This window comes from Ornithorhynchus anatinus, chromosome 19, assembly GCF_004115215.2.
Source record: "Ornithorhynchus anatinus isolate Pmale09 chromosome 19, mOrnAna1.pri.v4, whole genome shotgun sequence".
NCBI classification, from domain to species: domain Eukaryota; kingdom Metazoa; phylum Chordata; class Mammalia; order Monotremata; family Ornithorhynchidae; genus Ornithorhynchus; species Ornithorhynchus anatinus.
The window spans coordinates 21094586-21155533 of record NC_041746.1 but is presented as its reverse complement, the minus strand read 5'-3'; the positions used below and the strand labels follow the sequence as shown (position 1 = coordinate 21155533).

General features: G+C 58.6%; 3 protein-coding genes across 3 annotated transcripts; 2 read left to right on the top strand and 1 right to left on the bottom strand.

The window, feature by feature from the left end:
* Nucleotides 1-6632: 6632 nt before the first annotated feature.
* On the top strand, nucleotides 6633-30717 carry CD164 (CD164 molecule). Its single transcript, XM_029047227.1, has 5 exons — nucleotides 6633-6868; nucleotides 15444-15524; nucleotides 18678-18752; nucleotides 26674-26745; nucleotides 28344-30717. Exons 1-5 carry the CDS (start codon nucleotides 6670-6672, stop codon nucleotides 28508-28510), a joined length of 594 nt encoding a protein of 197 aa, XP_028903060.1. The 5' UTR covers nucleotides 6633-6669; the 3' UTR covers nucleotides 28511-30717.
* A 13044-nt stretch (nucleotides 30718-43761) lies between these two features.
* Nucleotides 43762-45284, bottom strand: LOC103165674 (proteoglycan 4). The gene has a single exon (XM_007657578.3). The coding sequence runs from the start codon at nucleotides 44965-44967 to the stop codon at nucleotides 43981-43983; it is 987 nt and encodes a 328-aa protein (XP_007655768.2). The 5' UTR covers nucleotides 44968-45284; the 3' UTR covers nucleotides 43762-43980.
* A 13620-nt stretch (nucleotides 45285-58904) lies between these two features.
* LOC114805747 (cornifin-A-like) lies at nucleotides 58905-59907 on the top strand. The gene has a single exon (XM_029047679.1). The coding sequence runs from the start codon at nucleotides 58905-58907 to the stop codon at nucleotides 59625-59627; it is 723 nt and encodes a 240-aa protein (XP_028903512.1). The 3' UTR covers nucleotides 59628-59907.
* The last annotated feature ends 1041 nt before the right edge of the window (nucleotides 59908-60948 follow it).

Below are 60948 nucleotides of genomic sequence, written 5' to 3'. Positions count from 1 at the left end.
TCCTCCGAGAGGCCTTCCCAGACGGAGCTCCCCTTCTCCCTCTACTCCCTCTACCGCCCCCCCTTCACCTCTCCGCAGCTGAACCCTCTTCTCCCCGTTTCCCTCCGCTCCTCCCCCTCTCCCTTCCCCTCCCCTCGGCACCGTACTCGTCCGCTCGACTGTATATATTTCCGTCACCCTATTTATTCTGTTCATGAGATGTCCGTCGCCTCGATTCTATTTAGTCGCCACCGTTTTTACGAGACGTTCTTCCCCTCGACTCTATTTTTCGCCGCGTCCTCGTCCGTCCGTCTCCCCCGATCAGACCGTGAGCCCGTCAGACGGCGGGACCGTCTCTATCTGTGGCCGACCTGTTCGTTCCAAGCGCTTAGTACAAGTGCTCTGCACATAGTAAGCGCTCGAAAATGCTATTGAATGAATGAACGTGAGGCTCACAGTTAATCCCATTTTCCAGATGAGGTCACTGAGGCCCAGAGAAGTGAAGTGACTCTCCCACGGTCGCACAGCTGCCAAAGGGCAGAGTCGGGATTTTTGGCCGCCGACCGCCGACTCATCCACGCCGAGACCACCCCCCTCTCCCGGGAAACTGAGCCTTGTCATCGCCCGGACCCTTGGAGCCATTACCACGTGGGCCCGGGATCTCTGCTCCCCTGGGGGTAAGTCTCAGACCAGCCGGGCCCCCCTCTTCCCAGCCGAATCGACCACCACATGGACTCTGGAGCTCTCTCCCAGGCGGTGGTTCCTTGGGCTGCCTGCCCCCCGTTTTCCAGCCTAGCTCTTTAGCAGCCTTTTGGCCACCGACCGCCCGACTTAGCGGCTTTTGGCCGCCGACCGCCGACTCATCCACGCCGAGACCACCCCCCTCTCCCGGGAAGCTGAGCCTTGTCATCGCCCGGACCCTTGGAGCCATTACCTCGTGGGCCCGGGATCTCTGCTCCCCTGAGGGCGCAGCCTCGGCCCACCCGGCCCCAGCCCCGATTCCCGACAAGCCCCCCTTCGCCTACCGCTCGCTGACTCATCTGCGCTTCCTCCGCCTCCACCGGGGAGCTGAGCCTCGGACCGTCCGGACCCGCGCCCCGCCTCAGCCTTTCACAACCTGGATCTCCGCACCCCCGCTCGGGAACTCCGACACACGGATCTTCGCCCCCACAGACCCCAGCCACCAGCTTCCAGTCCACCCGCCCCCCGCCGCTCGGGCCCGGGAACATTGCGCTCCCCTTCTCGATCCTGGGACATTGTGCTCCCTTCTCGGCCCCAAGGACATTGTGTCCTCGGGGGACATTGTGTCCCCCTGTTCGGGCCCGGGGACATTGTGCTCCCCAACCGCTCCCCCACTCCGCCCGAGGCGGCCATTTTAGGAAGCCCCCACTCTGCCTGAGGCGGCCATTTTGGGAAGGCCTCACTCCCTCTTCCCTCTTGAGGTGATTCATCCCTCCCGCCCCCGCCCCGGGCGACTACGTCCTTGTTCTCACCATGTTACCTTACCTTAGCCGCCGCCTACGGCCGCCACCCACCCCGGACAACCTCAGGGCCCCCCCGCCGCCTCAGGGTTATTTGGTCATGAGCTCTGGGACTCTCTCGGCCGCTGGCCGCTTGACTTTGAGTCTGATCGGGTAGGGTCGGCTCGCCCCCCGACCCTGGTCATCGCCTGCTTATTAACACTATCGTAGTGTGCCTTACTGTAGCATGTTGCTATATTTGCGATCTCGCTTTTTATTGTTTATTGTCGTCAGATTTTGAATTTGATCAGGCCGCCCCTTAATCGAGTCTACCCCCGACCCTGGTCATCACCCCTTTTATTAACACGACTATATTGTATCATACTGTATCATGTTGCTATATTAGCACCACTGTATTGTATCATATTGTATCATGTTGCTATATTACCAATTTCGTTTATTACTGTTTATTGTTGTCAGTGCTGCCACCCACCTCTCTGGCCTCGCCATGTCCCTCCTCCCCCCCTCCCCCCCTCCCGCCCCTTCCTATCCTCCCCTTCCCCTTCCCCTTCCCCTCTCTCGCTCAGCTCTTTCCCGCTCTCTCCTCTGTCTCCTCACCCCTCCTCTCTCCCGCCCTAGAACCCCACTTTACCAGCGCTACCCCTCTTCCCCCTCCCCCTACTCTTCCCCCCACCTAACCCCCTCTTCACCCCCTCCCCCCTTCTCTCTTCCCCCACCCATGCCCCATCCCAGTCCTCTTGTCCCACCGCCACCCCTCATCCCCTCTCCTCGTCCAGGGCCCCGCCACCTCCTTCCCATCCAAACCCCTCCCTCCCCGCCCTTCCCCCCCTCCTCCCCTTGCACCCACAGCTACTTTCAAGTGTGGCCCTCTGGAACCCCGCTCTGTTACAGGCAAGCTACCTTTCATCCATGACCCTTTTCCTCTCCGCTCTCTCCTCCTCCTCGCCCCTTTCGGAAACGTGGCTCTCTCCCGAAGACACGGTCCTCCGCCGCCCGCTCTCTCCGGCGGAGCCTCTCCTTCTCCCACTCCCCCAGACTCACCGGTAAGGGAGGAGGCGTCGGCTTCCTCCTCTCGCCCCGATGCCGCTTCCGCACTATCCCTCCTCCCCCCTCCCTCTCCTTCCCCTCCTTCGAAGCCCATATCATTCGCCTCTACCACCCACTCCAGTTACTTGTCGCCGTCATCTACCGCCTTCCCGGTCCCACCTCCGACTTCTTCAACCACCTTGACCCCTTTCTCACCTTCCTCCTCTCCTTCTCTCTGCCCACTCTGATCCTTGGAGACTTCAACATCCATACGGATGTACCCGACGACTCCTCTGCCGCCCGCCTGCTATCCCTCCTCGACTCTGCCGACCTCCTCCTCCACCATACCGCGCCCACTCACCGACTCGGTCACACCCTCGATCTCGTCATCTCCTACCGCTGCACTATCTCCTCCCTCACCGACTCTGAAATCCCTCTCTCTGACCATAACCTTCTCACCTGCCTCATCTCTCACACTCCCTCCCCCTGCAAATCTTCGCTACTGCCCACAGAGACCTCCGCTCTCTCGATCCCATCCGTCTTTCCAATAGCATCTCTCCTCACCTTGCCGCCCTGTCCTCTCTTCCCACTCTCGACGATCAGGTCTCCGCTCTCAACTCCACCCTCTCTACTCATCTCGACTCTCTCGCCCCCCTTTCCCTCCGCCGCTCTCGCTCCACTAACCCACAGCCCCGGATCGCCTCCTCCGTCCGCCTCCTACGCTCCTATGCTCGAGCTGCCGAGCGCTGCTGGCGAAAGTCCAAGCACCGAGCCGACCTCACACACTTCAAATTTATCCTTTCCTGCCTTAACTCTGCCCTCTCCTCTGCCAGGCAAAGCTTCTTCTCCTCCCTCATCGACACCCATGCCCGTCACCCCCGCCGATTGTTCCGGACCTTAACTCTCTCCTTAGGCCCCCTGTTCCTCCCCCTCCCCCATCTCTCACCCCTAATGATCTGGCCACCTATTTCCTCACGAAAATCAACACGATCAGGTCTGAGCTCCCCAAAGTTACCCCTCCGCCTCTCCCCTCCCCCCCAACAACCCCCTCCCCTACTTTCCCATCCTTCCCTGCAGTATCCTCAGAGGAGATCTCCTCCCTCCTCGCAAGTGCCACCCCCTCCACCTGCGCCTCGGACCCCATTCCCTCTCACCTTCTTAAAACCATCGCCCCTGCCCTCCTCCCTTCCTTAACTTCTATTTTTAACCACTCGATCTCCAAGGGCTCCTTCCCCTCTGCCTTCAAACATGCCCACCTCTCCCCCATCCTAAAAAAACCCGCTCTTGACCCCACTTCCCCCTCCAGTTATCGCCCTATTTCCCTACTACCCTTCCTTTCCAAAATCCTAGAATGAGTCGTCTACAATCGATGCTTAGAATTCCTTAACTCCCATTCTCTCCTAGACCCCCTCCGATCTGGCTTCCGTCCCCTCCACTCTACTGAGACTGCTCTCTCTAAGGTCACCCGTGACCTCCTTCTTGCCAAATCCAATGGCTCCTACTCCATTCTGATCCTCCTTGACCTCTCTGCTGCCTTTGACACTGTCGACCGTCCCCTCCTCCTCCATACCTTATCTCACCTTGGCTTCACGGACTCTGTCCTCTCCCGGTTCTCCTCTTACCTCTCTGGCCGATCATTCTCGGTCTCCTACGCTGGAGCCTCCTCCCCCTCCCATCCTTTAACTGTTGGAGTTCCTCGAGGGGTCAGTTCTTGGCCCTCTTCCGTTCTCCATTTACACTCACTCCCTCGGTGAACTCATCCGCTCTCACGGCTTCGACTACCATCTCTACGCAGATGACACGCAGATCTACATCTCCGCCCCTGTCCTCTCCCCCTCCCTTCAGGCTCGCATCTCCTCCCGCCTCCGGGACGTCTCCACCTGGATGTCGGCCCGCCACTAAAACTCAACATGAGCGAGACTGAGCTCCTCATCTTCCCTCCCAAGCCCGGTCCGCTCCCAGACTTCTCCATCACCGTGGATGGCACGACTATCCTTCCCGTCTCTTGGGCCCGCAATCTCGGTGTCATCCTTGACCCGTCTCTCTCGTTCACCCCACGCATCCTATCCGTTACCGAGACCTGCCGGTTTCACCTCTACGATATCGCCAAGATCCGCCCTTCCTCTCCACCCAGACGGCTACCTTACTATTGCGGCTCTCGTTATATCCCGGCTAGACTACTGTGTCAGCCTTCTCTCTGACCTCCCTTCCTCCTCTCTCACCCCGCTCCAGTCTATTCTTCACTCCGCCGCCCGGCTCATCTTCCTGCAGAAACGATCTGGGCATGTCACTCCCCTTCTTAAACAACTCCAGTGGTTGCCTATCAACCTCCGCTCCAAACAAAAACTCCTCACTCTAGGCTTCGAGGCTCTCCATCACCTCGCCCCTTCCTACCTCTCCTCCCTTCTCTCTTTCTACCGCCCACCCCGCACGCTCCGCTCCTCCGCCGCCCACCTCCTCACCGTCCCTCGGTCTCGCCCATCCCGCCGTCGACCCCCGGGCCACGTCCTCCCGCGGTCCCGGAACGCCCTCCCTCCTCACCTCCGCCAAACTGATTCTCTTTCCCCTCTTCAAAACCCTTCTTAAAACTCACCTCCTCCAAGAGGCCTTCCCAGACTGAGCTCCTCTTCCCCTCTACTCCCTCTGCCATCCCCCCTTTACCTCTCCGCAGCTAAAGCCTCATTTTCCCCTTTTCCCTCTGCTCCTCCACCTCTCCCTTCCCATCCCCACGGCACCGTACCCGTCCGCTCAACTGTATATATTTTCGTTACCCTATTTATTTTGTTAATGAATTGTACATCGCCTCGATTCTATTTAGTTGCCATCGGTTTTTACGAGATGTTCTTCCCCTTGACGCTGTCTAGTGCCATTGTTCTCGTCTGTCCGTCTCCCCCGATCAGACCGTAAGCCCGTCAAACGGCAGGGACCGTCTCTATCTGTTGCCGACTTGTTCATCCCAAGCGCTTAGTACGGTGCTCTGCACATAGTAAGCGCTCAATAAATACTATTGAATGAATGAATGAACCCATGATCTCGTACTCCCAAGCCCGGCCGCTTTCCACTGAGCCCCGCTGCTTCTCTGTTAGACTAGTGCTTGGCGCATAGTAAGCGCTTGAAACGGTGCTCGGGCACGTAATAAGCAGTTAGAACGGTGCTCGGGCACGTAGTAAGCGCTCAGAACGGTGCTCGGCCCAGAGACAGGGTTAGACTAATGCTTGGCACACAGTGAGCGCTTAGAGCACCGCTTGGACATAGTAAGCATTAGAACGGTGTTCGGCACGTAGTCGGCGCTTTGAACAGTGCCTGGCACGTAGGAAGCGCTTAGCACAGTGCCGGGCACATAGTAAGGGTTAGAACAGTGTTTGACACGGAGTAAGGATTGAAACGCTACGTAATAAGCGCTGAGAACGTTGCTCGGCACGTAGTAAGCGCTTAGAACAGTGGCTAGCACGTAGTGAGCGCTTAGCACGGTGTTCGGCACGTAGTGAGCGCCTGGGACGGTGCTCGGCACGTAGTGAGCGCCTGGGACGGTGCTCGGGCACGTAATGAGCGCCTGGGACGGTGCTCGGGCACGTAATAAGCGCTTAGAACGGTGTTCGGCACAAAGACAGGGTTAGACTACTGCTTGGCCCACAGTAAGCGCTTAGAGCACCGCTTGGACATAGTAAGCATTAGAACGGCGCCCGGCCCGTAGTGAGCGCTTAACGAACGCCACGGCCAGCATGTTTACGACGATTCCCCCTGCCACCTCCGCGTCCGCAGGGGCGCCGGCGTGGCCGGACCTTCCGTTCCGGGGCTGGGGGCCGTGACTCGGTGGCCCCGCCGCGTTCCGGGGGGTCACGTGGGGCGCGGGGGGGGGTCACGCGGTCCCGGGGCCGCGGCGCGTGTCGGGGGGGGGGAGGCCGGACGATTCCATCCCCTCGGCCGGGGGGGGGGCGGAGGGTGAGGGGGCCGATGGGAGCCCAGCGCCGTGGGCAGCGCGGGAGCGGGCGGCGGGGTCTCGACGCCCCCCGTCGCTCCCCGCTCGTCCCGTCCCCCCTCCCCGGGCCGGGGGCCGCTTGGTCCGGTCCGGGCCCCGCCCCCAACGGCGCGCGGCGGCGCACGTGACCTCCCCCTTCCCCTTCCCCTTCCCTCCCTCCCTCCCTCCCTCCCTCCCGCTGCTCCCGCTCCGGCCGGCGGCGCCATGAAGGGGCCGCTGCTGCCTCTGTTGGCGGCGGTGCTGCTGCTGCCGCTGCTGCTGCTGCCGCCGTGCGGACCCGGACCCGCCCGAGCGCAACCCGCGCCCTCTTCTTCTTCTTCTTCTTCTTCCTCCTCCTCCGCCCGCCCCGTCACCGCCACCGCCTCCGCCGCCCCCCCCACCCGCACCCCCACGCCGCGCCCAGGTGATGGACCCCCCCCCCGCCCCCTTCATTCATTCATTCATTCATTCGTTCCGCGGTATTTATGGAGCGCTCACTAGGTGCGCGGCACTGTAGTAAACGCTTGGAATGGACGATTGGGCACCGATTCCGAGGTCCTTTCCCCTCTTCCCCCCTCTGGCTTCTGCTCCCTTCCGCTCTCCCCCCATCCCCTCCAGCTTTCTCCTCCTCCTCCTCCTCCTCCTCTCTTACCCGTCCCTTCCCCTCTTTCTCCTTCTCCCTCCCTTTTCCCCCTTTCTCTTCCCCCTTCCCCTCTCCCCCTTTTCTCTTTCCCCCTTCTCCCTTTTCTCTTTCCTTTTCCCCTTTCCCCCTTCTCCCTTCCCCCTTTCCCCCCTTCTCCCCTTTCCCCCCTTCTCCCCTTTTCCCCTTCTCCCTTCCCCCCTTCTCCCTTCCCCCTTCTCCCTTACCCCCTTCTCCCTTCCCCCCTTCTCCTTACCCCCTTCTCCCTTACCCCCTTTCCCTTTCCCCTTCCCCTTCTCCCCCCCTTCTCCCCCCCTTCTCCCCCCCTTCTCCCCCCTTCTCCCCCCTTTCCCCCCCTTCCCCCCCTTTCCCCCCCCCTTCCCCCCCCTTTCCCCCCTTTCCCCCTCCCCCTTCTCCCTTCCCCCTTTTCCCCTCCTTTTCCCCTCCTTTTCCCCTCCTTTTCCCCTCCTTTTCCCCTCCTTTTCCCCTCCTTTTCCCCTCCTTTTCCCCTCCTTTCCCCCTCCTTTCCCCTCGTTTCCCCTCGTTTCCCCTCCTTTTCCCCTCCTTTCCCCCTCCTTTTCCCCTCCTTTCCCCTCGTTTCCCCCCCTTTCCCCCCTTCCCCCCCTTTCCCCCCCTTCCCCCCTTCTCCCCTCCCCACTTCTCACTTCTCCTTCCCCTTTCCCCCTTCTCCTTTCTCCTTTCCCCCCTTCCCCCTTTCCCCCCTTCTCCCTTCCCCCCTTTTCCCCCTTCTCCCTTCCCCTCTTTTCCCCCTTCTCCCTTCCCCTCTTTTCCCCCTTCTCCCTTCCCCCCTTCCCCTTTTCTCTTTTCCCCCTTCCCCCCTTTCCCCCTTCTCCCTTCCCCCCTTTTCCCCCTTCTCCCCTTTCCCCCCTTCTCCCTCCCCCCTTCCCCCTTCCCCCTTCCCCCTTTCCCCCCTTCTCCCTTCCCCTTTTCCCCCTTTTCTCTTCCCTCCCTTTCTCTTTCCCCTTCCCCTCTCTCTCCTCCTTTCCCCCTTCTCTTCCCCCTTCACCCTCTTCCCCCCTTTTCTCTTCCCCTTTCTCCTTCCCTTTCCCCCTTTTCTCTCCCCCTTTCTCCTCCCCCCCCCTTCCCTTTCCCCCTTTTCTCCCCCCCCCCCCTTGCCCCGGGGCCGGGGCGGGGTGGGGCGGGGCTGGCGTCTCCCCCACGTGGCGGGGGGAGCGCGGGCCGCCGGGGCCCCGGGAGGAGGAGGGAGGGGGCGGCGGGCCGGAGCCCCCCGATCGGGTCCCTCCCGGGGCCGGCGGCGGACACGCCGGGAGGAGACGGTCGGCGCCCGGGCTCTCGGGGAAAATCGGGAGCGCTCCACGGACTCCACCGGCCGGACCCGCTACCCGACCGGAGCGAAGGAGGACGCGCGGGAAACGCCCGGGTCGCCGGTCGAGCGGCTCCCCGGCGCCCCGATCGACGGGCGTCGGGGCGGCTCCGGGGCCACGCCGCCCGACGCGCTTCCCCGGCCCGCGGCGGGCCGGCTCGCGCTCCTCGTCCCCGGCGTCGGGGGCCCGCGGAGCGGGGCGCGGAGGAAGCCGACGGGTCGGGGTCGTGACGGCGGAGAGGTCGAGAAAGGCGGGAGCGAAACGCGGTGGAGATCCAGAGGGAGAGAAGAAGGGAGGCGGGCGATCCCGAGCGACCCGCGGGACGGCTCGGCCCCCCGGCCCTCGCCGACCCGAGGGTGGGAAGCCCGGACGGTGGGGAGGGGAGCCTGTCGGGGCCCACGGGTGGGTCGGCGGGATCTGGGGCGGCGCGACGGCGGGCCGCGGCGCGGGGGATCTCCCTCGACGCGTGGCTCGTCGGTCGCCGGCCCGGGGGGCGGCGAGGGTCGAGAGGTCGCGCCGCTCCTCGGCGGAGGACGGCGTCGGGGGCCGCGCGCGGCCGGTCCCCCGGGGACTCGGGCCGGGGGTCCTGGTCTCCGAGCGCCCGGCCGCCCCCGCGTCGGGCGACGGTGCCCGCGGTCCCGGGAGACTCCCCAGTCCCGCCGTCCGGGCGGCCCGAGGTGACGTCCCGCGCTTACTGCCGGCGGACCCCGGGCCTCCCGAACCCCGCCCTGGCCGCGGAGGCCGCGGGAAAGTCCGTTCCCCCCTCCCTTCGCCCGGCTCCCTTCCCCTCTCCCCGTCGGCCCTAGGGACGGGGAGCGGAGCCGCGCCTCCCGTCGCGCGGGTCGCCGTGGGGCCGGCATAGGGGTCGCCGGACCCGTCCCCCCGCCCCGGGCCGGGTGTCCGGCGGGGCCTCTCTCTCCGGCGCCCGCTCTGAGCCCCGATGTCCTCCTCCCCGCCCCGCCGGGCGAGGACGGGGGCTGTCGCTTGGAAACGGGGTTCGGAGGAAAGCGGCCCGGCGGCGGGAAGACGGAGGGGTCCACGGGGCCGTCTTGACCTCCCTCCGGGGCCCGGCCGGCGCCCCCCGCCCGACGGAGATGCCCGTCGGTCGGCGGGGCCCGTGGGCGGGCGGGGACGGTCTCCCCCCGCCGCCGCGTCGTGCTCTCCGAGGTCTCGGTACCGTGCCCCGCGCTCGCTCGGCACGATCGGACGGACGGCGTGTCGCGCGGCGGGACCGGTCGGGGTGCGCCCCGGCCGCGGTGCGGGCGAAGGATCGGTTTCCCCGACCCGACCCTCCTGCCCTTCGTCCTGCCTCTCCGGCCGATCTCCCCGACCCTCTGTCGCCGGCTCGCCCTCGGCCTTCCCCTTCTCGAGGCTCTCCTTTGGACCCCCCTCTCGTCTCGGTCGACGCGCTCACGGGCTCCCGCGGCCCCGACGGCCCGTTCGCGGTGGACGGCTCCCGACCCTCCCCCTCCAGCCCCAACCTCTCTCTACCCGGATGCCCGAAGCCCTCGTTTCCCCCCCTCAGATCCTCTCCTCCGCTTAATGATAACGACGACGACTGTAGCGTCTGTTAAGCGCTTACTGTGTGCCGAGGACCGTTCTCGGCGCCGGGATGGCTACGGGGTAGACGGGTTATCCCGTGTGGGGCTCGTCGCGGTCTTAATCCCCATTTTGCAGACCGAAGCCCAGAGACGCTCAGGTGGCCCGCCCGCGGTCACACGGCGGACGAGTGGATCAGAACCCGCGTCCTCTGACTCCCGAGCCTGCGGGCTCTCTTTTTTTTAGTCCCCGTTGACCCCCGCCACCATCCTCTCCATCATTCGGGCCCCCGATCCTGGCTTCGTCCCCGACTCCCTTCCTTCCTTCCTTCCTTCCTTCCTTCCTTCCTTCCTTCCTTCCTTCCTTCCTTCCTTCCTTCCTTCCTTCCTTCCTTCCTTCCTTCCTTCCTTCCTTCCTTCCTTCCTTCCTTCCTTCCTTCCTTCCTTCCTTCCTTCCTTCCTTCCTTCCTTCCTTCCTTCCTTCCTTTCCTTCCTTCCTTCCTTCCTTCCTTCCTTCCTTCCTTCCTTCCTTCCTTCCTTCCGTCCGCCCCCAGACTCGGCGTGTCCCTAAACGTCGTCGGTGCTTTCTCTGAAAGATTGCCGGGTTCCGCCCCTTCCCTCCGTCCGGACCCTCGCCGCGCCGGACCGGGCACTCGACGCCTCCCGTACCGGCCTCCCGTCGGACCCCTCGGCGTGCGTCTCTTCTCTCCTCGGCCCTCTCGTCGTCCTCCGGTCGTCTCCGAGGCCCGGAGTAGACTCCCTCTCCGGACGGCGCCCCCCCCCCCCCCGCCCCCCGCGTCGCGCTCTTGTCTTTCCCGCCGCCGGCCTTCGGCCTCTGCCTCGGATTCCCTCTCCCTTCGCGTCTGGCCAGCCCGCCGCCTTCCCCGTCTTCAGATCCTTTCCGAAATCGGTCCCGTCTTCCCCTCCTCCGTCCTCGCGCCCGCCACCTCCGACCTCCGGCGTCTCCCGGGCCCGTGGACTCCGTCTCCTCCGTTCAGATTAACACGGAACCGTGCGTGAGCGCTCACCGCGCGTCGAGAACTAGAGTGGGTGCCGGGTGTTCGGGCCGGACGCGGCCCCCGTCCTCTCCGGGGTGCGTGGTCTGAACGAGGGGGGTAGGATTTAGTCCCCGCTTTGCCGGAGAGGAAACCGAGGCGCAGAGCCGCATGGCAAGGAAGCCAGGATTACAGCCCGGGTTCTCCGAGCCCCGGGCCCGTGCTCTTCCCCTTAGGCCGTGCTCGTTCTCTCTATACTCCCTCCCTTCCTCCCCCCCGTGATTTATTTCCGTGTCGGCCCCTCTCGCTAGATGGTGAACTCCTCGCGGGCAGGGAACGTGTCCGCTGACCGACTCCAGCCTCCCGCCTACCCGGTGAAGTGCCCCGTACGGGGCGAGCGCTCGGTAAATCCTCCCGACTGGATTTCTTTGCGTCGGGAAGCCGGGGCTTGGGAGAGAGGGGCTTGGAGCGTTAGAGGAGTAGGACGAGGGAGCGTGATCCGACGAATAAGACGAACTGCGGTGCGGGGAACACAACTCTACGTGTGAGTTTTTCGCTGGGGGGGGGGGTGGCGATCGGTTTTTCCCGAAAAGGTCAGCGGTGAAGCCGCTTCGCGCTCCAGATGCCGAAACGGCCGACGTTTTCGGTGGAGGGAGTCGGAAGCCGAGATTGCCGTGGACTCATCTCGTAACGTACCTCTGCCCTGACGTATTTAGGCCCCTCTCCTCTTATTTTATCTCGGAACCACCGCCTCGACTTGGGGATTATCTTCGGCTCCTCGCCCTCACCGCCTTCCGGTCTCCCCGCTTGAAAACACTCCGGTTTTTCGGCACGCTCCGCTCGGTCCCCTCCGTCTGTTTAGCGGTCTAGACTCTCGCTTCCACCTCGTCGCCGCTCTTTCTTCCCTCCTCCGGCCCGGCTCGCGTCGGGGTGTTGCCCGGTGCCCCTCTTCCCGCCTCGGACCCGTGGCCTTTGCGGCAAGTCCCGCGTCCTTCTCCCTTCTGTTAACCGCCCGCTGTTTCCTCGCTCAGGCTCCTCCCTCCTCCCGAGTCACCCTCCCGGGCGTATCCGGGTTTCGCCGCGCCCACCTCCGGCCTCCCGCCCGTTCGGTGCCGGGCCTTAAACCTCCCTCCCCTCGCGGTTCTGGCCCTCGTCCCTCCCCGTCTTTAGACGTCTTCTGGAATCCCCCCTCCGCCGACGAGGAATACCGTCCTGCCGGCCTTCGGCCGCCTCCTCCGTCCGGGCCCGTCGGCGCCCATCTCGGCGCTCGCGTGTCCGTTCGGCTGCACGTTTTGTTTCGTTCCCGTTCCGCCCGGGTCCGTCTGTCTCCCCGCCGGGAGCGTCGGCTCACCGGGGTCCGGGGCCGTGCCGCGTGGTCCCGGGGGGGCTTCCCGAGCGCTTAGGGCGGAGCGCTCGGTCGTTTCCGTTGCCAGCGCCGGGACGACCTTTACCTCTAGCGGATGGCTTCCTGGCGGCCCCCGGGCGAGTTGGGAGAGAAGCGAGGAGGGGGGAATGCAGCCGGGCTACCGGCCCTCGCCCCTCCCCGTCCGTGCCGTCGTCATCTCCGTGGCGGGGGGACCGGGACTCGACCGCTAGCGGCGGAGTGTGGGAAACCTGCCTTAAACTCTGCTCCCGCTCGCTTGTATTGTGAAGTACACACCGCCCAGGACGTGCTCCGCTACCGGGTGATTCTGGGGGCACCTTTACGGGAAGATAGCGATGGGTGCCAAGGCCGGGAACGCGTCCCGCCCGTCTCGGGGGACACCGATACGGGAGTTGGCGTCCGAAAGAGTCGGTCGGGTGTGGAAATCCTCTAAACTCTAACCCGTGAGCCCCCGGTTTATTCCTGCAATTCCTGCAACGCGATTGTCCCGCGTCTTCCGCGCGGCCTCCGTGTTCTAGAGCACCTCTGTTTTATCCGCCGCTCTTATCACGGTACTTCCTGAGCACTCACAAAGCCCCCCCGGGCCTCACCCTGTCCCCGACCTGCAGATGGGGAGACTCTCCTCTCTCTGTCCCTTTTCGGTCCCCGAGCCCCGTGTCGACCGGAAGCTCCCTCATCCGATTATCCGGTGCCCGCCCGTGCCCTCGGCACGGTGTTCGGTGCTTTTTAATCGCTCGGGTATCGTGGTTCGGGCAGCGGACCGACTCCCGTTCGTCCGTTCCTCGCTTCCCTTTTCCTCCCCGGACTTCCCAACCTCAGAAGTAAGGTCTCGTCGTAAGCCGTCGACCCGGAGCGACATCGCGGGCGCGTCTCTCCCAGCCCGCCCCATCTCCGGTTGTTCCGGAAGCCTCCCCGGAGAGTCTCCTTGGGAAAAATACGGCTGACCGCCGCCTCCTTCCGTGCGGTGAACGCGAGTCTCCGCCCTCCACTATCTCCTGCGGGCGATTTTGGACCGTAACGGGTGGCTTTCCCCTCCCCGGCCACCGTCCGGGCTAGGAATGGGAACGCGTAGGCCTCCGCCTGACTCTCCTTCCCGTGGTCGAGACCGGAGAGGACTGGAAACTCCCCGGGTGCGAGGACCTCGAGGCAGTTAAAGGAGCTGGAATAGTTAACGAATCCTCTCCCCGCCGATACCGACAGTGAGGTCTTACTCGATCACCCTGGTGCTTTTTGCGGGGACGTCACCGGGGCGTCTTCCTTCTGCTTTAATAATAAGTCGTTGCGGTATTTCGGCACCTACCGTGTGCGAAACCCTCTCCCGAGCCCGACGGACGATCGTCCGGTCGCGCGCGGGGCTCTCGGTCGGAAGGAGGATGGAGACGGAGGGTCGAAATTCCATTTTTGCGGGCGGGGGGGGGGAACCGAGGCGCAGAGAAATGAAAGCGACTGGATGCGTGGGGACGGCTGGGATCGGACCCCGGGCCCGCGCTCTTCCCGCCGGGCACCTTCCTCGACGTTCTGGCCGCTTTTAATCAATATACGTGCCGGTGCCTTTATTCCTGCTGATCCCGTCTCCCCCGCTCCAGACCGTCAGCTCACCGCGGGCAGGGACGGTGACGGTAGCGCGCTCTCCCGAGCGCGTGGTGCAGCGCAGCGAGCGCCCAGTAGATACGATCGAATGAAGAAGACGACGACAGCGCGCGTATTTAGTCCCTTAAAACCAGCGGCGAGGAGTCGAAGGTTTTCGAGGGATGGGATGTTGAGGTTTTTGGGTTTTTTTGGTTTTTTTTTTTTAGAAAAATGGTGTGGGCCGCAGAGTAAAACGAGGGGTGAAGAGGGGAGAGGCCGGATGCCGGAACCTATAATAGGAACTTTGGTGGCGGGGCCCGGGAGCCGGGTGGAGCGGCCGCCGCCACGGCTCCCGCAGGCAATAAGGAAGCAAGGAATCGCCCTGGAGGTTCAAGGCGCACCTGGGATTCGCGTCACCTTCGACGCTCCCCGAGGGGCGGGTCACGGGAGCCGCGCTCGGCCCTCCACCCCGCGGCCAGTGAGGATGTGGCTCCGGGTGAGGTGATCACCATCTTGAGCTCACCGCTGTTGACGGGTTTAGACGTTTACCCTAAGAGGAATAATCGCACTTGGCAGCTGTGTGACTGTGGACGAGTCACTTCACTTCTCTGGGCCTCAGTTCCCTCATCTGTCAAATGGGGATTAACTGGGAGCCTCTCGGGGGACGACCCGATGACCCTGTATCTCCCCCAGCGCTTAGAACGGTGCTCGGCACGTAGTGAGCGCTTAATAAATAACAACGTTGTTATTATTAAGTCACCTTGAATTTTTTTTGCCCCGAGGCCAAACAGAGGTTTCTCGTAGAACTGTTTCCGTTCAATCCGTCGCTCCGGCTGTTCTCCGCCTAAGCTCGCTACGAGCAGAGGACGCGTCTCCCCGCGGCGTTACGTTGGACGCTTCCAACCACTCGGTTGCGTTCTCTGAGAGACGCGGCGCGGCGGACGGAGCCCGGGCTTGGGAGTCCGAGGTCGTGGGTTCGAATCCCGGCCCCGCCGCCAAGCGGCTGTGTGACCGTGGGCAAGTCACTTGGCTTCTCTGGGCCTCAGTTCCCCCATCTGGAAAAGGGGGGTGAAGACCGGGAGCCTCGCGTGGGACCACCTGATGACCCGGCATTCCCCCCCGGCGCTTAGAACGGTGCTCAGCGCGCAGTAAGCGCCTAACAGATGCCGACGTCATCATCGTTATTCTCTGCACACGGCGACCGCTCACTAAATGCAGCCGAACGATTTTTTCGGTGGGAGATTCTGGGAAAGCTGACCATTCGAGCTAAGTCCTCGTCGGGCCCACGGCGCCTCCAGATCCGTAGGGGTCGGCGAGGGCGGGTCGCGATGGACGTCCCGGCCTCCGCTCTTCGGGCGGACGGTGGGGTGACCCGAGGCAGACCCGGGGGATTGACGACGACGGCCGGAAATCCCCGCCGCCCTCCGGTTCCCTATCCCCGCTCGTTGCCGAGGTTCCCCCGTTAAGGTCGCGGGGGGGAAACGGAGTCTGCGGCGGCGCGGTGACCATCTTCCCTTTGTTTTTCAGAGATCTGTACGGGTCAGAACTGCAGTGCCTGCCTAGGTCCGAGCGTCGGCAACTCCTCGTGCTTCTGGTTGGAATGCTCAGGTGAGAGACCCCGGGATCACGACGGAATTCCGTCCCGGCGGAAAATCCGTCCGCGTTGGTTCCTTGGACCGGGCGCAGAGCCCCGTTCTAAGCGCCCAGTAGGATGCAACAGAGACAGCCCCATTCCTTGTCCCTCAGGAGCTCGCAGTCTAGAGGCAGCAGAAAAACCGGAATTGCTCGCGTGAGTGACCTTCACTTTGCGCTAAACGCGCCACGTTTCTCGGAGAAGAGAGCGAGCCCGTGCTGGTGTGAATCGACGGTGCAGCGTCGCGACTCAGATTTCTTTCCTCCTTCCCGTAGTCCAACTGGTTAGTTAGAAGCAGCTGGGCTCAGGGGAGAGAGGCCGGGCTTGGGAGTCAGCGGTCCTGGGTTCGAATCCCGGCTCTGCCACTTGGCAGATGTGACTGTGGGCGAGTCACTTCACTTCTCTGGGCCTCAGTTACCTCATCTGTAAAATGGGGATTAACTGTGAGCCTCACGTGGGACACCTGATGACCCTGTCTCTACCCCAGCGCTTAGAACGGTGCTCTGCACATAGTAAGCGCTTAAAAAATGCCAACGTTATTATTATTTATTGGGTGTCGGAGACGCAGCGCGGTGGGGTGGATCTAGCCGGGGGAGTCAGGAGATCACGGGTTCTAATCCCCGCTCGGCCGCGGGACCTCGGGCAGGTCGCTTCCCTCCTCTGGCCCTCGGCGACCTCGCCTGGAAAATGGGGATCGAGACCGTGAATCCCAAGTGGGACGGGGGCCGCGTCCCGTCCGATTTGCTCGCGTCCACCCCAGTGCCCGGTACAGTCCCCGGCACGGGAAGAAACGCTTTAAAAAGCTTCGGCCCTCAAGGGACTCAAAAGAAGGAGCGTCGCCTGCTCTTGCCGTCCCTGACCTCGTAACCGTGTTCGGGTTTCGAAGTCTGACTCGATAGTACCCGTTCCCGGCCCCGCCCCTTGGGGCTTCCGGGATTTTCCTTCCCGTTCACCCTCCCCGGCAGGCGGTAGAGAAGGAAGGGGGGGACAAGGGAGGCTGCGGAAACCTCCCGGGCCACCGGCCGGCCCGCCTCCCTCCCCTGCCGCCCGACTCCGCGTGGTCCCGAGCGCGGGCCCGGGAGTCGGCGGGACCGGGGTTCCAATCCCGGACCCGCTCCCTTGTCGGCTGTGTGGCTTGGAGCAAGTCGCTTGACCGCTCTGTGCCTCAGTTGCCCTGTCTGGAGGGCGGCCGAGCCACAGTTAGATCTCCTCACCTCGCCCCGACGCGCCCCCGTTGCGTTCCCGCCCCTCCGGCCCCTTCCCGATCCGCGCCGTCCCGTCTCCCTCCGCGCCGCGGGGACTCGGTTCGCCGCGGCTCCCGGTTGCTCGGATCTACCCCAGCGCTCGACACAGCGCTCTGCCCATAGTAAGCGCTTCGGAAGTACCGTAACTATTATCCCCCTCCGGCAGGCCACCCGCCCCTCTGAATAACCAGGAGCACGGGCAAGCCAGATCCCTCGGTGGGTGAAAACACCTAAAAGACTCCGCTTTCGAGATCTCAGCTCTGTCCCTCTTTCCCCGACCCCGTTCTCCCTTTTAGCGTGCTTTCAGGAGTAAAATTCAGTTGGTTTTTATTGTCTTTTTCTCCCTCCACCAGCCCGGGCTAGTCGTCGTATAATCGTGTAAAGAACGTTGCCGTGGTCACCTCTAAGTAGCAAACTCCTCCGAATAGAACTTTAAGACCGTTAAGACCGGTGGCTGTCCCCGGTGTTGTTGCCTAGAGGCCGTGGGAGTCGGTCAGGACGGGTTTCAACAACATTTGGTGTTTTCCTTTCCTCTCTTCAGTTCTCGAAGGGCGCGAACTGATGGTCTTTTGAATTCCTGCTCTTCCCACAGCGCAGTTTCAGATAGTGACTTTTTTTAATTGCGGAATTTGGCGCGCCTCTTGTTTCTGAAATACCCCGAGGCCCGAGCGTTTTCCGAGGGGAGCGCGCCTGGCTAGAATCACGGCCCGTCCCCCCGTTACTTTGGGACGCGTGCGGAGGAATGATCATCGTGGGGGCGGGGGGTCGTGGAGCCCCGTTCTGAGATCTCGGGCGGATCCGGTAGAGTCGGGTTGAACATTCCTTTCCCACGTGGGGCTCAGAGTCCGAGGGAGGGAGAACAGGTCTACGGTCCCTTTTTACGGGTGAGCAGACGGGCACGGCGAGGTCGCGGAGCGGGCAAGTGTTCGTGCCGGGACTGGAACTCGACTCTTCTGCCTCCCGGTCCTTCCCCCTTCCCACTAGATCTCGTGGCTGCTCAAGCGCGCGTGCTGCTTATTCTGCCGAGACCGCGTGCCGCATCCAGATACGGCCCCGGGCGGGGACGGACGGATGTTCTGCCGCTTCCTCCTCGTCAGAGACGGGTAGCCAAAAGCTGCCTTAAGGTAGAACGGCGCCTCTCTAGCCTTGAGCCTCTTAGTGCCAGGCTTCTTTTTAATTTAGCTTTTACGGAAGCGTTCGGCAAGACGTCTTTACATTCGCCGGGCCCCCCTCGCTTCTAAAGCCCTGGCGCTCCGCCTAATGCGGTCAGTTTCTAGGACGCTGAGTTCTTGGCGGACACGAGAATCCGCCCGCTGCCGTCCTGCCCAGATGGATTCGGTTCCCTGACGGGGGCCCGTCGGAGGGACGTAGACGGCGTAAATGGAGTGATAGACATCTACCGTTCCGTGGGCGTCTTGCCGAGCTCGACACGCACACGGCAAATTCTTACCGCTGCAGCTGAAAAAATATCTAATTACTTGGGCGACGAACCGTTTGTAGGCTTGGGGAAATGAGTTGTGTTGCTCTGAGTTGGGAGCGGTGAGGCAGTTCCTAACAATCGCCTGATTCTGAACCACAGCGTTTGGGGAAATGACTGCGCGTGGCTAAGCGGAGCCTTGAAAATGCTTGTAGAAGAGGAAAGTTGATCAAAGTCCAGATTCGGAAAGGTCAGCCTTCCTTTTTCTCCAAACGTGGGACCGCGGAAGCAAACGTATTTTTTTCCCGGTAGAACTCACTCGGATTAAGAGGGTAGAGGAGAGATGGGAGGTTGGGTTTGTGGGTTTCTCCTGAATTTCATAACTCAGAGACCCCCGGGCAAACATCTGGGACGGTCTTCCGTTGCGTGTCACAGGCGTTTGAAACGGCAACTTTGTGTATTTTCAGGAGGGAAGAGTTACTGCTCGGACAGTCCGTCGGTCGAAAACTGCACGGCCGAAAATAAAACGGAAGACTGTTCCGGTAAGTTCCTCGTTAATGTCATATAACTTCCAGTTCCGTAGCGTCGCCGTCGTCTCCCGCAACGGCCCCCGGCTTTTGGGAGAGAGGGAGTTGAAGGTTTGGATGGTCGCCCCACCTTTTTGACGTTTTTTGCAGCCCCGGAGCGGGAGAGGGGCCTGGTGGAAGGAGTGCGGGCCTGGGAGTCGGAGGACCTGGGTTCTGATTCAGTCTGCGGTGTGGCTTTGGGCGAGTCGCTTGACTTCTCTGTACCACCGTTCTCGCGTCGTAAAATAGGAATTAAGACTGGGAGCCCAGTTGGGGGGACGTGGATCGGGTCCAACCTGATTATCTCGAATCTGCGCCAGTGCTCACTCCAGAGCCAGGCACGGGGTAAGCACTTGGGTGCCACTTAGAAATCCAAGTGGGGAATTGAGCCTAGCGATAAAAGGAGCCCGGGCGGGGGAGAAGGAAAAGAAAGATAAGAGGACACTCAACTAGATTTCTTCTGTTGCACTCTCCCCCCGGGCTGCATACAATCAACACTCAAAAAACAAACTTCCAAAAGAAAAGGAAAAAAATCAGCTGTGGAAGTAGAAGCGCTAAGTACGGAAGGCCTCCGACCCCTTGCGCAGACTCCCCCAGGTTACCGGGACGCCCGCTTTCAAGGCTCAAGTGCTCTTTCTTTGGCCGGAGAGCACGTCGTGTGGCTCGTCGGGGCCAGAGGATCGCCGCCTCTATCCAGAGGAGGAACCACGTGCCCCTTGGGCCTGTCCTTAAAAGTCCCTGGCGTTTCCAGGAAACTCGGGGTCCGGAAAGACCGATTTGCCAAAGCGCGGGTCCGCCCGTTGCGTGGTTCCGTGGTTCTTTTATAGCCCTCTTACCCGAAGCTAGCCCGAAAGCACCTTCCTTCGCTGCCCTTTCTGGGCGAGGGCCAAATTATCAACTGGACCCATCGCCGTAACGAGATGCTGCTTTGATCTGCCTGCCTCTTCTAAATATTAAGCGGTTTCTGCCTCTAAAAGAATATACGGTCGTCAGTTGAATGTTTGCGAGGAGACAGGCTAGTCCTCGAGGATGGTTTTAGACTGTGAGGCACGGAATTTCTAAATGGAGGGAGGAAAAAGGGATGGTGAGGGAGAAATCCAGACCTCTCCGCCCGGCAAACCACAGCGCGGTAGAAACGGAGTAAGTCGCGGAAGTGAGCGGCTTTGGAAAACCAGTTCATCGGCGGCGTTTGAGCGCTTACGGCGTACGGGGCCCCGTCCTGAGCCCTCGTGGGAGCGCAGCCACATTCCCTTGACCGCGGTGGGTTTAGAGGCTCGAGGAAAGCCACTCCACACAGGTTTGGGGGATTGGGCGTGTTAGGTATTGTAAGGGCTTCCCAGTAAGGGCCCAGCTGCGTGACGATCGCCCGAGAGAACTCTTCACCAATCAGACCAGGCAACGACCTCTAGTTGAAACGTCGCAGACGACCTTCCCCGGACCGGGAGGTCGCTGTGGGCAGGGAACGTGTCTCCCAACCCGCGGAGATCGTACCCTCCCAGGCACTCAGTACGGTGCTCTGCGCAGACGTCGGCACTTGGTAAATAATAATGTTGGTGTTTGTAAAGCGCTTACTGGGTGCAGAGTGCCGTTCTAAGCGCTGGGGGAGATACGGGGTCATCGGGTGGTCCCACGGGAGGCTCCCGGTCTTCGTCCCCGTTTTCCAGATGAGGAGACTGAGGCCCAGAGAAGTAATTGCCCACAGTCACCCAGCTGACGAGTGGCAGAGCAAGGGGATTCGAACCCGCGACCTCAGACTCTCAAGCCCGGGCTCTTTCCACTGAGCCACGTTGCTTCTCGGAATGTCCGTGCCCCTGAAACAGATGACTTGCCCCATTGCGTCGGGGCCGCTTAGACGTCAGTTTCTCGGGATGGGACCGATTAGGAAAACTTAATCCACCCTTGATGAGGCGAGATGTTCCCCCCCGGCCTGTGAGTTAGAGTTTTTTAAGTTTACTTTTCTCAAATTTACTAATGGGCCTATTATGGGGTATTTTCCTCATAGCTGGGAGGGCGATCCCTTCACCTATAATCAGTTTAAATCACCTCCTGTTATTTCTTCCTAAAGGACTAGCCTGTCCACTTGCAAAAATTCAACAGGCAGATCAAAGCAACACCTTATTACGGCAATTAGTCCGATTGAGAATTTGACCCTTGCCCAGAGGAAATTCAAATAGAGCCTGATCGATATTCAAAACCACTTCAGGAGTTTTGTAAAAAAAAATTCCAAATGCAGAGGAAAAACAGTACTGGAGGCAGAATATCGTTAATCAGTGGTATTTATTGAGCACTTACCGTGATCAGAGCACTGCACGGAGCGTTTCGGAGCTAACAGCCCCATAAATGAGATGCTGTTTAAACAGCGCAACAATCAAGCGGCGTAAAATTAGAGTTCGGGTTTCTCCTGAAAATTGAAAAAGTGGAAGGCTGTGGGACACTTTTCAGCTTGACTCGAGAGCAGGAGGAGGAAGAGGTATCCCAAAGCTGAGAGATGAGCCTGTCTCTCTAGATTATTTAATTGAATTTCATTTTTTTTTTGTGGCGGTGTTGCTCTCTTTTGTTTCCTTCTTAAGCCCTAGCTTGTTGGTGGTTGTTTCTTCCGTCAAACACCCTTGGGATTTCTGGCCCACGGTTCAGCGAGGAGGATACGCTACCTGACTTGACCCGTTCTAGGAAGAATGAAGGGGAGAATTTGGGACAGCAATACGTGTCAAAACCCTAAGAGAAGCAGAATAATAGCTCAGAGAGTCTAGAAACCCGGTATGGGGTAACCTGGAAAAAATGTTCTTGGTTTTGTCGCACATAAACCGATTAGGCTAAAGTGGGACGTTCGGGAACTTTCAGCCTTGAAATTTGAAGCAGCCGGATGCCGAAAAAGCGCCACAGGGTTGTGAAAACCAAGAGTTTCCAGCAACGCGGCCTTTTTGGACCCTTTGCTGGCTGCTCTTATTATAGGAAAAAAAGACACCGAGAATTGGACGGTTTGCGTATTAACGCGGAGAAAGTCTGGTGCCGTGTAAACACCTTCTGAGCCCGGGTCCTCCCGTCCTGAGGCGTAGGTAGGCGCCGCTTTGGGGTGATGGACAAAGATCTCCATCATCCTCAATTTCGAGGATGCTGCTTTTTTTTCTAAATGGATTCGTTAAGCCCTTACTCTGTCCCGGGCGCTGTCCTGAGCTATGGAAGATAATCAGGTGGGACACAGTCCACGGTTCCCCCGGGACTCACGGCCTTCATCCCCATTTTACAGAGGAGGGGACGGAGGCACGGAGAAGTGAAGCGATTTGCCCGGGGTCCAACAGCAGTCGGGGTGGAACCAGGACTGGAACCCATTAGGCTCTACCCACTGGGCCACGCTGCATCTCCTTTTTGGTCTCAGGTGGCTTAGCGTCCCCTCGCCCGCTCCAGTCTCCACAAAGCATCCACAAAGAGGCCAGCAGAAGCTACAGAGGGCGAGCTCTTAATGGTGGCGGACCAGTAATAATAATAATGTTGGTATTCGTTAAGCACTTACTATGTGCCGAGCACCGTTCTAAGCGCTGGGGGAGATACAGGTCGTCGGGCTGTCCCCCGTGAATCCCCATTTGACAGATGAGGGAACCGAGGCCCAGTGAAGTGACTTGCCCACAGTCCCACAGCTGACGGGTGGCGGAGCAGGGATTCGAACCCGTGATCTCGGACCCCCAAGCCCGGGCTCTCCCCACTGAGCCGCGCGGCCTCTCTAAAGCAGAGGAGTTTCCAGTAGCCAAACCTCGCACCATCTCGCGACTTCTGGCCCACCGTCTCCTCCTGGAGCTTCCCGTGGCTTTTTCCGTCGCTATTTATCGAGCACCTACTGCGGGCGGAGCGCTCAGGAAGCTCCTGGGAGAGTACGGCATCGCGGCAAGCAGATGCATCCCGGGAAAGGAGGGAGTGTCGGTTAGCACGGCGCTGGGAGTCGAACTGGACCTCTGCGGGGGCCACCCAGCACCCTCAGCCTCAGGCTCCCAAAAGCCACCGCGAAGCATTCCGCCTGACCCCGATGGGGAGCGTGACCCAGCGGGAGGAGCGCGGGCCCGGTCGTCGGAGGGACCCGGGTTCTAATCCCGGCTCCGCCACGCGTCCGCTGCGTGGCCTTGGGTGGGTCACCGTTACCGCGTCTCTGAAATGGCCAGCGTCAGGTGGGGCGGGGACTGTGTCCGGTCCCAGAGCTGAATACGGTGCCTGGCACTTAAATACCGCTATTATTATTATTATTATTATTAGGAAGACATTGTCCTTTCCCACTAGGAGCTTGCAGGTCTATAGAAACCAAACGCGTGGAAGGACTTGGATCCGTATCTCGTACGGTTTTCTTGTCGACTCCACCCCCAGGTGTCACGACGTATCGGTGCCCGCTCCCATTTCCTCTGTCTGTAAACGGAATTATTTTACCATCCGTCTCTCCCACTAGACTCGTGGGCGGGGAACCTGCCCGCCGGCTCTGCTCCGTCGTCCTTTCCCAACCGCCTAGTCGTAAGGGCTCGGGAAATAACCGTCGCTGGCCGGAAAGGCGTCGGACCGAGTTAGGCTTGCGGTCTCTCCTCGGTAAACTGCTCTTCAGTTGACTGGAAAGAGATTTGTAAGAGAGTCAGTACTGTCGGTTTCTTAAAGTAACCGCGCAGGCCGATGGTCCCTAATAATGGGAGTTACGGCGTTTAAGCGCTTACGATGTGCCAGGCGCCGGTCTGATCTCTGGGGTAGAGGGTGATCAGGTCGTCCCACGTGGGGGCTGACGCTTTTAATCCCCGTTGCGCAGTTGAGGCCCAGCGAGGTGAAGTGACTTGGGCAAGGTCACCCAGCAGACCGGAGATGGGATTAGAACCCACGCCCTCTGACTCCCAAGCCCGGGCTCTTTCCACTCAGCTCCGCCGCTAGATTGGTATCGCCGCCCTCACTGGCCTCCCTGCCTCCAGCCTAAGCAACTTATGATAATTATAGTATCCGTCAAGCGCCGACTACGCGCCAGATCATCCTCTTGAAGCGTCGCTTAGGCCGCATCTCCCCGCTGCTCAGGAAGCTCCTTTGGCTTCTCCTTTCATCAGTTCACTCGGTCGTCTCCGTCGAGAGCCTTCTGCGCGCTCGCAGTCACGTCCCCCGACCACGATGAGCTTCCGCTCTAGAGCGGGGGTGACGGACATCGCTACGTAAAAATCAAATTACAGATCTGTACAAGTGCAGCGGGGTGGGGAGCCAAGGGAAGAAGTCAGGGCGACCCGGAAGGGATTGGGAGATGAGGAAGAGCGGGAATTGCTGAGGGAAGGCCTCTTGGAGGAGATGGGCCTTGGAGATGGCTTTGAAGGGGGGAGATATCAGATTTGAGGAGAAAGGGCGCGCCAGGCGAGATGGAGGCACTGGAGGAGCAAAGTCCGCGGGCTGGGTTGTAGAAGGAGGGAAGCCAGGCGAGGTAGGAGGGGGGCGAGGATATGGAGAGCTTGAAAGCCGATGGCGAGGAGTTTCTGTTGGATGCGGAGGCGGACGGGCAACGACCATTTGAGGAGCGGGGCGACCCGTCCTGACCGTTTTTGTAGAGAAACAATCTGGGCGCCAGAGTGAGGACTGGAGTGGGGGGAGGTCGGCGAGGAGGCTGCTACGGGACCGGATCATGGCAGCAGTTAGGATGGAGAGGAAAGGGTGGATCCCTAGCGCCATGGTGAAGGTGGGGCCCGGCGGGATTTTGGCAAATGAGAGAGAGGATTCCAGGATGACGCCGAGGTTACCCGCCTCCGAGACGGGAAGGATGGCGGTGCCCTCTACAGTGATGGGAAAGGCAGAGGGAGGACAGGGTTGGGGCGGGAGGGGAAGGAGGCGTTAGGTTGGAGACGACGGGAGGACGTCCGAGCAGCGATGTCCTCAAGGCAGGAGGAGACGCGAGACCGCGGAGGAGGGGAGAGATCAGGGCTAGAGGTGGGGATTTGGGTAGTCTCCGCGTAGAGGATTTGGGAGCCCGCGAAGGAGATTGTGGATCAACGGCCGGAGAGCGAAGAGGAGAGTTGGTGAAGCCAAGACGGGGTAAGGTTTCCGGGTTTCCAGGAGAGGGGGGTGGTCCACAGTGTCCAAGGCGGCTGAGAGGCCCCTCCCTCCCTCACCCCGATTCTTAATCGCTACCAAGGCCCTCCACCAGCCTTCCCCGCGTTTATATTGCCATTTCTCTTCTCCCGCTACTCCTCGGTTTCCTCTGTCTCGCCGTCTCCCAGCATCATTATTAAGCAGAGGAGCCCAGGATCCCAGTCAAGCGTGACGCAGATGAAGCTGGCTCGGGAGCGTGGGTTTAAGTCAGAGTTCACCGCCCTACCGAGCCCCCCGGGCGAACCAGGTCGGAGCACCTCCCCGAGAGAGCGGAGTGACGGGAGCCACCTCCCTTTCCGCCCGAGCGGCGCGCCCTGCCGTCGGATGTGACGGTTGGGAGCTATCTCCGGCCGGCCACGGGTCGGCTTCCGGGTAGGCCTCACGGTTCCTCCGTTCTCCAAGGCTCCTTCGCTCACAACACGTTAGACCGCTTTCACCCGGGGAGGCCGATTACCCGTCCGGCACATTTATCGCGTGCTTGACGTGCGCCGAAAACCGTCCCCAGTGCTTGGGGGGGAGGGGGAGATGGACATTAATGTAAGTACAGAAATCACCCGAGTGCCGTGGGGCCGGGACGGGGAGTGGGTGAAAGGAGCGAGTCGGGGCGACGCGGAAGGGGGTGGGAGAGGACGGAAGGGGGGTTTAGCCAAGGCCTCGGAAAGGCTTTGAGGCGGGGGGGGGAGTCGTCGATAGGAGGCTGGACGGTGTTCCAGGGCAGAGGGAGGATGCGGGCGACCGGTCGGCAGTGAGATAGACAAGATGGAGGTGCCGTGAGGAGGACGGCGTTAGAGGGGCGAAGCTGCGGGCTGGGTTTATAGCAGGAGAGTAGCGAGGTGAGGTAGGAGGGGGCCTGGCGTTCAAGCCTTCAAAGCCAAGGAGTTTCTGTTGGAGAGTGTTGGAAGCCCCGGAAAAGACGTCAAGCGTACGCGTACCCTGATGTGATGATTATTATGATGTTTAAGTGGTCACGGTGTGTCCAGCCCCGGGGTGAATGCAAGATGAGGTTGAACGTAGTCCCAGGCTCAGCTGGGGCTGAGGAGGAGGGAAAACGGGCAGTGAAAACCAACTGGAGAAGGTGAGAGGCAGAGGAGTTATGTGATGTCCTCAAGGTCGCACAGCGAGCCCACGTCAGCGCTGAGATCAGAGCCTGGAGCGGGCAAACCTCCTCACCGGGAGCCGCCGATGTTGAGCTTTTCCTTTCGGCGGGGCCTCACTCTCTCCGCTCTCCCACTCGGACCGCGGCCCCCGGGCCTGGAATTCACTAGTGACCCAAATCGGGCTGACCCTTCCTCCGATCCCATCACCTCTGACAAGCCTTCCCCTTTCCATATCCCAAGTCATGTTAGTACCTTGCTGTGGTATACATGCAGGAGGAGGAGGAGTGTGTCTGTCTCTCTAAATACATATAAATATATAGAGAGTGTCACATATACACACTCGTGTGTGTGTGTATAGAGTTACACTTCATAAAACGACCTGTAAAATCGGTTGTGCAGGCAATTTTTCCAATTATTCTAATAGTGATGATTTTCTTTCTGCCTCGCATTAAAAGCGTAACCTCCTTTCATCCAGGACAGGTCCCGATCCTCTGGCACTCTCCCGAAACTCTCGTAACGCCAGTGGGCGTTCGGTCAGTCCCGTGACTGCTGTGCTAAACCCGGTTGAGGTTGACACGCGGTGTTTTGGCCGCTTAGACGTTCAGCGCTTCTGCAGCTCGGAGGTTATCGTTCAGCCTTGCGTTTGGGAAATGTGCACTTTGCCTCTTGCCCCTTGAAATGGTCTGATTTTGTAATGTTTCCTCTTGACGTTTCAGCTGCCACTACAACTCGTCCTTCACCTACGAGCTCTTCGGTTACCACGCAGAGTACCACCGATCTTACATCAGGTAATCCAGTTTTATGATTAAGCGCCGGTTAAGGAAAGAAGGATTGGGTGAGGGGAAGCAGCGTGGGGTTTTCCTCCTCGGTCTTCATCTTTTCAGTAAATGAAATCTCTCTCTGGGTGCCGAGTGGGGCTCCGTCAGTCGACAGGCTTGTCTTTAAGGGATACCTGAGTCGCTAAGATGAGTTTTCTCCACGGTGGTTAACCTAAAAAAGAAGAATCGAGGAGGTCGGTAAATTCTCCGATATTCCATTGGCCCCGGGCCCCAGATAACTGGTGGACCGTAGGGCGGGCGTGAAGAATCGAGAAACATATAGGTCACTTGGGAGCCTGTCCTGTAAAAGCGTAGGTGTGTAAGGACAGAGAGTGTAAAAATTCACCGCCAAATGCCGTCTGAAAGCATCGGTGTGCGATGGATTTCTTGCTTTAGTCCATTGATTTTTAAAATGCAAGGGTCTAATCAGGAACAGTAATAGGAAGCTTATTTCTGGAGTTGGTGTGGCCAGTCTCCGGCGCCGTTATCCTGCCCCTGGATTCTCCACAGTTCACTGCTTTTTGAAATGGTTAGTTCCTGCTTTAATTTAGGACAAGAATTAACCGTATTGGCAGCAGGGAGAAGGAAGAAGGTTAACTGCAAGCGTCTGGCGGGAGACCAGACTGTAGGAAAAGCACAGTGAGGAAGGAGCCGAGGGGAGAGAATTAGTGGGGGGGTGAAGGTATGAAAACGAGAGAGAATTCTGAGAAAAGTTGAAGGGAGAATCAAGAGGTGCTGTAGGGTCAAGATAACTTTGAGAAGATTATTTAATGCAGGGCATCCTGAAGGCGGGAGACTGAATCCTAGTCTCGCTTCTTTTCCTGAATTTTCCTTGGGGGAAATCGCTTAACTTCTCTGCCTCGGTATCCGTCTGTCAGGCGGGGCCGGGGATCGGGGGATGAAGTAGTGAGGGAAAAACGGGGTAAATGACATGAAAAGGCTCTGCGATTTGTGTTCTTTTTAAAGTGCTCGGGTAAACTCAGTAGCATTTTCGCATGTACAGAGTTGCAGAGAACGATCTGGTGAAAATCCTCACTTGGGGAGTGGAGGTGGGGCAGGGGAAGTTCTGATTAGAGTTGGGTGATGCGTGTTCCTTAAAATGGTGATCGTTAAAAGCCGGGGGTAGGAGAGCATTTATTTATTTGCTCATGGTCTACCTTGATGACGATGGCTGATGGTATCTGTTAAGCGCTATGTGCCGAGCACCGTCCTAGGCGCTGGGGGAGATAGAAGGGGCATCGGGTTGTCGCACGTGGGGCTCCCAGTCGTCATCCCCATTTTCCAGACGAGGTAACCGAGGCACCGTGAAGTGGCTGGCCCAGAGTCCCACAGCCGATAAGGGGCGGCGCGGGGATTAGAACCCGTGACCTCTGACTGCCAAGCCCGGGCTCTCTCCGTTAAGCCGCCCCGCTTCTGTCCATCATTCCATTCCCTGGAAGAGTCGGTCGTTTGACTTCGTTCTGATTTTTACAGAACCTCTTAAGATAAAACTCAGACTCATCGGAGAGTCGGAAGAAAAACAGCGGTTATGATTGTGACCTCTTGAAAAATATTTCTCTCATTTACAGCCACGCCGAACGCCACCGCGACTCCCGTCACGCCTTCTCCACGCAAGTCCTCGTTTGACGCAGCTAGTTTCATAGGTGGAATTGTGCTCGTGCTGGGCGTGCAGGCGGTAGTCTTCTTTCTCTATAAATTCTGCAAGTCCAAAGAACGAAATTACCACACTCTCTAAGACCGACGGCTAGAACAGACTGGCGGCTCAAGACGGGTGCAGTTCACCGAAACCAAAACGTTATTTTCTTTTGCGGGGTCCCACGTGGAAGGCAGAATTTCGGAAAGTTTTAATCTCCATTCGGCATCATTTCGGAGCCTCTTCCCCGAGAAGAGAAGGCAGATCAATCTCTTTATTCACCGGGAGCTCTTACAAGAGTCCGCACGGGTTCACGCGGCCGTCTTCTTTCTGTTTGAAGCGGTTGCCGCTGGGGGGGGGGGGGATTTTCTTTCCCCAGACGGGCGGAACGTAGACCCAGACGCTTTTTTTTTTTTTGAATTCGGTGGAGAAAACCGTTCTCGTAGCAGACGATCTCATGAATGTGGTTGCCGTAGGTCATTTAGAATCAGCCTGGAAGAGGGGAGGTGGGTCGTTGGGCTCTGCCAGGTGACTGGACGGGAAGGTTTTGACCGGCCCTCTCTAGAAATGGGGCAGATCGGGGGGGAAGGGAAGTCCCGGAGTGCTTGACAGACTCCGCTTTGGTTTTCTACCTTTCGGGGTGAGATGCCAACGGGGAATTGCATTCCAGACTGGAGGAGACCAATAAAAAAGGAATCCGAAACAGACTCCAGCAAGTTTTGCGGGCTTTTAAAGCACCTTGTGGGATGGGGAAAACAGTGCCTTAAACAGATGGGAAAGGAAGGTCTGACTTTCACGTCCATGCTGCCTTGCCTTTCACGCTAAGGAAGGCAGAAAGGTCGATCGGCACGGATTCGTCCCAACCGGAACTCGGGCCCCCGTGAGGTACATTCGTGGCCATCTTTCCCCTACTGGAAGCGGCTCATCTCCTCCTCCCTGGAAGTGTCGAGGAGTTTCCCGACCTTATGAAATCCTTTTTCACCCGCTGAGACGTTAAACTGCTGAGGGTTTGGGTTTTTGAGAAGCTCCCGACGATGGTGGGAGAACCACATTTAGCCGATTTTCTGCTCTTGTCTAAGGTTCTCGGGATCTGTACGGCTCAGGTATTGTACCTTAGGGAAATTAATTGGAAGGAAATTTTGAAATTCAAATTTAATTTGTGCCGTAGAAGGCTATCAAGCAAGCATTCCACCCTGCGGCCCCAGTGAACTTTATTGTGGAAACAGTCGTTTGTGATGAAGGAGCCTGTCAGACTGCAGAGCATTGTTTCGTGGCACTTTCTGTTTTAACACCCCATAAGTGAAATGGGGGGGAGCACCTACCTGCCTCCTCCATTTCCTCTACTCCGAAACCCTTTTTCCTCTCTCACCTCGATGTTCATACTAAATAGGATGGAATCGAAGAGATTTACGGTTGGTTTTTACCTCTGCCTAACCTCCCTGAGAGGTCTGTCTTCGGCCCTCGTCCCACACTTGGCCCCCGGAGATGCGCAACTGATGATTTCGGCCCACGGTGTCGCGTCTCCAAAAAGCAGCCTCACGACTCGGTGAAATTATATTCCGAGGGGTCGTTAAAATTCAGAGTCACCGTCTGTCCGTCTTGCTGATGCAAACCAGTGCATTTAACCTGCGTATTTTGTATTGCTGACTTTCAAGTGCCTTAATTATTTGAAATCTCTGGCCTTGATTTTTTTTTCTTTTTTCCCAAAAACGGTGGAAGGGGTGGCCTTAATTTTTAAATTGCATCCTTTTAATGGTAGCAAATGGTACCGAATCGGGGCGGGGGAGAGTTCAGGATTATACCCTGGATGCCATCGGCTTTCAGGCATTTCGCATGCTGAAATTCAACGTTTAGCGACTGTGTAGTTGTCATTTAGGCCCAGGTGGCCGCTCAGTCCTAATTCCGGGATTTGCCGCACCGCTTCTCGCCCTCTAAGTCTCGAGACCGGTTTGGTTTGAAGGACTTGGACGGGCTCCATTTTCCCGGCTAACCACGTGGCCTTTTGGGTGCTTGTTTTTTTGCAAACCGGCAGTACCCCTGGGCGGCTCCTACGGGGTATTCAGCGACGGACCGACGACCCCCTCGGCGTTCCCTTGCTTCGTCAGTTCCAAAGATAGGCAGCGATCGTTTCCGCCTCTCACGTGGCTCGCTCTCAAATGCGACTGCTGCGCGGTTTTCCGGGGAACTCCCCGGTCTCCCCGGAATGCCCCGCTGTTACAGGGATCTGTCCGACGTGGCCGGCGGGAGAAGTGGAAAACCGATTTGTAATCATCTGCCGAATTGACCGAAATAAATTCATGTTTACTGAATTTATAGGCTCCGTGGTATTACGTTTAATGGGTCGAATGCCGAGACGTTTGGGGAAACTCACTGTAGATCTGTCCCAGTTAGGCTTTTTAGTCGTTCAGTGGTATTTATTGAGCGCTTTCTATGCGCAGAACACTGTACTGAGCGCTTGGAATGGACAATTCAGCAACAGATAGAGACAATCCCGCCCAGTGAAGGGTTCGTCTCCCAAAGGGTAAAGATGTCTTTTGTTTCAGAGGTGACGTGGCCCTCTGTGAGACCCCGTCGGTGAGTGTGAGAAAGCCAAGTCAGTGCATGAACTTCTGGAAAGCAGCCATTAAATCCTTGCTCTCTGATCCTCGAAACAGACTAACAATTTTTCCTCACTGGCAAATGCCGTTTGAAAACCCTTAGGCTTCGAACTAACCAAAAGGGAGACCTGAGTAGGAAGGGAAGTTTAGACGGCAGAATATTCTAGAGCTGTGGATTAGGCGAATCGTCCTTCGTTAGGATTGGACTCTTCCCAAGCGCGTAGCACAGCCCTCGGGACACGGTGAGCGCCCGATAAGTACACCTAAATAAATGAATAATGCCAGGGGGGCTGCTGTAATACGAGTTCAGCTTGGGTTGGCTGGCGACCTCCTGCAGAAAATGCTGCTCCAGGACCAGAATCCGTTGCCGTTGCAAGCCAGAGACCTGAAGCTGTGGGCCTTGAGGGTCTAAGCTTTCATCTTGACCTTTTAAACACCATCCTCGGCTCACCCCATCCCTCTCCCGCCACTGCCTCACACCTCCCCCCCCAGCCCTGTTTAACCCGGTCACTTTTCCTCCTTCCCATCACTGTGACCCGGCTCGCTCCGGATAACACTCCTCCCTCGGGGGCGGGAGCGAGGGGGTGTCGGCTTCCTTCTTCCCCTCCCAGGCCGCCTTTATGCCACCCCACTTTCTCCATGCCCCTCTCTCCGTTTCCTTGAGGGCCCTCATCTGCCATCTTCCTTCTTCAGTTACCAGTCGCCGCGGTCCGCCGCTCCCTGGTCCCACGAGCAATTCGGCGCCTCTCGCCTTCCTTTTCCATCCCTCTGCTTGATCTTCAGGGACGCCGGTAATCGACGTTCTCTCCTCCATCCCTCTGCTTCAGGGACGCCGGTAATCGACGTCAACACCTCAAGCTGCGTGTTTCTCTCATTCCTCGATCCCACTGACCCCGTTGACTCTCCTCATCGCTAATTATTTACCATCCCTAACTCACCAACCGCCAAAACTCTTAACCACAACCTTCTTTCCCCGCACATCCCCTCCCCGTGGAACAGCTCTCCAGCTGAGGCCTTGGGCCACCCCATCCCCTCCACCTCTCCCAGGCCGTCATTCCCTGTTGGGACTCCCTCCGCCTCGCGACGCACAGACCCATCCCTCGCTGCTGTTCTCACCCTACCAACCTCCAGCTTTGGATCGCCTCCCCAAAAAGCTTCCTTACTGCACCGCAGAATACCCCCGGCAGAAATCAAGGCTCCAGGCTGCCCTTGGTCGTCTAAAATCCATCACTCGCCTACTCTAAGTCTGCCCTGTCCTCTGTTCCACACTTCTTCCTTGCTCGATTATAAGCTTCTTGAGGCCAAGGGTCATGTCTGTTGTACTTTGCCAGGTGTTCACCACCCAGAGTAATAATAATGTTGGCATTTGTTAAGCGCTTACTATGTGCCCAGCGCTGTTCCAAGCGCTGGGGGCGATACAGGATCATCAGATTGTACCACGGGAGCCTCCCAGTCTTCATCCCCATTTGACAGAGGAGGTCACTGAGCCCCAGAGAAGTGAAGTGACTTGCCCACAGGCACCCAGCAGACAAGTGGCAGAGCCGGAATTCGAACCCATGACCTCGGACTCCCAAGCCAAGGACTCACCCGTGATTGACGCGGAGCGTGCTTTTGATAAATTCACTGTTTTCCACCCTTACCCTTTCTCCCCATTTTAAGGAAAGGTTGAGGAGCCAGGTGTTGACACCGGCCCTCCCGCCCCTCGTCCGTGGTCTTCTGGATTCTCTCAATCTCCTCTGCATTGGGCTGCTGGCCCGAAGGAGTGCTGTACACGCGACCTACGCTGTCGCGTAGCGACTCCACGGGCTCGTCTCTCCCCAGACACCCGGCTCCCGGCCGCGGTCGTTCCGGCGGTGGATCCGTGGAATTTTCCCCGTCAAATTCCGGAAAGTGGTTTACCACCCCCGCCTTTAGCGCCGTAAACCCGAGTCTCCGCCCTCGACTCTCTCCCGTCCCGCTGCTGCCCGGCCCGGGAGAGCGTTGGCTTTTGGCCGGGCGCCTTCCGCTCGCTGGTCCCTGCCCAAGCTAGGGATGGGACGACGGGCGGGCCTCTGCTCGACTCTCCCTCCTGTAGCCGAGACCGGGAGAGGACTGGAGGCTCTTCCGGGTGCGATCCCGGGAGGGAAGTTTACGTATGACATTCTGCCGTATTCCTGGGGTCGGCCCGGTGCCTGGTAACCTTTGAGCGGTCCACTGTAGCTGCCTACCGTGGGGAGAACGCCGTACGAAGCACGTGGGGGTACAACGTGACGGACTTGGTGGACACTGACCGTGGTTGGAGACCGTGTGCCTCCCTCAGGAATATCGGTCCCGATTCAATAGAAGCGCTTCGGGACCCTAGCAATAAGCAGAACGCCATCCGAGAAGCGGGAGTGATGTAGAGGCCAGAACACCGGCGTGGGAGACAGGGGCCGTGGGTTCTGATCCCAGCGCCTCCACTCGTCTGCCGTGTGACCTTGGGCCAGTCACTTTCCTTCTCTGGGCCTCAGTGACCTCATCTGGAAAATGGGGATGAAGACTTAGAGCCCCACGTGGGACAACCTGATTACCTTCTAACTACCCCAGCGTGTAGAAGCAGCGTGGCTCAGTGGAAAGAGCCCGGGCTGGGGAGTCGGAGACCACGGGTTCAAATCCCAGCTCCGCCGCTTGTCAGCTGTGTGACTTTGGGCAAGTCACTTCACTTCTCTGGCCTCAGTTCCCTCGACTATAAAATGTGGAGTAATATTGTCAGCCCCATGTGGGACAGTCTGATCCTTGTATCCTCCCCAGCACTTAGAACGGTGCTTTGCGCATAGTAAGCGCTTAACAAATACCATCACTATTATTATTATTATTATTAGAACAGTGCTTGACACATAGTAAGTGCTTAACAAATGCTGTAATTATTACTACTATCTGCAGAGCACTGTAAAAGTACACAGCTTGGAATTAGATGGTCCCCATGGGGTTTGCAATCTGAAAATAAAAATTGGGGCAGGGGGTGACGGACAAGCACATTAAGGGGAGATGAAGCAAAAATCATCGAGGACGCAAAAACAGATAGGGTAGTGGGGCTAGAGAAGCAGCCCCACTTGAGCACGGGCCTGGGAGTCAGTAGGTCATGGGTTCTAATCCCGGCTCTGCCACTTATCTGCTGTGTGACCCTGGGTAAGTCGCTTCTCTGGGCCTCAGTCACCTCATCTCTAAAATGGGGATGGAGACCGTGAGCCCCACGTGGGACGTGTTTCCCACCCAGCGTGGTTGTATCCACCCCAGCGTGTAATACGGTGCCTGGTGCATAGAAAGTGCTTAACAAATATAATTATTATTAGAAGAGCAGATTTTGCAGGCGCCCCGCGGTTCAAACCGCATCCCCAGCTGCTGCTAGAGAGGCAGGGCAGGGTGGAGATTCCTCTGGGACGCGGAGGAGGGCCGGGGAGGCCGCAAGCGCAGGCTGGTGGAGGAGGACACCGAGGACCCTGCAAACTGTGGCGGAGGAGACAGCGGATGCCTGGCGTTGGCCGAGATCCATGCCGGGGTGCTGCCCGGGACATCCCGGAAGCTGAGAGAGAGAGGAAATTCACACGGGACAACCCTGGAAGCAGAAGACGACAATGTCTAGCACAATAATTCCCCTGTCTGGAAAAGGAAGGGCAAACAGGAGGGAAAGACTCCTCAATGAAGCAAGCTTGAGATCCGCCATTGCCATGAGGATAAGTATGGATTTCGGTGAAATGTATATAATAAATGTTCTGTGAGAGCAGTGATGTTTATTGGGTCTCTACTGAGTTCGGCACGCTCCTAAACGCAGAAGAGATTCACTGCCTACAAGTAGTTTACAGTTTGACGGATGCAAGATATTCCCAAGTAGAAGCAGGAGGAAGAACAAAAACGGGATGGGGAGTAGGAGGAATACGGGGGTGGAATCTCAGAAGAAATTACTTAGCGTCTAATTAAGCACGCATATCTTTGGGAGCTCTGCGCGGGTAAATATAGAAAGCGCCAGGCCCAGCTGCTTGTTTGATAAGACTTGAACCTTCCTTGAGTAAGTAGGGTTTAGAAGAGTTTTGAAGGTGTGGAATTCCAGGCCAAGGACTTGATAGGAGCGGTGAGAGTTAGGAGAACTTGAGATGCGTCACAAAATACCATTTTTATTAAGGGACTAGTGGGGATTTAATATCTCTTCCCACTTGGACTGTAAGCCCCGGCGTCCAACCTGATTAACTCATGTCTGCCCCAGCGCTTAGGAGGGGTTTGTCACGTGGTAATCGCTTAACAAATAACATTAGTAGTAGTAGGAAAAAGGACGGACAAAGGAACGTGGTATTTAGATCTAACCTGCCTCTGCAGCCAAATCGATCGCCCCGAATCCCGTGATCTTACCTGGGGAGCATCTTAGGCCCTGATATTCGAAAGGACTTTTTGACAAGTCCCAGTTAGATTTGGCGTTTTTTGACGAATTTTTCTCCTTCCGTTTTGAGTTATTAATTTTAAAGAAGCCTAATTAGCTCACACGATCAATCAGCCATATTTTATTGAGCCCTTACGGTGTGCAAGGCGCTGGCCTCAGTGCTTAGATCACTGAGCTTAGCCGAAACATTTTAAATCTGATTTTATAAAGGGTGAGTTGGGGTGCTTCCATAAAAGTTCACCGAGGAACTGATGCTTTTCAGATTCTGAGTTGTGGATATCTAAGCTTGTTATGGTTGGGGAACATGTCTGCTATATTCCGCTTTTCTCTCCTAAGCGCTTAGGAGGGGGCCAGGAGGTGGAGAGCTTTGAAGCTAAGGGTGAGGAGTTTTGGTGTCACGCCAAGGTTGATAGGCAACCCCTGGAGATTTTGAAGATGGGGAGTGACCGGGGAGTTCATCCTGAGCGCCAAAATTCAGAGAGGGAATTTATTTATTTTTTTTCTGGTGGGATGTTGACGATTCTCTTCATCCTAATTCTTCATTCAACCTTATACCCGGAGTCGTGCCCGGAGCGATTCTGTAGAAAGAGAATCCTGGCAGCGGAATGAAGTAAGCACTCAATAATGATTGTTTTAGCTCTCTAAGGAATTATACGGAAACTTTTTCTCACAGAGTTCATCCTGAGTACCAAAATTCAGAGAAGGAACTAATTTTATTTTTTTCTGGTGGGGTGTTGACGATTCTCTTCATCCTAATTCTTCATTCAACCTTACACCCGGAGACGTGCCCAGAGCCTTTCTGTAGAAAGATAATCTGGACAGCGGAATGAAGTAAGCACTCGATTATTTTAGCTACCTAAGGAATCATGCGGAAACTTTTTCTCACAGAGTTCATCCTGAGCACCAAAATTCAGAGAAGGACTAACTTTGTTTAATTTCTTCTGGTGGGATGTTGACGATTCTCTCCATCCTAATTCTTCATTCAACCTTGTACTCGGACAATGTCTCTCCCCCGTGGTCCTACTCCACATCAGGGATAGCTGGGATTTGACACCGCCTTTAGAAGCCCTGTGAGGCATAATGGAGACCCTGGACAGCGTGAAAATCCGATTCTGAAAACTCCCTTTTTAGAGCCAGAGTGACGGTGGGAAGTTTGTCCGAGGTTTATGTCCAGGGGATTATTGACTGCGGTGGGGCCATAAAAACATTATTTCAAAGGTTTTCATGTGTGAAAGCGAAAGCTTTTAAAATGATATGTCTATAGCCCTCAAGTGTCCCCAGTTTTGCGTAGAGCACCAAGAACTGAGATTTTTGCCCCCCTCCATTCCCCTCACTGGCAGAGACAAAGTAGGGAAGAGGGGAAGAGTGAGAACTCCAGAGGCAGCATGTAGGAAGAGATCACTTCTGGGCTGGGAAAGGTTGAGCCGTTGTGAGAATGTTGGGAAGTTCCCTTTTAGGCTGGTTTCTTGAGACCCCTAGCAGTCCCTTTTAAAAATAATAATAATAATAATTGTAGTCATTAAGCACTGTATTAAGCAATGGTGTGGGCGCAAGTTGGACACAGTCTCTGTCCCACATGGGGCTCACAGTCTCAATCCCCATTTTATAGATGAGGCAACTGAGGCCCAGAAAAGCCAAGTGACTTGTCTCAGGGCACACAGCAGACGTGCGGCGCCTTTGACACTGTCGACCATCCCCTCCTCCTCCAAACCTTATCTCACCTCGGCTTCACGGACTCCGTCCTCTCCCGGTTCTCCTCTTATCTCTCTGGCCAGTCATTCTCGGTCTCCTTTTCAGGCGCCTCCTCCCCATCCCATCCTTTAACTGTTGGAGTTCCTCAAGGGTCAGTTCTTGGCCCTCTTCTGTTCTCCATCTACACTCACTCCCTCGGCGAACTCATCCGCTCTCACGGCTTCGACTACCATCTCTACGCAGACGACACGCAGATCTACATCTCCGCCCCCGTCCTCTCCCCCTCCCTTCAGGCTCGCATCTCCTCCCGCCTCCGGGACGTCTCCACCTGGATGTCTGCCCGCCACCTAAAACTCAACATGAAAAAGACTGAGCTCCTCATCTTCCCTCCCAAGCCCGGTCCTCTCCCAGACTTCCCTATCATCATGGACGGTACAACCATCCTTCCCGTCTCTCGGGCCCGCGATCTCGGTGTCATCCTTGACTCGTCTCTCTCGTTCACCCCACGCATCCTAACTGTTACCGAGACCTGCTGGTTTCACCTTTACGATATCACCAAGATCCGCCCTTTCCTCTCCACCCAAATGGCTACCTTACCGCTACGGGCTCATGTTATATCCCGGCTAGACTACTGTGTCGATCTTCTCTCCGATCTCCCTTCCTCCTCTCTCGCCCTGCTCCGGTCTATTCTTCACTCTGCCGCCCGGCTCATCTTCCCGCAGAAATGATCTGGGCCCGTCACTCCCCTTCTTAAACACCTCCAGTGGTTGCCTACCAACCTCCAATCCAAACAAAAACTCTCACTCTAGGCTTCAAGGGTCTCCATCACCTTGCCCCTTCCTACCTCTCCTCCCTTCTCTCTTTCCACCGCCCACCCCGCACGCTCCGCTCCTCCGCCGCCCGCCTCCTCGCCGTCCCTCGGTCTCGCCCGTCCCGCCGTCGACCCCCGGGCCGCGTCCTCCCATGGTCCCGGAACGCCCTCCCTCCTCGCCTCAGACAATTTAATTCTCTTCCCCTCTTCAAATCCCTACTTAAAACTCACCTCCTCCAAGAGGCCTTCCCAGACTGAGCCCCCCCCGCCCCTCTGCTCCCTCTACCCCCCCTTCACCTCTCCGCAGCTAAACCCTCTTCTCCCCCCTTTTCCCTCTCCTCCTCCCCCTCTCCCCTCCCACCCCCTCGGCACTGTACTCGTCCGCTCGACTGTATATATCTTTATCACCCTATTTATTTTGTTTATTTTGTTTAATGAGATGTACATCACCCTGATTCTATTTATTTGCCATTGTTTTTATGAGATGTTCTTCCCCTCGACTCTGTTTATTGCCATCGTTCTTGTCCGCCCGTCTCCCCCGATTAGACCGTAAGCCCGTCAAACGGCAGGGACTGTCTCTATCTGTTGCTGACTTGTACATTCCAAGCTCTTAGTACAGTGCTCTGCACATAGTAAGCGCTCAATAAATACTATTGAATAAAATACTATTGAATGAAGTGTGGCGGGACCTGGGGTATTCACTCTCCTCTTCTTGCCTCCCTCTCTCTCCCCTGACACTCGACATACATTCCTTTAACTCCGTTGCTTCGCCCTTTCCGTGATCTGTTCTGCTGTCTTCCCCACTAGACTATAAAATCCTTGAAGGCTGGGATCGTGTCTACCACCTGTATTATAATCTCCCAAGAGTTGAGCACGGTGTTCTGTACATTAGAAACGCTCAATAAATTCCATCGATCGATCGTTTCTGTTGTTTTCCTCTTTCCTTAAATGCGTCCGTTTACATCCACTCCCCTGGAGAAAACTCATTCACACCCTGAGCTTCAACTACCTGGAGGACTTCCAGATTTTCTTCTTCATTCGTTCGATGGTATTTATCGAGTGCTTACTGTGGGCAGAACGCTGTACTAAGCGCTTGGAAAATATAATACGGCAATAGAGACAATCCGTGCCCACGATGGGTTTACAGTCTATCAACACAAGTAAAGAGGCATTAATATAAATAGGATAAATACATTAGTGCTGTGGGGCTGCGGGGGAGAGCAAAGGGAGTGAGTTGAGGTGACACGGGAGGCGGGGGGGGGGCGCTGAGGAAAGGGGGCTTAATCTGGGGACAGTCCATGTTTATTATTATTATTGTTATTATTAGCTTTAAAGCGCTCAATTTGCTCTTCACCACACTACCTCACTACAACCAAGCCTGCACACTCTGATCCTCTAACGCCAACCGGCTCAGAAACTTCGATTTCGTCTTTCTTGCCACCAGGTCCTTGACCACATTCATTCGTTGGTTCATTCAATAGTCTTTACTGAGCACTTACTAGGTGCAGAGCACTGCGCTTGGAACGGACAATTCGGCAACAGATAGAGACCATCCCTGCCCGACGACGGGCTCACAGTCTAATCGGGGGAGGCATCCTCCCTTGGGCCGGGAACTCCCTCCCACTTCAGGCCCCCGCTCTCCCCACCTCCAAAGTCAGATTTAAATCACATCTCCAAGAAACTCTCCCCCCAAAAGTCCTCATTTACCCTACTCCCTTTCTCTTCTGCTCCACCGATGCTTCTCACTGTGCCTCCTCCTCGCCTCTCCCGCCGTCGACCCCCGGTCCACTTCCTCCCTCTGGCCTGGAACTCCCTCCATCCTCAACTCTGCCAAACAATTACTCTTCCCTCCCCCTTCAAAGGCTCACCTCCTCCGAGAGACCATCCCAGATTAAGCCCTCCTTTTCCTCAGCTCCCCTTACCCTCCGCGTCACCCCAATTCTCTCCCCTTGCTCTACCCACCTCTCCCCGCCCCACAGCACTTGCGTCTGTATGCACGTATCTAGAATTCTATTTATATTAATGCCTATTTACTTGTTTTGATGTGTACATAGCTATAATTCTATTTATACTGCTGCCTGTTGACTTGTTTCGGTGCCTGTCTTTCCCCCTCTAGACTGTAAGCCCGGTGCGGGCAGAGATCATCTCTTTTTATTGCTGAATCGCACTTGCCAAGCATTTAGTGCAGTGCTCTGCACACAGCGCTCAATAAAGATGATTTGAATGAATGAGGAAACTGAGGCATGGAGAAGGATAGGGAGTTACCCAAGGTCCCACAATAGACACATCATAATAATACTAGTATTTGTTAAGCGCTGTTCTAAGCGCTGGGGTAGATACAAGATAATCAGGTTGTCCCACGTGGGGCTTGCGGTCTTCATCCCCATTTTATGGATGAGGTCACTGAGGCACAGAGAAGCCAAGCGACTTGCCCAAAGTCACACAGCTGACAAGCGACGGAAGCGAGATTAGAACCCACGACCGCTGACTCACGATGGATGTGGGATTTGAACCCAGGTCCTTTAACTCCCGGGCCCACGCTTTTTCCGCCAGGTCACGCCGCTTCTCTGAAGTGTCACTTTTCCTCAGGTGACACCCCAAATAGAACTTCATTTTCCCACACGAACCCTCCCTTCCCTCCAGCTTGGCCATCACCGTGATAATAATAATAATAATGATGTTGGTATTTGTTAAGCGCTTACTAGGTGCAGCGCACTGTTCTAAGTGGTAGGGGAGATACAGGGTCATCAGGGAGATGCAGGGTCATCAGGTTGGCCCACGTGAGGCTCACAGTCTTCATCCCCATTTTACAGGGGAGGCAACTGAGGCACAGAGAAGTTAAATGACTTGCCCACAGTCACACACCTGCCGAGTGGCGGAGTCGGGATTTGAACCCATGACCTCGGACTCCCAAGCCCGGGCTCTTTCCACTGAGCCACAGATCGCATCTCCTTCCCTAAGCCCTCATTTTCCCCTCTCTGTCCTCCCTTCTCTGTGGCATATATGATTGGATTTGGATCCCGTAACCACTCGGCTACTGACCCTGTCCCCGGCCAAACGGGACTGACGTCCACAAGCTTCCGTTCCGCCATTTTCCCTATCTGTAATTTATTCCAGTGTCCTTTCCCCTGTTGGTAGAGGTCATCTCTACCAACTCTACCGTACTCTACTCTCCCAGGCCCTTAATACAGTCCTCTGCACGCGGAGAGTGCTCAATAAATGCCATTGACGATGGACCTCGGAGGGGAGCGTTGGGTCGAACGTCCCCCCGGGGGGGCCGGGGAGAGAAATACCGTATGCTCACTGGGTGCTCATCAGTCGCACAGTGGTATTTCCTGAGCGTTTACTTCACGCAGAACACTAAGAGCTTGGGAGAGCCCAAGGCTTCGCGGCGGATAGACACGATCCCTGCCCACGACAAGTTTACGGTCTAGAACCGCTAATGCGGACCCTAACCCGCATCAGCAGCGCGGCTTCGCGGAAAGAGCCCGGGCTCGGGACTCAGAAGCCGTGGGTTCTAATCCTGACTCCGCCGCTAGTCTGCCGTGCGACCTGGGGCGCTCCGCTTAACGTCCCTAGGCCTCAGTGACTCCATCTGTAAAATGGGGCTGAAGACTGTGAGCCTCCCGTGGGACCACCCGATTGCCTTGCATCTCCCCCAGCGCGTAGAACGGTGCTGGGCACGTAGTGGGCGCTTAACAGATACCCTTAATATGGTTATGATTATTAATCCACTCCTCTCCGATGACATAGAAAGGGAAGAAAGCCAGAGACGGGACGGGACGGGACAGAGCCTAAGGGGTGGCCTTGTCGCACAGGCCTGGTGGCCACGTTTCTAGCTTCATGGGGAGTCTGGTACCGAGGAAGAGGCATGCGATGGAGGTGGAGACTGAGCAGCTAGAGATCCGGAGACACCCAACACCCCCTGCCCCCCCAAAACCCGGCCCAACCACTCCCTAGTTCCAGGGATCTATTAACTTCTATTTTTAACCACTCACTCTCCAATGGCTTCTTCCCCTCTGCCTTCAAACATGCCCACGTCTCCCCCATCCTAAAAAAACCCTCTCTCCACCCGACTTTCCCTTCCAGTTATCGCCCTATCTCCCTACTACCCTTCCTTTCCAAAATCCTAGAATGAGTCATCTACACTGGCTGCCGAGAATTCCTTAACTCCAATTCTCTCCCGGACCCTCTCCGATCCGGCGTCCGTCCCCTCCACTCTACCGAGGCCGCTCTCTCGAAGGTCACCCGTGACCTCCTTCTTGCCAAATCCAACGGCTCCTACTCCATCCTGATCCTCCTCGACCTCTCAGCTGCCTTCGACACCGTCGACCGTCCCCTCCTCCTCCACACCTTATCTCACCTCGGCTTCATGGACTCCGTCCTCCCCCGGTTCTCCTCTCCTCTCTCCGGCCGGTCATTCTCGGTCTCCTTCGCGGGCGCCTCCTCCCCCTCCCGTCCTTTAACTGTCGGGGTTCCTCGAGGGTCAGTTCTCGGCCCTCTTCTGTTCTCCATCTACACTCACTCCCTCGGCGAACTCATCCGCTCTCACGGCTTCGACTATCATCTCTTTGCAGACGACACACAGATCTACATCTCTGCCCCTGTCCTCTCCCCCTCCCTTCAGGCTCATATCTCCTCCCGCCTCTGGGACGTCTCTACCTGGATGTCTGCCCGCCACCTAAAAGTCAACATGGCCAAAACTGAGCTCCTCATCTTGCCTCCCGAGCCCTGTCCTCTCCCTGACTTCCCTATCGCCGTGGACGGTACGACCGTCCTTCCCGTCTCTCGGGCCCGCGACCTCGGTGTCATCTTCGACTCAAATCTCTCGTTCACCCCACACATCCGATCCATCACTGAGACTTGCCGGTCTCACCTTTATAATATCACCAAGATGTGCCCTTTCATCTCCAACCAGATGGCTATCTTACCATTACAGGCTCTCATAATACCCCGGCTGGATTATTGTGTCAGCCTTCTCTCCGATCTCCCTTCCTCCCGTCTCTCCCCGCTCCAGTCTGTTCTTCTCTCCGCCGCCCGGCTCATCTTCCCGCAGAGACGCTCTGGGCATGTCACTCCCCTCCTTAAAAATCTCCAGTGGCACAAAACAAAAACTTCTCACTCTGGGCTTCAAAGGTCTCCATCACCTTGCCTCCTCCTACCTCTCCTCCCTTCTCTCTTTCTACTACCTACCCCGCACGCTCCGCTCCTCTGCCGCCCACCTCCTCACCGTCCCCCGTTCTCGCCCATCCCACCGTCGACCCCCGGGCCACGTCCTCCCACGGTCCCGGAACGCCCTCCCTCCCCTCCTCCGCCAGACTAATTCTCTTCCCCTCTTCAAAGCCCTACTTAGAGCTCACCTCCTCCGAGAGGCCTTCCCAGACTGTTTCCCCTTTTCCCTCTGCTCCCTCTGCTGCCCCTCTACCCCCCCTTCACCTCCCCTCAGCTAAGCCCCCTCCCCCCCCCTTCCCTCTGCTCCTCTCCCTCTCCCTTCCCCGCCCCTCAGCACTGTGCACGTCTGCTCAATTGTATATATTTTTTATTACCCTATTTATTTTGTTAATGAGATGTACATCCCCTTGATTCTATTTATTGCTATTGTTTTTGTCTGTCCGTCTCCCCCGATTAGACTGTAAGCCCATATTGGAGAGGGATTGTCTCTATCTGTTGCCGATTTGTACATTCCAAGCGCTTAGTACAGTGCTCTGTACACAGTAAACGCTCAATAAATACTATTGAATGAATGAAGGATCCATTGCTGGCTCCAAGCTCGGGGGGAAAGGGGAGGACGGACGGCGGCCGGTGGGATGAAGAATATGGACACAGGAGCCACACGGAGTTTCACTGAGAAGCAGAGGTTTATTTGGGTGGGGGGAGACCAGAGAGAGCAGATAGGAGCGAGAGGGAGGGAGGCGGGAGAGAGGTCGGGGCTGTGGGGTCTCCGGATGAGTTTGGCTCATCCGTGTCTGGTTATAGGAAGGGCATGCGATTGAATGGTCTGACCCGTTTGGCCGTGTGGTCAGTGACCTGGGGGCTGGGGACGGGGGAGGGCGGGGGGTTTCCAGCGGGACACATGAGGATCCTACTTGTTCTTGGGTTGGGGCATCTGCTGGGCTGGGGGGGCTTTATGATGGGTGGGAGGTGAGCATGGCATTGGGGTTTTAGGGTGGCCCGGTTCGGGAGCCTTAGGGTGGCCTGGTTGGGGAGCCTTGGGGTGGCCCGGTTCGGGACCCTTGGGGTGGGCCGGTTCGGGAGCCTTGGGGTGGGCCGGCTCCGGAGCCTTAGGATGGGCTGGCTCTGGAGCCTTCGGGTGACCCGGCTCAGGGATCTTCGGGTGGCACGTTGCGGGCAACTTGGGGTGGGCCGGCTCTGGAGTCTTCGGGTGGCCCGGCTCTGGAGCCTTCGGGTGGGCCGGCTCTGGAGCCTTCGGGTGGGCCGGCTCCGGAGTTTTCGGGTGGCCCGGCTCTGGAGTCTTCGGGTGGCACGTCGAGGGCAACTTGGGGTGGGCCGGCTCTGGAGCCTTCGGGTGGGCCGGCTCAGGAGCCTTCGGGTGGCCCTGTTCTGGAGTCTTCGGGTGGCATGTTACGGGCAACTTGGGGTGGGCCGGCTCTGGAGCCTTCGGGTGGCCCGGCTCTGGAGCCTTCGGGTGGGCCGGCTCCGGAGTTTTCGGGTGGCCCGGCTCTGGAATCTTCGGGTGGCACGTCGAGGGCAACTTGGGGTGGGCCGGCTCTGGAGCCTTCGGGTGGGCCGCCTCTGGAGCCTTCGGGTGGGCCGGCTCTGGAGTCTTCGGGTGGCCCGGCTCTGGAGTCTTCGGGTGGCACGTCGAGGGCAACTTGGGGTGGGCCGGCTCTGGAGCCTTCGGGTGGGTCGGCTCAGGAGGCTTCGGGTGGCCCCGTTCTGGAGTCTTCGGGTGGCACGTCGCGGGCAACTTGGGGTGGGCCGGCTCAGGAGCCTTCGGGTGGCCCGGCTCTGGAGTCTTCGGGTGGCATGTTGTGGGCAACTTTGGGTGGGCCGGCTCCGGCGTCCTCGGGTGGGCCGGATGCTTGCCCTGCTGGGGCTGCTGAGACATTTTCCTAGTAGGAGGAGGACAGAGGGATGGAGGAAGGCGCAGAGGAGCCCGAGCCCCGGCCCGGATTGGGGTGACCAAAGCGCCCCCGGGCCGGTCCCACCCTGGCCTGGCCCCGCTGCTCCGGTCCTTGTCCCCTCCTGCACGTCTCTCCGTCCTGCGCGGTGGCTCTCTGGGGGTTTAGTGCGGCCCTGAGGAACCCTCTAACCCGACCCTCCTCCTCTGCCCCTCTTTCTCTCTCTCTCTCCGCCGTGTCGACCCCCCGGCCCCGGCCCAGACCCATGGAGAGATCGGGCCGGATGCTGGGCAGAGCGGGCCGGGGGGCAAGAGGGGGTTCTGCCCCCGGGGTCCCCCTGACCCGACCTCCCGGGGGGCCCAGGGTCTCCAGGGGACCCCCGACCCTCGACACCCACCCCGGGAAACGGGGAAACCCCAACCCCCCCCCCCCCGCCAAAAGCTGAGCCTTCGCCACTTAAACCCAACAACTGCGTGACAGAGACACTCAGAGAGAGACACTGGTGCCAGCCAGGACACAGAGACAGAAAGAGACAAAGAGAGACAGGGACAGACAGAGGACCGGAGTTCTAATGCCGCCTCTCGCCCAAGGCCACGCAGGAGACAAGTGGCAGTCCCATCATTACGATAACGATAATTGTGGTCGGCACTTACTACGTGCCGGGCACTGTACTAAACGCCGGGGTAGAGAGAAGGTAAGCGGAAGGGACGCCGGTCCCCGTCTGGCATAGGGCTCCTGGTCTTCGTCCCCATTTTCCAGATGAGGGAAGGGAGGCACCGAGAAGCGAGGCGACTCGCCCAGGGTGACAGAGCGGACAGGTGGCGGGCCGGGGATCGGAATCCCCCCGGATCCCCCCGACTCCCGGGTCCGCGCCATTAGGCCACTTACACCGTCTGGGCCTCAGTTCCCTCATCTGTAAGATGGGCGTTAAGCGTCTGCCCCCCGTTAGACGGCCAGGCCCGTGTGGGGCGCGGACTATAGGCCATCATCCTCGCTCTACTCCAGCGCTCGACGCAGTGCTGGGCACACAGTAAGCGCTCAGCAAACACCCCGAGGCTTCGGGGAGACGGGAAGACACGGAGCCCGAGAGAGACAGGAGGAGGAGGAGGAGGAAGAGGAGGAGGAGGGAAAGAGAGAGCCGGAGGCAGAGGGAAGAAGTGGAGAGGCGAAGAGACGGTCAAGTCCCGGCAGGGAAAAATGGAATGGAAACGGGGAAAGCCGGGGAGAGCGCGGGGGAGGGGGGCCTCCGAGGGGGGCAGCGGGAGAGACGCGCCCGCAGACAGGGTGGGCTGGCAGAGGTGGGGGAGACGCCCTACGGTCCCCGGAGACAGCCAGCCAGAGATGAGGGGAGACGCCCTACAGCCCCGGGAGACAGACAGACCGACAGGCAGAGATGGGGGGAGCCATCCTACACCCAGAGGAGACAGGCAGAGATGGGGGGAGCCATCCTACAGCCCCGGGAGACAGACAGAGATGGGGGGATCCATCCTACAGCCCCGAGAGACAGAGATGGGGGGAGCCATCCTACAGTCCCGGGAGGCAGACAGAGATGGGAGGAGCCATCCTACAGCCTGGGGAGACAGACAGACAGACAGACAGACGGGGAGGCGGGGGGGAAAAGCATCGTAGAGAGGCCGGCCGGAGGCCGCAGGGCGAAGCACAGAGTGGCGGCGGCGGCGTTGGCGGAGGGGACGGACGGCACTCACGGCGGGGCGGGGCGGGGCGGGGCGGGTCGGGTCGGGTCGGGTCGGGCCGGTCGGCTGCGGGGCTGGTGGCGGGTGGCCGGGCCCCGCCGCCCTTTATACGTTTCTCTGTCCCGGGCCCCCGCCCCCCGCCCCCCGGCCCGGCCCGTCCCCGCCCACACCCCGAGGGCACCTCCCCCGCCCCCCCCGCCCCCGGCCCGGCCGGCCGGACAGTGTACCGGCCGCTCGGGGAGAGGCCGCAAGAGGAGCAGGGCCGGGCTTCTCACCCGGACACACCCCACCGCCAGGAGCCCCGGGCCGGGCCCAGACGGGGGAGAGGCCGGCTACCCGCCCCCCAGCCACGTTCGCACACTGTGCTGGCCGCTGGGGGAGAGGCGGGGACGGGAGGAGACATGGGCCCGGCCCTCGAGGGGCTGCCGAGACGATGGGGGACAGAATGTATACACACAGAGACACACACGCTGTGCTGGACGCCGGGGGAGAGGCGGGGACGGGAGGAGAGATGGGCCCGGCCCTCGAGGGGCTGCCGAGAGGATGGGGGACAGAATATATACACACAGAGACACACACGCTGTGCTGGACGCCGGGGGAGAGGCGGGGAGAGGAGAAGAGATGGGCCCTGCCTTCGGGGGGCTGCCGGTAGGATGGGGGAGAGCTGGGATTAGAACCCTTGATCTTCTCGCTCCCGGACCCGGGCTCTCTCCACTAGGCCACGGAGACGCTTTCGTCGCCCACACCGAGTTTACAGGCTAGGGGGGAGACAGACGTTAATATAAATGAATTACAGACCTGGACGTCGGCGCCGGGGGGCCGGGGGCGGGGAAGGGCGAAGGGAGCGAATCGGGGCAACGTGGAGGGGAGTGGGAGAAGGGGAGATGGGGGGCTTAGTCTGGGGAGGCCTCGTGGAGGAGGTGGGCCCTCAGTGAGGTTGGGAAAGGCGGCAGGGCGATCGATCGTCCGTGGGATTCGAGGACGGCGGGGGCCCTCCGGGCCAGAGGCGGGACGCGGGCCGGGGGTCGGGGGCGACGTGGAGGAGACGGAGGCCCCGAGAGACGGTCGGCCTTGGAGGAGCGGAGCGGGCGGGCCTGGGGCGGAGCGGGAGAGTAGCCAGGTGAGGTGGGAGGGGGCGAGGCGGCCCACTGCTCTAACGCCGACGCTGAGGAGTTTCTCGGTCTGATGCGGCGGTGGAGGGGCAACCCCTGATGTTCCCTGAGAGGGGGGAAACGTGTCCGGAGCGTTTCCGTAGACAGACGATCGGGGCAGCGGAGCGAAGTACGGACCGGAGTGGGAAGAGACGGGAGGCCCGGGGGTCCGCGAGGAGAGAGTAATCCAGGCGGGAGAGGGCGGGTGGTTGGATTAGCGCGAGAGCGGCTTGGATGGAGAGGAGAGGGTGGGTTTTTGCCACGTCGTGAAGGTGGGCCCCTACATACTGAGCTGGAAGCTGGGAGGGAAGGCTCGGAGAGGAGGGAGGCGCGGGGCCCCGTCCTCGGTGGGCTGACGGACCGGTGGGGTGAGAGGACTGTCCCCCCACAAAAACTCCACCCACCCCATATATCCGTACACGCACACCGTGGTGAGCGCTGAGAGGCGGAGGGGAGAGTAATAATGTTAATAATGTTGGTATTTGTTAAGCGCTTACTATGTGCCGAGCACCGTTCTAAGCGCTGGGATAGACACAGGGGAATCAGGTCGTCCCACGTGGGGCTCACAGTCTTCATCCCCATTTTACAGATGAGGGAACTGAGGCACCGAGAAGTTAAGTGACTTGCCCAAAGTCACGCAGCTAGCAAGTGGCAGAGCCGGGGTTCGAACCCATGACCCATGACCTCTGACTCCAAAGCCCGTGCTCTTTCCAGTGAGCCACGCTGCTTCTCTCCGCTCCGACCCGGGGCCCGGGAGCCGGCCTCTTCCCGGCCGGACAGCCTCGCCCCGGGCCCCCGGCGGTCCGGGCCCCCGGGGGTCCGGGCCCCCGGCCGGCCGCCTCTGCGCTCCCGCCCCCCACGTCGGGCTCCTGCTCCCGACGGGTTTCCCGGCCCTGCCCTCCTTCCCCAGTGGCTCACCCCTATATTCATTCAATAGTATTTATTGAGCGCTTACTATGTGCAGAGCACTGTACTAAGCGCTTGGGATGAACAAGTCGGCAACAGATAGAGACGGTCCCTGCCGTCTGACGGGCTCACGCTCTGATCGGGGGAGACGGACGGACGAGAACGATGGCGATAAATAGCGTCGAGGGGAAGAACGTCTCGTAAAAACGATGGCGACTAAATAGAATCGAGGCGATGTACAATTCATTAACAAAATAAATAGGGTAATGAAAATATATACAGTTGAGCTATATCCTCCTCGCCCTCCGAAACAGGAGCCCTGTTCTCTCCTCTTCTCTTTTCCTACCCTACTTCGAAGCTCCACTTCACTACAGGTTCCTCGGGCTCAGGGGACGTGTCCCCCAACCCAGCAAACGCTTAGGGGAAGCAGCGTGGCTCAGTGGAAAGAGCCCGGGCTTGGGAGTCAGAGGTCATGGGTTCGAATCCCGGCTCCTCCACTTGGCAGCTGTGTGACTGTGGGCAAGTCACTCCACTTCCCTGGGCCTCACTTACCTCATCTGTAAAAGGGGGATGAAGACTGTGAGCCCCACGTGGGACAACCTGATTACCCTGTGTCTACCCCAGCGCTTAGAACAGTGCTCTGCACATAGTAAGCGCTTAACAAATACCAACATTATCAGTACGGTGCTCGGCACGTGATCGACGGATACTAAAGTCACATCGCCAGGATGTCTTCCTTCCGCTCTCAACTCCCATCCGACTTTCCTGCCCTACTGCTTCAGCCTTGCCCTCGAATCTGGATGCCTTAAGCCGTTAATCAATCAATCAGCGGTATTTACTGAGCTCCTCCGGTGTTGATCGATTGCATCGGCAGTACGCGTGCACGACAACGTGTAGGTGTGTTTGTGTTAGTGTCTGTGTGTCAGAGGCCCCTCCAGAAACCACTTTAGGACAGTGTCGTAGTGGACAGAGCACGGGACGGGGAGTCAGAAGTCATGAATTTTAATCCCGGCTCTACCATTTGACTGCTGGGTGGCCTTGGGCGAGTAACTTAATCTCCATTTGACGGATGAGGCAACAGAGGGACAGGGAAGTTGACTAAACCCCATGTGTGAAATGGATTCTGATTTGCTCTTCTCCGCCCCGGTGCTTAGTACAAAGCCTGGCGCATAATAGGCACTTTAATTCCATAATTACCATTATGGTTATTATTATTCGCCCTCTGCCACTATGCCCAGGGTCCATCAGTAATAATAACTTTGCTAAACGCTGATTATGAGCCAAGCACTGTCCTAAACGCTGGGATAGATACGACACAACCAGAGCAGACAGGGTCTCTGTCCCGCAGGAGCCTCACAGTCGAGAGGAGAAAATGGACCGAATCTCCATTTTGAATGAAACAAAAGCTCAGAGAAGTGAAGCGACTTGCCCAAAGCCACACAGAAGACAAGCGGCCGAGCCTGGATTCGTGTTCCGAGAAGCAGCATGGCGTAGCGGCTAGAACACGGTCCTGGGTGCTATTCCAGATTCCGCTTGCCCGCTGTGTAACCTTGGGCAAACTACTTGACTTCTCTGGGCCTCGGTTCCCAAATCTACGAAATGGGGGGAGTTGAGACTGTGAGCCCCACGTGGGACAAGAGACCGCATCCAACCCGATTTGCTTGGATTCATCCCAGCGCTTAGCACAGTGCCGGCACCTAGTAAGCGCTTAACAAATACCCCAGTTATTAATCGAGCGCCTCCGGTGTGGGAGAAAGACTGAGCCCGGACTTGGAGGACTTTGAACTCCCACGGGAGACTCAGGGGACACAGGATGTACACAAACGCCCACGTGCACTGTGCTGGACGCTGGGGCAAGGACGGAGGGGAAAGACAGAGGGTTCCCGGGGGCCAGGAAGCTGTTTGGAATGATGCGATCCGGGAAGAGGAAATGAATGGGAAGAGGAATTGGAGGGGATGCAAAGCGCTCAATCAATTGGATTAATTAACTGATGGATTGATGGAGGCTCAGAGCGCAGGTTAGGCCCGGGCGGGGCTCAGGTCCGGTGGAGGGTAGAGGGGATTTTGGGGTCCACCCGGTTCTGGGGAGGTGTCTCATCGGGTGGTGGTAAAACGGGGGGCAGAGACTCTCTGTCTTCCTCTCTCTCCCCCCCTCCTGTGAATGCAGAGAGTCTCTGTCTCTGTCTCTCCCCCTCCTGTGAATGCAGAGAGTCTCTGTCTTCCTGTCTCTCTCTCCCCCTCCTATGATGTAGAGAGTCTCTGTCTCCCTCTCTCCCACCCCTGCGAACGCAGGGACTCTCTTCTTCTCTCCCGCTCCTGCGAATGCAGAGAATCTCTGTTTTCCTCTCTCTCCCGCTCCTGTGAATGTAGAGTCTTTGTCTTCCTCTCTCCTCCTTCTCCTGGGCATGTAGAGAGTCTCTGTCTCCCTCTCTCCCGCTCCTGCGAATGCAGAGAATCTCTGTCTTCCTCTCTCTCCCCCTCCTGTGAATGCAGAGAATCTCTGTCTTAATAGTAATAATAATAATGTTGGCATTTGTTAAGCACTTATCATGTGCAGAGCACTGTTCTAGGCGCTGGGGGAGATACAGGGTAGTCAGGTTGTCCCACGTGAGGCTCACAGTCTTCAACCCCATTTTACAGATGAGGTAACTGAGGCCCAGAGAAGTGAAGTGACTTGCCCACAGTCACACAGCTGACAAGTGGCAGGGCGGGGATTCGAACCCATGCCCTCAGACTCCCAAGCCCGGGCTCTTTCCATTGAGCCACGCTGCTCCCTCTCTCCCGCTCCTGCGAATACAGAGACTCTCTTTCTCCCTCTCTCCCCGTCCTGCGAATGCAGAGAATCTCTGTCTCCCTCTCTCCCCCTCCGGCGAATGCAGAGTCTCTGTCTTCCTCACCCTCCTGCGAATGCACAGAGTCTCTGTCTTCCTTCTCTCCCCGTCCTGTGAATGTAGAGAGTCTCTGTCTCCCTCTCGCCCCCTCCAGCGAATGCAGAGACTTTCTTTCCCCCTCCTGCAAATGCAGAGAATCTCTGTCTTCCTCTCTTTCCCCCTCCTGCGAATGCAGAGAATCTCTGTCTCCCTCTCTCCCCCCATCCTGCAAATGCAGAGAATCTCTGTCTTCCTCTCCCTGCGTCCCACTGCGGGTACTCTTGCGAGCAGGGACTGAGCCTCAATAATAATAATGGCGTTTGTTGAGCTCTGACTCTGTGCCAGGCACTGTACTAAGCGCTGGGGTGGATACGAGCAAAACATTTTGGACATAGTCCCTGCCCCACAGTTGGCTCACAGTCTTAATCCCCAATTTACAGATGAGGTAACTGAGGCCCAGAGAAGTTAAGTGGCAGGCCCCAGGTCACACAGCAGACAAGGCGCAGAGCCGGGATTAGAACCTACGCCCTCCATCTCCCAACCCCGTGTCCTTTCCACTGAAACCACGGTCATCGGGTTGCCCCACGCGGGGCTCACAGTCTTAACCCCCCCATTTCCAGATGAGGTAACTGAGGCCCAGAGCCGGGAAGCGACCTATCCAAGGATCACGCAGGAGACGAGCGGCGGAGCTGGAATTAGAACTCACATCCTCTTGACTTCCAGGCCCGGCTCTCGCCACAAAGCCACGCCAGTCGTGAGGGAGACCCAACTGCGAGTCTCGACCCAAGTTTGGCTGGGCTCGGCCCCTCTTTCCTCCTCTTGTTCTCGTCTGCTCCGCTCGGATGAGGGACGCAAAGCCCCTCTCTCCCTCTTCCCCCCCGTCCCAGGGGTCCGAGCTCGGTGACCGCGGTGGGCTCGAGTCCACCATAATAATGAGAGCGATGATGATGATGAGGACAATAAAGCAACCAAGGTATTCGATGAGCACACGGGAGACGCTCAAATGGAACAGCCACTTGCCCGCCCCCTCGCCTTCTGTGTGACTCCGGGCAGGTCGTCGTGGGCAGAGCACGAGGGTCAGAAGGTCACGGGCACTTGTCTGCCGTGTGGTCTTGGGCAAATCGCTTCACTTCCCTGGGTCTCCCCTCCCTCCTCTGTAAAATGGGGGTTGAGCCTGTGAGCCCTCTGTGCATTCATTCATTCAATAGTATTTATTGAGCGCTCACTACGTGCAGAGCACTGGAATAAGCGCTTGGAACGGACAATTCGGCAACAGACAGAGACCATCCCTGCCCATCGACGGGCTCACGGTCTGATCGGGGGAGACGGATGGACAAAAACAAGACAACTTAATCACGATAAATAGAATCAAGGGGATGGACGCCTCATTAACAGAATAAATAGGGGAACAAAAATATAGACAAATGAGCACAGTGCTGAGGGGAGGGGAAGGGAGAGGTGGAGGAGCAGAGGGAAAGGGGGCTTAGCTGAGGGGAGGCGCAGGGGGAGCAGAGAGGGAGCAGAGGGAAAAGGGGAAGCTCAGTCTGGGAAGGCCTCTTGGAGGAGGTGAGCTTGGAGCATATAGGCCTCTTGGAGGATAATGGTATTTAATAATGATGGTATTTTTTAAGCGCTTACTATGTGCAAAGCACTGTTCTAAGCGCTGGGGGATACAAGGTGATCAGGTTGTCCCACGTGGGGCTCACAGTTTTAATCCCTCTTTTACAGATGAGATAACTGAGGCACAAGGAAGTCAAGTGACTTGCCCAAAGTCACACAGATGACAAGCGGCGGAGCCGGGATTCGAACCCATGACCTCTGACTCCCAAGCCCGGGCTCTTTCCACTGAGCCACGTATTTCTTAAGCACTTACTATGTGCCAAGCACTGGGGTGGGTGATACAAGGTAATCAGGTTGCCCCACGTGGGGCTCACAGTCTTCATCCCCATTATCCAGATGAGGCCACTGAGGCCCAGAGAAGTGAAATGACTTGCCCAAGGTCATACAGCAGACAAGTGGCAGATCCGGGATTCGAACCCACGACCTCGGCCTCCCGGGCCCAGGCTCTTTCCGCGGAGCCATGCGCTCAATAAATACGCTTGAAGGAATGATCCCCATTTTCTGGGGTCACCCGGACGCTTAGCACAGCACCCGGCACAGAGTAAGCGCTTATTATACCATCGTTAATATTCCCTGAACTTCAGTTTTCTGCAAAATGGGGATTCACTAACTAGTCCCTCCACCCCCCCCCCCCCGGCCCTAGACCGTGAGCCTCCTGGCAGACAGTATTATTAGTATTATTATCGTCATTATTACTGCTGATAGATTGCTGCACCCTGGTCATATTGGCAGAGGGAGGAGACATCGCACCTGTCCTCAAGTGACTTCTGGGCGGGGAGACACACCCATTCATTCGTTCGTTCAATCGGATTTATTGAGCGCTTACTGTGTGGTGCACTGTACTAAGCGTTCGGGACAGTACAATTCAGTGACAAATCCCCGCCCACAACGGGATCACAGTTTAGAAGGGGGGAGATGGACAGCAGAGCAAGTAAACAGGCATCGGTAGCACCATTATAATTAAACGGAATTACAGATACATGCCCATTATTAATAAAAATAAATAGAATTATCATTATAAATATATACATACAGACGCAAGTACTGTGGGGTGGGGAGAGCGGGGAGGGTCAATGGGAAGTAGAAGACAAGGGGGGCTTAGTCTGCGACACACACACACGCAAATTCCTGGGCGCTGGTGCAATCGATCAACCAAGGAAGCACTCAGTAAATACCATTAATTGATTAATTAAGGGCTTAGGGATTAGTGCTTGGACTCGAGTGCGTAGCCGAAGCAGTAGGGAGGGAAAATGGGATGGGAGATGAGAGATTTGTCAGGGAAGGAAGACATCCTGGAGGTGTGTGGATGGCGCCCGGGCCTGGGGGTCAGAAGGGTCTAGATCCTCATCCCGGCTCTGTCACATGTCTGCTAGGTGACCTCGGATATGTCACTTCACGTCTCTGGGCCTCAGTCCCCTAACCGGTAAAATAGGAATTAAGACTGGGAGCCCCGTGTGGGACCGGGTCCAACCCCATCAAATCGTATCCCCCCGACGCTCAGAACGGCGCTCGGACGGTCCCGCCGCCTCCCCTTGTCCGCTGTGTGACCTTGAGCAAGTCACTTCCCCTCTGTGCCTCAGTCACCTCATCTGTAAAATGGGGATTGAGACTGTGAGCCCCACGTGGGACAACCTGACCACCTTGTACCTTCCCCAGCACTTAGAACAGGGCTTGGCACGAAGTGAAGCGCTTAACAATTACACAGTAAGGGCTTCCCAAATACCATAATAATAATAATTAGTAGTAGGAGCGTGTGATTTTCGGATGAATCGATCTACCAGTTGTGTGTCCAGCACCGTACTAAGCATTTGCAGAGTCGGTGGACACGTTCCCTGCGACCAAGGAACTTGTAGGAAGGTAGGGCAGGGAAAGAGGAGAGAACAGGGAACCCGTTTCGGAGGCGAGGAGGATATCGGGGTGAGCCACTGGGGAAGGAGGGCAGGGCCGGGGAAACCCGTCGGGAGCAGGAGCCCGACGTGGGGGGCGGGAGCGCAGAGGCGGCCGGCCGGGGGCCCGGACCCCCGGGGGCCCGGACCGCCGGGGGCCCGGGGCGAGGCTGTCCGGCCGGGAAGAGGCCGGCTCCCGGGCCCCGGGTCGGAGCGGAGAGAAGCAGCGTGGCTCACTGGAAAGAGCACGGGCTTTGGAGTCAGAGGTCATGGGTCATGGGTTCGAACCCCGGCTCTGCCACTTGCTAGCTGCGTGACTTTGGGCAAGTCACTTAACTTCTCGGTGCCTCAGTTCCCTCATCTGTAAAATGGGGATGAAGACTGTGAGCCCCACGTGGGACGACCTGATTCCCCTGTGTCTATCCCAGCGCTTAGAACGGTGCTCGGCACATAGTAAGCGCTTAACAAATACCAACATTATTAACATTATTACTCTCCCCTCCGCCTCTCAGCGCTCACCACGGTGTGCGTGTACGGATATATGGGGTGGGTGGAGTTTTTGTGGGGGGACAGTCCTCTCACCCCACCGGTCCGTCAGCCCACCGAGGACGGGGCCCCGCGCCTCCCTCCTCTCCGAGCCTTCCCTCCCAGCTTCCAGCTCAGTATGTAGGGGCCCACCTTCACGACGTGGCAAAAACCCACCCTCTCCTCTCCATCCAAGCCGCTCTCGCGCTAATCCAACCACCCGCCCTCTCCCGCCTGGATTACTCTCTCCTCGCGGACCCCCGGGCCTCCCGTCTCTTCCCACTCCGGTCCGTACTTCGCTCCGCTGCCCCGATCGTCTGTCTACGGAAACGCTCCGGACACGTTTCCCCCCTCTCAGGGAACATCAGGGGTTGCCCCTCCACCGCCGCATCAGACCGAGAAACTCCTCAGCGTCGGCGTTAGAGCAGTGGGCCGCCTCGCCCCCTCCCACCTCACCTGGCTACTCTCCCGCTCCGCCCCAGGCCCGCCCGCTCCGCTCCTCCAAGGCCGACCGTCTCTCGGGGCCTCCGTCTCCTCCACGTCGCCCCCGACCCCCGGCCCGCGTCCCGCCTCTGGCCCGGAGGGCCCCCGCCGTCCTCGAATCCCACGGACGATCGATCGCCCTGCCGCCTTTCCCAACCTCACTGAGGGCCCACCTCCTCCACGAGGCCTCCCCAGACTAAGCCCCCCATCTCCCCTTCTCCCACTCCCCTCCACGTTGCCCCGATTCGCTCCCTTCGCCCTTCCCCGCCCCCGGCCCCCCGGCGCCGACGTCCAGGTCTGTAATTCATTTATATTAACGTCTGTCTCCCCCCTAGCCTGTAAACTCGGTGTGGGCGACGAAAGCGTCTCCGTGGCCTAGTGGAGAGAGCCCGGGTCCGGGAGCGAGAAGATCAAGGGTTCTAATCCCAGCTCTCCCCCATCCTACCGGCAGCCCCCCGAAGGCAGGGCCCATCTCTTCTCCTCTCCCCGCCTCTCCCCCGGCGTCCAGCACAGCGTGTGTGTCTCTGTGTGTATATATTCTGTCCCCCATCCTCTCGGCAGCCCCTCGAGGGCCGGGCCCATCTCTCCTCCCGTCCCCGCCTCTCCCCCGGCGTCCAGCACAGCGTGTGTGTCTCTGTGTGTATACATTCTGTCCCCCATCGTCTCGGCAGCCCCTCGAGGGCCGGGCCCATGTCTCCTCCCGTCCCCGCCTCTCCCCCAGCGGCCAGCACAGCGTGTGTTTCTGTGTGTACTCCGTCCCCCACCCTACCGGCAGCCCCCCGAGGACGGGCCCCCGCGTCTCCTCCCGTCCCCGCCTCTCCCCCAGCGGCCAACACAGTGTGCGAACGTGGCTGGGGGGCGGGTAGCCGGCCTCTCCCCCGTCAGGGCCCGGCCCGGGGCTCCTGGCGGTGGGGTGTGTCCGGGTGAGAAGCCCGGCCCTGCTCCTCTTGCGGCCTCTCCCCGAGCGGCCGGTACACTGTCCGGCCGGCCGGGCCGGGGGCGGGGGGTCGGGGGAGGTGCCCTCGGGGTGTGGGCGGGGACGGGCCGGGCCGGGGGGCGGGGGGCGGGGGCCCGGGACAGAGAAACGTATAAAGGGCGGCGGGGCCCGGCCACCCGCCACCAGCCCCGCAGCCGACCGGCCCGACCCGACCCGCCCCGCCCCGCCCCGCCCCGCCGTGAGTGCCGTCCGTCCCCTCCGCCAACGCCGCCGCCGCCACTCTGTGCTTCGCCCTGCGGCCTCCGGCCGGCCTCTCTACGATGCCTTTCCCCCCCGCCTCCCCGTCTGTCTGTCTGTCTGTCTGTCTCCCCAGGCTGTAGGATGGCTCCTTCCATCTCTGTCTGTCTCCCGGGACTGTAGGATGGATCCCCCCATCTCTGCCTGTCTCGTCTGGTTGTAGGATGGCTCCCCCCATCTCTGCCTGTCGGTCTGTCTGTCTCCCGGGGCTGTAGGGCGTCTCCCCTCATCTCTGGCTGGCTGTCTCCGGGGACCGTAGGGCGTCTCCCCCACCTCTGCCAGCCCACCCTGTCTGCGGGCGCGTCTCTCCCGCTGCCCCCCTCGGAGGCCCCCCTCCCCCGCGCTCTCCCCGGCTTTCCCCGTTTCCATTCCATTTTTCCCTGCCGGGACTTGACCGTCTCTTCGCCTCTCCACTTCTTCCCTCTGCCTCCGGCTCTCTCTTTCCCTCCTCCTCCTCTTCCTCCTCCTCCTCCTCCTGTCTCTCTCGGGCTCCGTGTCTTCCCGTCTCCCCGAAGCCTCGGGGTGTTTGCTGAGCGCTTACTGTGTGCCCAGCACTGCGTCGAGCGCTGGAGTAGAGCGAGGATGATGGCCTATAGTCCGCGCCCCACACGGGCCTGGCCGTCTAACGGGGGGCAGACGCTTAACGCCCATCTTACAGATGAGGGAACTGAGGCCCAGACGGTGTAAGTGGCCTAATGGCGCGGACCCGGGAGTCGGGGGGATCCGGGGGGATTCCGATCCCCGGCCCGCCACCTGTCCGCTCTGTCACCCTGGGCGAGTCGCCTCGCTTCTCGGTGCCTCCCTTCCCTCATCTGGAAAATGGGGACGAAGACCAGGAGCCCTATGTCAGACGGGGACCGCGTCCCTTCCGCTTACCTTCTCTCTACCCCGGCGTTTAGTACAGTGCCCGGCACGTAGTAAGTGCCGACCACAATTACCGTTATCGTAATGATGGGACTGCCACTTGTCTCCTGCGTGGCCTTGGGCGAGAGGCGGCATTAGAACTCGGGTCCTCTGTCTGTCCCTGTCTCTCTTTGTCTCTTTCTGTCTCTGTGTCCTGGCTGGCACCAGTGTCTCTCTCTGAGTGTCTCTGTCACGCAGTTGTTGGGTTTAAGTGGCGAAGGCTCAGCTTTTGGCGGGGGGGGGGGGGGGGGGTTTCCCCGTTTCCCGGGGTGGGTGTCGAGGGCCGGGGGTCCCCTGGAGACCCTGGGCCCCCCGGGAGGTCGGGTCAGGGGGGCCCCGGGGGCAGAACCCCCTCTTGCCCCCCGGCCCGCTCTGCCCAGCATCCGGCCCGATCTCTCCATGGGTCTCGGGGCGGGAATGGGGCCCGGGGGGGGGTCGACACGGCGGAGAGAGAGAGAGAGAGGGATGGAGGAGAAAGGGGGCAGGAGGAGGGGAGGGGAGTGCGGACCCCCGTGGGCCCAGAGTCCAGGAGGCCGGGGTCCGGTTAGAGAGGTCCGAGAGACCCCCGGGGCCGGGCTGGGGTGCTTTGGCCCAGGCTTCTCTGCGCCCTCCCTTCATCCATCCCTCCCTCCATCCTCCACCCGCCAGGAAGATGTCTCAGCAACCCCAGCGAGGCAAGCAGCCGGCCCACCCCAAGGCACCCGAGCCGCTGCACCCGAAGGTGCCCGCGACCTGCCACCTGAAGACTCCAGAGCAGGGCCACCCGAAGGCTCCAGAGCAGACCCACCCGAAGGCTCCAGAGGCGGCCCACCCCAAGTTGCCCTCAACGTGCCACCCGAAGACTCCTGAGCCGGGCCACCCAAAGGTTCCTGAGCCGGCCCACCCGAAGGCTCCAGAGCCGGCCCACCCGAAGGCTCCAGAGCCGGCCCACCCCAAGTTGCCCGCAACGTGCCACCCGAAGACTCCTGAGCAGGGCCACCCAAAGGCTCCTGAGCCGGCCCACCCGAAGGCTCCCGAGCAGGCCCACCCGAAGCCTCCAGAGCCGGCCCACCCCAAGTTGCCCGCAACGTGCCATCCGAAGACTCCTGAGCCGGGCCACCCAAAGTTTCCTGAGCCGGCCCACCCGAAGGCTCCAGAACCGAACCACCCGAAGGCCCCCCAACCAGGCCATCATAAGGCCCCTGAACCGGGCCATCATAAGGCCCCCGAACCGGGCCATCATAAGGCCCCCGAACCGGGCCATCATAAGGCCCCCCAACCGGGCCATCATAAGGCCCCCGAACAGGGCCACCCTAAAACCCCAGTGCTATGCTCACCTCCCACCCAGCATAAAGCCCCCCCAGCCCAGCAGGTGCCCCAACCCAAGAACAAGTAGGTTCCTCCATGTGTCCCGCTGGAAGCCCCCCGCCCCCCGCCCTCCCCAAGCCCCAGGTCACTGACCACACGGCAAAACGGCTCCGACCATTCAATCCCGCGGCCTTTCTATAGCCGGACACGGGGTGGGCTCCGCCACCGAGCCAAACTCATCTGGAGAGATCCGGAGACCCCCACACCAGCGACCTCTCCCCCTCTTTCCCTCCCTCCCTCTGGCTCCTATCTGCTCTCTCTGGTCTCCCTCTCCCCCCACCTTAATAAACTTTTATCTCTCAGTGAAATGTCTCGTGGCTCCTGTCTCTGTCTCTGTCGCTGGCCACGCTGCCAATGGGCAAGGGGGTGCGGCGTGTCTCTGCTGTGAATTCTGAGCCCCAAGAGCGGTCTCCACGCATGCCATCTCCAGCTGAGCGGTTTTCAGCTGCTGTGTCTTCATCTCTGCGTTCTCCACCTGAGCTCTCCCGCTCCATCGCACATTAGAGAAGGAGAAGAAGGACAAAGAGAAGCAGCATAGTTTAGTGGAAGGAACGCGGGCCTGGGAACGCGGGCCTGGGTTCGAATCCGGTACGCCACTTGTCTGCTGTGGGATCTTGGGCGAGTCACTCAATTTCTCTTTGCCTCCCTTTCCTCATTAGCAAAAGGGGGATTCAACACCCGTCCTCCCTCCTATTCAGACTGCGAGCTCCTCGCGGGACCTGATTATCTTATATTTACCCCAGTGCTTAGTACAGGGCATGTCACATAGTAAGCACTTAACTCATACCATGTATTGGCTCTGATTATCGTCATTCGCTCATTCAATCGTATTTATTAAGCGCTTACTGTGGGCAGAGCACTGTGCTGAGCGCTTGGGAAAGTGCAGTGCCCACACCAAGCTCACGGACTAGCGGAGGGGGGGAGGCAGACTCGATACAAATAAATAAAATCAGAGATAAGTGCTGGGGGGGCTGGGAGAGGGAGGAAGAGCAAAAGGGAGCAAGTCCGGGCGAAGGAGAAGCGAGTGGGAGATGAGGAAAAGTGGGGCTTAGTCGGGAAGGCCTTTTGCAGGAGATGCGCCTTCAAGCTTGGAAGGAGGGGAGTGTCATCGTCTGTCGGATTAGAGGGCGTTCCCGGCCAGAGGTAGGACGCGGGCCAGGGGTCGGCGGTGAGGCAGGCGAGATGGAGACCCAGTGAGAAGGTTAGCACTAGAGGAGCGGAGTGGGTTGTAGAAGGAGAGGAGTGAGGTGAGGTAAGAGGGGGCAAGGTGACGGAGAAGTTGAAAGCCAACGGTGAGGAGTTTTTGTTTTCTACAGAGGTGGATGGTCAACCAATGGAGATTTTTGAGG

Excerpts from the sequence above, each read along its gene's own strand:
- LOC103165674 (XM_007657578.3), bottom strand. The coding sequence starts at position 44,967 with ATGTCTCAGCAGCCCCAGCAGGGCAAGCATCCGGCCCACCCGAGGACG.
- CD164 (XM_029047227.1), top strand. The coding sequence starts at position 6,670 with ATGAAGGGGCCGCTGCTGCCTCTGTTGGCGGCGGTGCTGCTGCTGCCG. Across the intron at positions 18,753-26,673 it reads TAAAACGGAAGACTGTTCCG|CTGCCACTACAACTCGTCCT; the intron begins GTAAGTTCCTCG and ends TTGACGTTTCAG. Across the intron at positions 26,746-28,343 it reads TACCACCGATCTTACATCAG|CCACGCCGAACGCCACCGCG; the intron begins GTAATCCAGTTT and ends TCTCATTTACAG.
- LOC114805747 (XM_029047679.1), top strand. The coding sequence starts at position 58,905 with ATGTCTCAGCAACCCCAGCGAGGCAAGCAGCCGGCCCACCCCAAGGCA.